Source organism: Lampetra planeri, chromosome 10 (assembly GCF_965212315.1).
Source record: "Lampetra planeri chromosome 10, kcLamPlan1.2.h2, whole genome shotgun sequence".
Classification (NCBI taxonomy): domain Eukaryota; kingdom Metazoa; phylum Chordata; class Hyperoartia; order Petromyzontiformes; family Petromyzontidae; genus Lampetra; species Lampetra planeri.
The window spans coordinates 3,534,651-3,595,598 of NC_136116.1; the positions used below are offsets into that span (position 1 = coordinate 3,534,651).

Below are 60,948 nucleotides of genomic sequence, written 5' to 3' on the forward strand. Positions count from 1 at the left end.
GAGACGCGCGTTTAGGCGATTTAGATTATTTTGCTGCTATAAATGTCCAAATGATGGTGCCACTTTGTTGAGCTATCATTTGTGGCCACGTTGCTTTTGAACAAGAAGTTAATACCTCAGTGGGCTTTGTCTGGTAGGATGGGGATGGTTTAGTTTTATTTGTATCTGTTTGGGTGATTTGTTTACCTATTCTAGATTTGAAGCTTTCGTGACTGCAAGGATTCATACTCTTAGGTTTTTTTCGGTAAAGTCACGTAGGTAAAATAATAATAATTAATAGAAATAAAATAATAAATCACGACGTTTCGGATTGTTTACCTTTCTTCTACTTTGCACTACTATCATGTTTTTTGTATTGTTCATTGTAACGTTCTTACCCGCCGCCCCCACTGAACATCTGCGAATAAAGAGCTTTTTAGCTCATTGGATTCCTCCAGTATAAATATTCTGATTTTGAAACGTGCGTGCTGCTCTCAAGCAGCAGGAAGGGCTGCCTCCGCGTGCGTGTGCCTCGCATGCAGCCACGGACAAGGCTGGGAGCATCGTGGATGCAACGTGGTGGTCACGTAACCTCGAGGCAGGGTAAGCAATGAATGTGGCACCACGTGCGCGCGTGTTTTTCTTTTGGTAACGTGTGGCCTGTAATAATCACGTAAGGCAATCACATCTCGAAATGTATTCCAAAGTTATGAAATCAAGGAGGCGAACAAGTGATTCGTGAAAAGCGGCGTAGCAATGCGCTTCAAGAAGAAAGTTTCCAATCGTTCGGTGTTGCCTGCCACGGATAGAACAAGGTGGACTTTGAGCAGGGGAAAAATCGCGAAATGGGGGTGACGATTACAATGTATGGGCGAGGAGACAGGAAAAGTATACGTCTCTACAACCGTGCCTTCAGCACATAGTTGATTTCTGGGTTAGGCCCCACAATGGCACAATTATATTGCTTATAAAGTTGAGTCCCATTCAAATGTTCTCGGGTCTGATTAACAACAGTGCAACCTTTCTCACCCATCGCACCAGCTGAAGATGAAACCAAAAAGGAATGAAAATAAACTCCTTTTGGTTATATCTCCTCGCCCGGCCTCGATAGTAAATGACACGTACACCCAGGGTCTTAACGGGATAACGAGGGGGGAAGTGGCAGGATGCATTGCCACGGCCGTGTCAATGTGCGGAGGAATTGTGGAGGTCTAATCAGTCCCTCTGTGGCCCTCGGCTGTCAAATCTATCTCAATTTATCTGCCCTCTGGTTTCACAGCCTGAACAGATGCCGGCCTGCATAAAAAAAGAAATTGCACTCTGCAGTGTCTCCTCTGCTTTGCCTTAGTCATACCAATTCGTCAGCCGCTGTATTCCGCACGTGATTCTCCGTACGGGTGACACGCCGAGGAATATATCGGCTGCTCGCGCGGCAAGATTGACGGGGTCGGCAAGTGGCTGCTAATGGGGTAACGGAGACGATAGCAAATCGAAACGTAAATGAAGTTGTAGGGATACCCTTAAAGATGAAACACTCGTCGTGGTCATCGTCGTCAGCCACGTTCAATCCACTGCTGGATGAAGGCCTCCCCAAGCTGTGGTCGTCTCATGCAGCCAGCTACGGCTGCAGGTAGTACATGTTGTTGGTCGTTTATTGTGAAAATTCTGTCAGTTCCTATGATCACCGTTCCATTGCTTTATTTTGGTGATTTCGAAAAGCTTACTGGTTTGGCCATGTTTGTTTGTTGTAGTACGGAGTAAGAATGATGGCCTTCATCTAAGTTGTCTTGTGGTTGTTGTTGTTTGACTTGAATCCCACTGGGATTTTTGCACACAGCGTTGGTGTACGGTGCTTTTTCTGCAATATTTTGCTGTCTTTTCTTGGATTTTCTGTTTGCACTTAGTCATATTCACTTTAAGATGTTTTCTTGTTCATGTTTTTGTTTTTTGTTTGTTGCGGTTGCACCCGATTCAAGAGCCGAATGGCTCACTGGGCTATACCTAATACATGAACTTGAACTTGTCTCTCGGGGTTCTGCGTTGTAACACATCCATCGGACGATTGCGAGGTGGATGAAACGTTAAAAGAATCAAACGTAAAAAAAAATGCACTCAAAGATGGATACTTATATGCCAGTACAAAGGATTAGACGTATCCAATCATTATACCATTGTCAAACTGGTAGAAAGGTGCTTTTAAATTAAATTCATGATCGAATCATTACATATTCTTGTTGCTATAAGTTCGTAATGTATTTTGTCATCGAGTAAATCGCTTTTCTCACTCGCTGCCTTTTGTGATTACACTTTTTTTCACGTTATTTTTTTCTGAAGACCCTTGGCTGTGAATCCTACCGGCATGGGAAATCCACAGCGAGCACGGAACGCTCGTCTGCTCTGCCCGTTAACAATATCTGATGCCCTTTCTAATTTACGCAGATGAACTGTGTGCGGTTTTGGTACAAGGGGAGATGATACCTTAATTTGTCCCTGGCACCGCATTGAATAGATTTCTTGTCAATCCTTCATCTCCTCCTCTGCCAGCAGCACCAGTTTGAAGTGATAGGTCACACAATCAGGGTGAACTGGGCACCGTAGCCTATGATTGCTCACGTTTAAACCTTCCATTGAGTTTTTAGTTTGTCGGCAAAATGGATGTGCCATTTACATATCTAGAGTCGAAATGAGTGGCCGTGCGCTTGCACAATCCCACCTCAATGTCCTGGCAGTACAAGCCCCGCAATTAGGTCAAGGCCCACCCAGCCGTGAGCAAATGTGCCATGCTGGAAATGTTCCATTTTCTTTCTCCACTAAAATTAATTTCCTTCAGGAGGGTCCAACGTTGCGATATCTGGCCAATTGCGTTAATGACTGTTTGGCTTCCTGTAGGAGAAGAAAACAATACGAATACTAATAACAATATTGCCGTGGAGAATGCTCGGCGATCCCCCATTAACATGCTAATCTCGAACATTAACATCGCCGCCATGGCGCACTCGCCGTGTAGAAGTCTCGGCGATCTTGCATTGACGTGCAAATGTTTGCCTGGCAGCCCTCTGATTGGTGGAAAGCCCACCACCGCCGCGGTCGCTGCCCACCCTCTTGCATTGTCATTGGCTGTTGACATTTGGGCTACGTCCATTTCAAATCTTTATAAACAGTTGTCTTTAGAAGCTAACCCCCCTTCTCTTGATGAAAACCGCTCGTGTTGCGCTCGAAATGTCGTGATATTGTTATTATTTAATTATTATTATTCTATCTACGTGGCTTTAGCGAAAGACCAAAAGAATATAATAATATCATTAATTCAGTACATTTTGTGTTCCCACCATTCCTATCGTGCAAGGACATCACGAAGTCGCTCCATTGTTATTAGCAAGCAATTGTTCAGGTTGGCATTGAACCCGCAGGGGTAGTGGATCCCGCACGGCTTTCGTCTCCCTTGTGCAGATGTAGACGCATTACACCACTTGCTCGCGTTAAGCTGAGTTTACCTCGCATAATGCCACGGCCAACATCGGCATCCAATTAATCACGGTGTGCATGGCCAGCAATTGAGCACAGGTCGCCAGGTTTGTAGCGCGGTGCGCTAACCAGCGAGTCACCGTACCCTGCACGGAAGACACGCACACACTCGGATGAACTCACAGACGTACACCTGAATTTACGCGGCATAATACGGCCTGTGCCTGCTTGCGCAAAGTAGCAATTTGGGCCCATTTTTCACCAGTCTAGATTGTAACGACTGTCTCAGAGGCTTAGGACATCCTACGGACAATTTTTTTTACGCGAATTGTAATTACGGGCGCCGTTCTTTGCACGAGCCACACAATGCGTTGGCTGCAAATACAGCCTGGCAAAACAGCGATGGAAAGAGAAAAAAAACATGGGGCCCAAATTATAGTTTGGATGCCTCCTCTGCTTTGGAACAACAGATCCTTAGGTCATTTGTCTCCTCCGAATGTTGGCGGCATGAGTAGATCTGCGTCGCAAACAGGGTACGCGCCGTTTCCACGAAGTCCGGTTGCGAAATGGGGAGCACATCGAATGTCGGATGTTCGTCATCAGCCACGATCGATCCACTGCTGGAAGGAGGCCACCACCACAACAAGCCAGCCTGGCATCCGCACACGAGCTGATTGCATTGCTCCATCTCCACGCGGGCGTGTCCTCGGAAGTGTTCATTTACAGTAACAAGCGGAGATTAGGAGCACTCCCTTTAAGAGTGTGCTCCGAATCTCAGCTCCTTACCTGTATAAAAGACACCTGGGTGCCAGACATCTTTCTGATTGAGAAGGGGTCAAATACTTATTTCCCTCATTAAAATACAAATCAACTTATAACATTTTTGACATGCGTTTTTCTGGATTTTGTTGTTGTTATTCTGTCTCTCACTGTTCAAATAAACCTACCATTAAAATTATAGACTGATCATTTCTTTGTCAGTTGGCAAACGTACAAAATCAGCAGGGGATAAAATACTTTTTTCCCTCACTACATATGCAGGAGGTCCGAATGAAGCACGTGGTCATTGCGTGTTTCATAATCGCATTATTATCATCCGGTGGGTGTAGGGCATTGCCATAGAAATGAGTAAGTTGGAAACAAGTGATGTTGAACTTATGCTAAATTGAACATGTAGTTTGCGTGATAAAGATGGGTCGATGTGTTTGTGTTGCATGGAATATGCATGTGTATTTGTGTGTGTGTGTACAATAACGATAATAACTATATCGTTAGTATTCATTGTCACGCCTGTAGTTGAGTATAAATGTCATACACGTAAGATTTATACGTTTTAAATCAATAGAAGCAGTAACATTAATAGCTGTAAACAATTCGCAATGAAAGTCTTTCAAATTATATGCAGACACTGATGCGCCAGACAATGTTCCTATTTGAACAGTGTTTAAAATGCGTTCGTGATGACTTCATTAATATTAAATGCGCTGAATTATTTATTCGCCTTGTGCTGTTTATTCTCTCTCTCTCACACACACACGCGCGGGGTTGCAAGATGCAATGAAATATACGCGGAGAGAATTTTGTGATCTTCCTGGAAGTTGCCATTTGCTCAAATATTTTGTCTGCGCCCATCAGTAACAGCCACCCTGCCGGGTAATTTTTCTGCTGTTGGGGTATAATGTGGCCTTTTGCTTTCATGATAACAATTTTTTTTTTAATATCAACCGAGTGGTAGGTGATGTGTAGATTCCACCCGGAATGGAAATTCTATTCGGTTGTTTTTCCTCTGATTTATCTTCGCTTTATTTGATGTCATTGTTTTTTAAAAAGTTATCACTTTTATAATTGTGGTCACTCATGGATCTCTTGGAAATAAAACTCATCCTGATTTCTTGAGTTCTCCCCTGGTTAAAAATGTTTTTACTTAAAATAAGAAAACCATCCACGGAAGCCACCACTATTATGAAATGCCCATTATTTGCTCAGAAAATCCGCAGAGTGTCAGGAATCTTACAGGAGGGTCCTGAATTGTGATTTTTGCCCTATCCCATTGATGAGATGGAATGAAACCGGAAACCAGAGAAAATCCACCCGTATGAGTGTGGCCACATCTCTCACAGCCATACACATCCAACACCTGTGGAGCCCTGATGGTCATGCTTCCAAGTACTAACCATGATCATCTCTGCTTACGTTCCAACATCCGATATCCAACGAGAACGGGCATCGATTTGTTCGCCATGGATTTATCATTTGCCTGAAGCTACCCGATGCCAACCTTGATCTGCAATACATTTCGTGCTTATCGTTGTAGGTGGAACAAAAAAAAACCCAGAATGTTCCTTATTGCTGAAATTTGTGAATCATTAGCGATGTACGTCGTTGCTGGGGTCACGGTCTTTTGCTGCCAGCATGGAAAGCGAGGACCTCACAGCCCCAAATTGGAGTCAAAATCACAGCCCCCGGTGCGTCTCCCCACTCACCCATGCCACCCCTCCGCCACGCTCCAGCATCAGCCCAACAAGCAAGCGGGTGTCGTCTTGCAGAGTGTTGTCGAAGGGGGGAAAAAAATCCCCCGTTGCTTTCCATTATCAATGCGCATCATTAATTTCCTCGTCTCATTAAGGGTGTTCTGTCCTTTTCCCGGAACTATTGGAATAAGAGTTGCAGATGGCGTACTCCCACTGTCATAGATATTCAAGACACTTAGCAGAATTGATCCACTAGGATTTGAGAGGCACTCTTTCTCATTTAATGGCCTCACGGAAAAAAAGTATAGTCAGACCCCTGGCAATACCTTGTTGTTGTGACAGAGACCGAAAATATCACCGTGCAGGTGTCCCACGGTTTGTACTGATGTCCGACGTTCGATCCACATGGTGAGAGCTCCTTCAGTACGTGGAGCGAAACGACGTATACCACGTGGTGAATCTCTAAAACAATTGCAGGACTGCAAGTTGCCGGCTCCTGTGCTAATGAAAACATTCTGGCAAAAAGGTATTCCTCCGCCAAAGGTTGTCTACCGTCTATAACATTTTGAAAACAGCTTTACAAGTTGTATGCTGCCTGCGTTAATGTATGATGTGGGGGCCTACATATATTTCTCTCTAATCAACTGTAAATGCTTAACATTTTAAAGACATGTTTATCAAAGCTCGCTGCGTGCCACACTGCCACGTGATCCATTCGTCTGTATGGCGACGTCCCCCGCTATTTATCAAAAGGGTCCTGCATTGAGATGCTTGGCCAACTTTTGTTCCCTGTAATTGTCGACACTGCTGAGACCACTTTGTTCAAGTTCAGACTCAAGACTTCTCATCTGTATCTGACTGCGTCTTCATCAATGTGTCTCCCGTGGCGCTCTCTCTACCACCTCACTGGCTCGAAGCATCGTGCCCATTATTCCCTGCTCTAAATATAATCTTCAAACCTCGCTCTCTTCGTTAAGCTCTCTAGATATATGCATCTTGAGATGCTGCGATATTTCGACGCTTTGTAAATCTCAATTGTGCTGTATTGCATAACGAGTCTTTTTCTTCTTTGGTTCTTTTCGGTTAAGTCACGTCTAAAAATAAAATAATAAATTAAAATAACATATTACGACGTTTCGATTGCAACACAAGCAATCATCATCAGGTATAAAAGAAATAGCAACAAAAATCTAACTAGAAAACTATAGACTGACATACAAGCAGACAGACATCACAACGGCACACAGCAAGAGGACACACATCGGCACAAAGAGAGGGGTCGTTTCTGTGACGGTCCCTTAAATATATAGTTTTCTAGTTAGATTTTTGTTGCTATTTCTTTTATACCTGATGATGATTGCTTGTGTTGCAATCGAAACGTCGTAATATGTTATTTTAATTTATTATTTTATTTTTAGACGTGACTTAACCGAAAAGAACCAAAGAATAATTCCTGCAGTCACGAAAGCTCCTAAATTAAGATTATAACGAGTCTTGTTGTGTTTTGGGAGGCAACCAGAGATCCCCTTGTAAACCCGTGCACACTCGGGGATAACTCACTCGAAGGTGGATTCACAGGTGGATTCACAGGTGGATTCACAGGTGGATTCACAGGTGGATTCACAGGTGGATTCACAGGTGGATTCACAGGTGGATTCACAGGTGGATTCACAGGTGGATTCACAGGTGGATTCACAGGTGGATTCACAGGTGGATTCTAGAGCAGCGGGCCCCAACCTTTTTGGCACCAGGGACCGGTTTCGTGAAAGACAATTTTTTCACGGACCGGGGGTGGGGGGGGTTCATCATTGGGTCTTTCCCCTTTGCAAAGAAGCTCTCCAGCGACGTTTGTTTTTTACTCATTGTGGCTACTAGGGTTTACCTTGTGGGCTTACCAACACTGTGACTGAGACAAGTGCGCAGTGCGGGAAAGAGGCGCGGATGGAAGTGGTGAATAATAAAACAATGGGGGGGGGGGGGGGGGGCACGCGCAGACTCACCGCTCTCCTCCTGCTGCTGTGCGGCCCGGTTCCTAACAGGCCACGGACCGGTACCGGTCCGCGGCCCGGAGGTTGGGGATCCCTGTTCTAGAAGATATTTCCATCTCTTAACCACTCAGCAGCCCACAGCAGGTATAACAGTCTCAAATTTACACAATTCCACCACCCGACTTCTGACGACACCGTCAGTCGTCATTGATGAGGTCCGTCGTGTCGACGGCTCAGCCGACACCAGGCATTGCTAGATCCCAGCTCGGCTCGGTGGGTCACGGGCATGAGCCACATGTGATCCAGCTCGGCTCGGTGGGTCACGGGCGTGAGCCACATGTGATCCAGCTCGGCTCGGTGGGTCACGGGCATGAGCCACATGTGATCCAGCTCGGCTCGGTGGGTCACGGGCGTGAGCCACATGTGATCCAGCTCGGCTCGGTGGGTCACGGGCGTGAGCCACATGTGATCCAGCTCGGCTCGGTGGGTCACGGGCGTGAGCCACATGTGATCCAGCTCGGCTCGGTGGGTCACGGGCATGAGCCACATGTGATCCAGCTCGGCTCGGTGGGTCACGGGCATGAGCCACATGTGATCCAGCTCGGCTCGGTGGGTCACGGGCGTGAGCCACATGTGATCCAGCTCGGCTCGGTGGGTCACGGGCATGAGCCACATGTGATCCAGCTCGGCTCGGTGGGTCACGGGCGTGAGCCACATGTGATCCAGCTCGGCTCGGTGGGTCACGGGCGTGAGCCACATGTGATCCAGCTCGGCTCGGTGGGTCACGGGCGTGAGCCACATGTGATCCAGCTCGGCTCGGTGGGTCACGGGCATGAGCCACATGTGATCCAGCTCGGCTCGGTGGGTCACGGGCATGAGCCACCTGTGATCCAGCTCGGCTCGGTGGGTCAGGGGCGTACGTGGCCACGCTCAGCTCAGACACTCGTTTGGAATTCTCTTCAATCGGTTGATGTGTGGACAAACAGAGCACGCACGTCCGCATCTGCAACAGAAACTTTTTTTTGTCACGATCCTTCATCAAATAAGAAGTTTGCATAATAAAGGTTTTTGGATTAGATCGCGTTATTTATAAATGTGTCACGACCCTCCACCACCCGACACGGCCAATCAGTAAAAAATGTGTCACCTTCACAAAAGACAAATAGTTCACTACTATAGCCCACTGGTGTGTTGAAGAGTGGATCCACAACATTTACAATTTGAGTAGTATGACGTTTCGCTGGAAATTACATGCAGCATCTTCGAGCGATTTGCCAGAATAGTGAAGCCATCCACCTGCTTCCGATCTTAAATAGTGCAGGATGACGTCATCATTGTTGAACCCCATCAGGATTCGACATCAGGGACAGAGGTGTGGGTGTATGCAATTATGTAATAGATCAGTAATCAGCCACTTAGCATGTGTCTCACCTGTAAGGAATTGCGATATGTGTTGTGTATTACTTAATAATACGCTTCCAGGCTGCGCTGAGTTTGTAGCCATCACAGCGGTTGAAATTATTTGAATTCGTCTCAGTTTCGATTAATTCTCTAACTAGTCTTGGCCAGTAATAATTAGTTCTGCATAACACTTCAACGTCATCAAAATAAATTTAAGGTCCTTGTTGGCACGCATACTCTGCTACTGCTGACAGCTGTGTTTGGGAAAATGTTATGTTGTTTTGGTGTTCTTTCAGTCTTGTCCAATATAACATATACTGCATAAGCAATTGATCCGATATACACCTTCTGTTGATAATTTCGATAATCCATCTTTAGTACAATACACTAGGTTTTGAATTTTGTGTACCGTACCAAATATCACTTTAATGTTTTGCTTTTGCAAAACACGGGCGAATTTGTCAGTAACTCCTGAGATATATGGTATTTTAATTGTTTTTATAATCTGATCACTTTCAGCAGTATTGTTGTTCGGTCTTGGTTTGGCATTCATTGCTCTGTTAATTTGAGCATTATTGTAGCCATTCAGTCTTTAACATGTATAATCTCTTTCCTTCGACTTTCACCATCTGACACTGTCTTTGTGGGAGCCGACGTCCACCCCGTTTGGCAGGTGGAGCGCAACGTTTGCCCCCTCCACTCCCTCCTCCACTCATTCCTCCACCGCGTCGTTCGGCCCCTCTCGCCGGGCCCCCGCCGATCGGGTGATCGGCCCCCCCGTGCCAGCGCCCTCTATGAGGGGCATAGCTGATTGGCTGGCTCACCACCGCTCGGGGTTATCCCGCACGCGCCCACGTACACCACCACAGACGCGTGCACGCGCACGCCCCTGCAGGCGCGTATTTCGCGCAAAGGCTAGCGCTAAAGAAAACCGTGGTATGAATATGCATGCGCACCTCCGGGTGGCTAAGCCCCAGAGGTGTGGACTCGAGTCATGTGACTTGGACTCGAGTCAGACTCGAGTCATAAATTTGATGACTTGCAACTCGACTTGGACTTGCATAACAATGACTTTGTCCCACCTATGAGATGTGGACTCGAGTCATGTGACTTGGACTCGAGTCAGACTCGAGTCATGAATTTGATGACTTGCGACTCGACTTGGACTTGCATAACAATGACTTTGTCCCACCTCTGCTAAGCCCTAATCCGCTTGCACATAAAGGCTAATGCTAAAGGGCTGTATGAATTTACGCTTATGCCTCGCCGTTAATGCTATTGCTGCTGTGTAAACACGCTGTGTAAACGCCTGCGAGCAGGTTTATCGCACCCCGCCCTAATAACTCACGCGGCACACTTGCAGGCGCTAGTGTTTCACACACGCGCGCGTAAACACGCGCCAGCATCGGCGGCCGTGTATGCTTTAATACACGCGCACACTCACACACACGCTCATATTAATAGCACCGCGCCGAGGTTCTAACCACACACACAGAAATCACACTGCACCGATACTCTGAACTAAAGTTTATTCATGGCGCAAATACACACTACCTGGAGGGGAAGCTTTCGCAAGAAGGGCTTAGCCTGACTCTGCCTACGAACCCAGTCACTCGAAGCTGGACTCACGGCGTCGGACAGACGCTGTGAGAGTCGGAGGGAGAAGGACGCGAGAAGACGTTACCTATCACTGCCTCGTAGCGGCGCTCGCTGGCATCACACGGATGCTGCGAGCGGCTCGAGGGCATGCAGTATTCTGGCGTCTACAAACTAAGCTGTATCTGCGGCAGCAATTACATTGGGGAAACTAAGCGACATGTCTCAGACCATGTTCGTGAGCTTAAGGCAGATTACAAAACACGGTAGGACCAATACTTCTGCCGTGGCTGATCATTATTTTAATGCAGCTGGCTCACACGAAATGTATTTATGTAAGATGATAGTACTTTGCAAGCACCCCTGGATATCAACAAAGTTCCGTTCATGAAGCCATCCATATATACAGACACAGACACAATTTCAACCGAGAAGATGGTTATAAACTCAGCAATCATTGGAAAGATGTCATCAACCACTTTGGTTCATGACTTGATTTGTGTTTTCTTGTCAACCTCCACCGTCAGCAGTGTGGGTGTGTGGAGCGAGGTGCAATGATTGCCTGGAGGCCCATTTGGTGGAGACCCACTGCCGGCCAACATTAACATCAGCTGCCCCGCCCATGCTGCTGACACACGTGGGCTACCTTTACATCAGCTGCCCCGCCCATGCTGCTGACACACTTGGGCTACATCAACATCAGCTGCCCCGCCCATGCTGCTGACACACTTGGGCTACGCCCATCTTTAAACCTTGAAAACAGTTGCCTTTAGAGGCTAATCCCCCCTTCTCCTGATGACGACTGCTTGTGTTGCGATCGAATCGTCGTGGTTTTTTTTCAATTTTATTTTTTATTTTCATTCACTTAATTTTTTATAATAATTTAATTTTTTCTATCTACGTGACTTTACCAAAAGACCCAAATAATATGAATAAATACCGGTCGCAAAAGCCTAGGTGTTAAAGAAGTTTCCAACAAACATCATCCTCCCGTATGTACTCGGAGTGCGATTTCACGCTGCGTAGCTGCTGCGTGTGAGAAAAGTTTTTCCTCGTGTAAAAGCAAAATGGTGCTGACAGCTTTTGGAACCGTAAGTGAAAAAAAAACGATACAGCAGGAAAGGTGAGTGATGCGAACGCGTTATTGTCACGGGGAAACGCCGCCACGCGTTGTAATAGGTGTGGTGGCTTCCGAGTGAGGTCTTCTTTGTAATGCTCCTTGCATTTCTGCCTATTAGCTCCGCTTCCTTGATGGTTCATGATGCCTGCGGGGTGACCGTGGCAGGGCGCCCACCCAACCTCCCTTTCTGCCGGCGGCTCAGCTCATATGCACCTTAATTCAAGAACAAAAATGTTAAAAAGCAGCGCTTTTAACAGGCGGTCACTGGGGTTATCCCCCCACATTATCTTGCCGTACCCACCGCCTGTGTAGGACTCTTCATTGATGACGTGTACCTCTCCTACGCCGCACTTGATTTGTATTCAGATTATACCGCATATCCCTTTGTAAACTGTTCCCCCCCCACCTCCACTACATACGCCCCCCCCCCACCCGCCTCCCGTTGTAAACTATTAAAATTGTACATATACAGTGTGTGTGTATATGTGTGTGTGTGTGAGTATTCCATGGTTATTCTAAGAGCGCACAACATTATTCTTACGGGAAAATGTAATATGCTGTACTCCCCATTTGCGGGTGTGAATCCTAATTTTCGGCAGAGTAATACACTTCTACGAATGTGCTGCTCTTTGCCGAGATGAATGATTCATGAGCCTCTCCGCGTTTGGGGTTTTCATCGCAAGCGGCCGCAGATTTGGGAAAGAGCGGGGAGCTCCACGTTTCACGGACTGGGCAATTGTGCCTTGTGGTCTTTAAATGCATTTCCGTTAGCCGTGCCCCTAAACCGTGCAATTTTCTGGTGGCCGTAACAGAAAAAAAACCTGAATTAATTTTGTAACGGGGAAATAAATAATAATAATAATAAAATAGAATGTGGTAAGAAACAAAAAGTTATTTTATGTGTTGAGACTACAAAGTTTGATTTACTTGAAATATCACGGTATGTTCGGGCAAGAGAGCACATGTATAATTTACGACCTGGACAATGAATTATATTTTATGGTGATGTGATAAGAGCTACTACACTCATTCCCGCGCGCGTTTAGTCGACTCACCCAATGCATCATTTTGTCCAGCGCGGGCGTTCACTTTTCAAATAAATGCAAAACGGTTCAATTACACTCAGCACCGCCATATCACTTGGTGGCAATGTTAAATTGAATAAATTACTCCTTTTGCACATCGCCGGCATTTTTCAAACTGCACCAGGACAAAAATATAACATTCAGGCATCCAAGCGGTGTACTCAGTGCCTGTTACCATGTAAAAAAAAAAAGTTTTCCCTCGATTTGTCGAGACGTGCTAAAGAGAATGTGTCGGCTGGCACGTAAGGTTATGATCCGGCGTGTCGGCACAGAACACCGTGCCCACTTTCTTATGGCATCTTGGCAATGGCAGCCTTTCTCAAATCAGTGCATTAATATTTTTTAAATTCCAAAATTGCATTCACAATTGATTTTTACTACTGGACAGCACGACTGATTTGTTCACGTGATTAGGCGAATTACTCAATTAATTGCATCCATGCCGAGGCTGCTCTGAACCTGGGCAGCATCCCTCTTAAGTCTATTAAATGCAAGCGGCCAAATTACCGGCAGCCGCCCGATGTGGAGTTTTAATTTTGAAGCAGGAAACTTCGAGGCGATGCCGTGCAGAACAACCAAATGTCAACGAATGATGTTGCCGGCTGACATTTCATGCCCGTCATGTCAGACCGATCTCTTCTCGTCGAGGAGTCATGGCCACGTGACTCCATCTCTCCCCCTCCTCTCTCTCTCTCTCGCTGTCCTGCATGCACGTCCCTTCTCATTCATTAGCCGTCCGTCATCTTGCTGCACGCGGGAGGGCTTCTTGGCGGCCCACGGGGCGCGCTGATTGACGGGAGTCGAGCGGCGCGGCCAACATTTATGGCCTCCCGTCGTCTTCCCATTTCCTCTTTAATCACCCAATCGAGTGCGTCCGACGCCAACTGCAGGCAAGAGTGGCGGTAGCTTTAGCATCGCCGTCGAATCACAATTGAGCATTTCCTCGTGCGGATTGTGCGGCTGCCTGTGCTTTGGTGCGCACAATACATAAACATTTATCACGAGCCATTACAGGGTCATTTGGCGCAGACAAGTGCCGTGTTTTGCTCCGCTATATTTACGATGGAAATGACATCTTAAAATGTGTTTCCATATTTATGTTTCCAAATGTTTGTGTGTGTGTGGGTGTGTGGTTAGGAGCGGTGGTGCAGCGGTTAGGGCGCTGCGCTACGAACCCGGCGACCCGAGTTCGATTCCCGCCCACGGCCAACACCAGTGAGGCTTATCTGAACCGGTCATGGGGCTCCCCTAGATCGACTCAGCCTCAAATGACTACCCGGTGTGGTGTGTAAACATCGCCACGGGGGAGACAAAGGCGACCAGGCGTGGTGCTGGCCACCCACCCCCCTCGTGTGCCGCGGCGGCCTTCATAGTGCTCGTTAACAGCACTTGCCCCAACAGTCTGTTAAGGCTACACGAGGATCTTTGTCTTGTGTACCAAGGTATATGCATTTTTTATGCGGAAAAATACGCCAATACAGACTTGTAACCATGCCGACCAGTGAGCGTGTGATAACATTGAACAAGGAACGCAATAAAATCAGTGTGTTTTTTTTAAATAATTGCCTTAAAATCAGAATGTCTCAGATGGTAATTTTGCAATGTGTTTTAAGTGTTGCTGTTTTTACTAAAATACACTCCGCGCACTCCGCTTGCATTTCATCGAACCAGGTCACGTGCCCGTGAACTCCTGTGTTACGTACACGCGTTATCATATAGAAACGTAATCATCAGCGATGATCAATCCACTGCTGGATGATGGCCTTCCCAAGCCGTCGCCAATCCTCGTCTCCCCATTGGACGCCCTCCCTGGTGACGCGTTCCATTCCTTGGCTGCTACTCCGCTGTTACTTTTGACCACAAGGCCATCGCCCCTTCTCGCGACGCGTCCTTCCCAAACCCCCTACTTAACATTTCTCAACACTTAGAATGTTGTCCCGAGCCCGCGTTCTGTTCTCTAGATCCACGTGCTCCTCTCTCTGTCTCTCAATGTAATTCCACCAGGGAGCCACCAATCGCCACTGGTCCTGATGTAATGTTGAGGGACGCGCCCGGCCCACTCTGCCGTGCGATGCACAGCGTGGAACAAACGCCGTTGCATACAAATGCACCCCAACCTTCAACTCTTCCGTTCACATTGTTTTTAGGCCAAGGGTGCCACTTGAAACAATCGGGTTGCCAACTCTCTCCCTTCTCCTGTTAACCTTGATGTGTATACGTTCCCAAGAGCTGAGGTTCTGTGTGTGCTTTTAAACCAACAGTTACTCACATACATTGTCGCTTGCCAAAAAATATATAATTCAAACAATCAAGTGCCGAACATTGCATAAAAAAATAAATTCCAATCGTAATTTACACAAAATGCCGTTGCTACTCTAGTATATTGAGCAACGTGCTTCTCTCTTCAGGATGTATAATCTGTGAGGCCTCGTGGTGCCTTGCGCTCTCGTCGCGATGCACGCTCGTCAAAGTGGGATGTTTAAGTCGGTGATTGAAGGTCAGCGAGGAGGGGGGGGGGAGTTTGCGATGTGATTTTTGTGATAATAAGGGGACAAATAACGTACGGCCTTTTGTCGGTCCACTACTGTAACTTCACTCCACTGCTGTAAAGTTGAACACACTCGTTTGTGTGGGTGGGAATGTCGCGGTCTGGAATCAAACTCGGGTCCTCGGGTCCGCGGTGCAGTACACTGGGGGGGCCTTGATGCAGTGCACAGCACCATGGCTCCCCAGTTAATTCGCGTGACATTATGCATTTCTAAAGAAGTAGGATTTTTTTTTTCAATTTCATTCATCTTCGCCGAAGTTTCTCATATAATGGTAAATTTAATTATTCAAACGCTTCCTTGCGCGAGCCTACTCTTTTGCTGACCTTTTGGTACTTTTAAATGTGAGAAGACTTTTCCGTCGCAAGTTAGCACCTTTTGTATGAAAAATGTAACAGTACATTCCCTTTGGCAAGGCTTTTGAAGATGGAATGACAAATACCTTCGAGCTGTGTGACTCAAATCCACGCTGCAAGGGCAGTGCTTTGGAAAGTACAAGCCGGTGTCGGGTACTGGAACAGCTTTAATGGGGCACCGTTACAAACGCTCTTTGCCACGGGCGCAACTGATGCGGGCAATTTGCACCGCCAAAAAAACCCAAAATTCCCCCTTCGCAAACATTGCGCGGGACCATCCAGGTGAGTGAACGCGTGACAAAGAGCCGCCCGTGAGAACACGGCGGCGGTCGTCGCTGCGATGCCGAGACCGAGGCATCTGTCGCCCTCGTCCCCCTGCAAACAATTAGGGGGCGGCCGTGCCGCGGAGCAGAGATCTCGAGCTGACGACGGCAATGGCACCGGCAGAATTCATCGCACGGGCACGAGACACGCGGCCTCGCTTTCATTATAAGTGGTGCATCTTTGTCAAAACGATGGCCTTTTGCGATTCACGTGCTGTTGTTGTTGGGTGCGCGGTGCGTTTGACGCGCCGAGGGCTTTTGTACGGAAAATGCTCGCGACGGTGGGTGCCTGGCGAGCGAGCGAGCGATCGCTTCGTGTACATCGGGGGGACAATGACGGCGCTTGACACCGATAGGCGACAACCGCGGCCGAGATTAACGATGGGCGCGCCGGCGGCGGCGTCGTCGCCACGCTGCCACGAAGGCGGTGCGCTCAGCCGCGTGATTGAGGTCGAGGACACGAAGAGACCCGAGCGTGCGCGCGTGAGGAGCGCACAGACGAGACGCGCGCTCGTTCGTCTGCCGCCTCGCGCCTGCCCGAGCCCGCCGCTGCGTCGGCGTGCAAACGACATCGGTCCGCGCAGCGACGATTCAAACAAGTCGCTCGTTTCTTACGAAGTTTGTTTCCTCTTGTTTTCAATATCACGCCTTTGGCGTGAGGAATGGTGCACGCCCCTCTGTTACTTGATATTCGAATCCGTACGGATTTGCCCCGGTTCCCCCCCCCCCCAATTTTTTTTCTATATTTAACGTCGCCCATGAAATATTTTTTAGACAATTTGACGTCTGAGAGAGACCCATTAAAGGTCCATATAAGAGTATATTATTACAAGACGTTGTCAAAGGTCCCCCCCCCATTTCATGTTGTTTAACGCCGTCATGGACAATCTTTTGCCACTTGTTGCGATAACCGATAGGTATAATTGACTCTCGTCTATATAAAAACGGCATTCATTTTTTGACGCATCTCGATTGAGGAGTGAAAATGTGGAGAAAATGAAATATTGATTTTTATGTTTTTACTCATGGCCAGAACTTCAATGTGCAGGTGATCACTGACTCTGAAGGGTATATGGAGGCACAGAAGGCGATGGAGGAGGATGCACAGATTGGATAAAGTTACAGCACAAAAGCCGAGAAATCGAAAAATATAGTTTTAAATTTCAATAACAATAGCGCAGCGAGATCACTGCAAAAGGGCAGGGATTAGGTGTTGCTATGAGAGAAGAATCCGCCAAAGAAAATTAATTACTACCTAAGCCCGAAGGAATGGTTGGGCTTGCCAGGGTGCGAGTAACAAAATAGACCAGAGGTCTATGAAGAGATCTCAGATGTAGCTTTGTGATATCCGCTTCCGTGGGACATTCTCTAACACGAGGGGGGTGGGCACTGCTCTGCGGGAGAGATCGGAACAGATTCTTTGTCGCGACACGATTTCGACGGCAGAGTAGGCGGACACGCATCCCTCTCCCCGCACCTCCGATTGGCACGGTTGGCTACGTACGGTGCGAAAGAAGTTCAACATGCACACATGCGTTTAGAACGAAAGTCGAGCGGGGAGGTAATTTCCACTCATACCGTGCTCAACACGTGGCATGGCTCGCACACTGGACTCGCAGAGGTTGCACATTTGATCTGACGGTGTGGCTGATGACACATCGGTCCACGTTTCTTAAATCCACTGCTAGTTGATGGGTAGGGCGCGTGTGTTTGGGGTTCAGTTCCGTGTCTTCTACGACGTCTGCCCGGCGTGAACGAGCAGTCCAAAACCCCTCCTAAGACGGCTTCTCCGAAGCTCCCTTTAGTCGAGGGCCTTTCTGCCGGCAGTGGCCGTGAGCAAGAAATTGCAGTCCTGCACCTTTGCCTTCCCAAGAAAAGACGGAAGAAGGCCGGCTCTGCTTGGAGTTGCTCGCGGCCGTCTCGCGGGTGAATAATGCATAACGGATGGTGGCACATTCTTATGAACAGTGCTGATGGGGGGGGGGGATGGGGGTTGTGTTAGGCAGGTGGTTTGTGTGTGTGGGGGGGGCAGCGGGTGCCAGAGACTCGTGATTGATTACTGCCACACATCTCTCGCTTGCACATTAGGGTGCGCAGAGGAGCCGTGGCTGGACCAGGCGTGGCAGCTGCCTGCAATTAAACTCCCGAGAAACCCGGCATCCCTTCCCCCCGCCCGCGCAAGCGCGCGTTCCCCGACACGTCACCGCCTCTGCCAATCCTCTCCTGCAATCACGCCCGTGCACGGCAATTGGCAATGCAATCTGACTGTTGATCCGTAATGCCACCGCACATTCTCATAACCAGACACGTCAGGCTCGCAGCGGGGGCCTTTTAACGCCGGCAAGCTTGCGCTAATTACTGTCAATTTACATTTTCACGGTAACACCTCGATACACGTTTTGCTTATTTTTTTTCCATTACCTTCTGCAGCAGATAGGGGCCTCCGAATGTGAATTAATGCATTATAAAGAGGGCGTTCCATTTTCCATCGGCATCTGTTTTTTTTTTCCCGAGCATAACAACCCCTCGTTCTCTGGTGTGGGATTAGCGTGAAGTGAAATAGCAGTGAAATTCATTATAGCCATTACGGAAATGCACACCAAATTGACTTTGGGAGTTCCTAATGCATCAATGCATTACCGAGAACTTAGTTCGCACGTCACCAAAATGTGTTCTGTTATATCGGCGATAAGGGAGAATAGAAAACAATTAAAAAAATACATCGTAACGACTGCAACATGTTGGTTATTTGTCGGTGCACGCCCACTCTTGTGGTATTTGTTCAGCGATGAGGGGCGAGGCCATTCACAGCGACAGAAAATAAGTTCCGAAAATGTAATCGGAGACGTGAACGCACGAACATATGTGGATAGAACATTAACCATCTCAGATTTTCTGTCGACACAACCCCGAATCCATAATGAATGTGTTTTTTTTTGGGTGACATCGCGTAAATATAATTGTGTCGTTAAACCCGCCACCACCCGACAAAGCCGATTAGTAAGGTTTGTCGCGTAAAACCAAACGTGCCAATTAGTTACTAGTTCAGCTCACCGGTGTGATTGGAGAATAAACTCACAAGATTTACAATTCGAGTCGTGTGACGTATCGCTGGTGATTACAGCAATCGGGCGATTCGCCAGAATTGTTTGGGCTCAAGATAAATTCGAGCAAAGCGAAAGTCACGTGCGACGAGATTTCTAACAAACGTAAACAAAACTTTGTTGAAGGGACCTCGGGATTAAAATAAATGGGGGCTCTATGGGGCAAGGGGGGGGGGGCTCTAGGCAGAGGGGTGCCAAGCGCACTCTAAAGACACCTTCAAGCGTTCACGTTCGGGGTTGAGTCATGTTCATGGCTCATGCACTCGAGTTGCGTTCCGTCTCGCGCGTGCCACGAAGGGGCGTGGGGACACAGGCTTCCTCGCTCGCTCCCCACCCCCACCTCGACTTGCAACCCAACCCCACCTCCAACTCCCCCACCGCTTTAATTTCCGATTACGACAGCGGCGCAGCATGGTTGACAAGGAATCAAATAGAGGGGGGAGAGGAGGGGGGGGAGAGGAGGGGGGGGAGAGGAGGGGGGGGGAGAGGAGGGGGGGGGGTGCCCCCACGTCCGATTTCCCTTCTTCTTTCGTTTCCCGCGGCCGCCAACGCCGGCACCGACGGTTCCCCGTCGAATGGCCCGTGGGCCCTGGCCCGTGGGCCTTGGCCCGTGGGCCCTGGCCCGTGGGCCTTGGCCCGTGGGCCTTGGCCCGTGGGCCCTGGCCCGTGGGCCCTGGCCCGTGCCACCGCCTGCACTCACGCCCCCCCCCTACCTCGTGCCGCCTCTCGTGCCCCAGACCCACTCTCGCTGTACAGATCGGGCGGCCGCCCTCCCGAGCGGGAGATTGGAGGCGCTGTGCGCTCGAGATTTAAATGAGGTTCGTTTGATTCGACGGCTGCTGGAGGGTTCTCCCCTCTCGTGGTCCGCTCCACCCGTCCACCTCTCACCGGGCACGAACCCCTGAATCCTAACCAACGTCGGTCCCAAACAGACGAAATCCATCGACCGCGGAACGTTAGCCAGCCAAGAAAGCCGCGGGGATGTTATGTGGAAATGCTATAATGGTAACAGCAGGACACGATGAGTTTGAGGTTGCCGTGTTTAATTACCCTATAGATTATTTCCGACAGAGCTGGCATGAACGCGGGCGCATTGCGAGCGTATCGTTGATTTGAGCAACAGATTGCATTGCTTCACATTCTGGACAATGGGGTAAATTGCAGCAAATTTACTGAAATTAAATTAATTTTATGAAGGCGACTTTTTGCCCGAACACGTCGCAGACGATCGCCCGCGAATGTCGGCACGTTTGCAGGTTATCAATGGAACACGTGGATGTGACCGAGCGACCTTCATTGGGAATCAAAAGCCGTCGATCCGATGGCAAGAAGAGATCTCGGGCTCTGTGGGAGGTGGAAGAGCCTCAGTAGCGTGTTGGTGTTAAACCGCCAGCACGCGCACCACGCCGGGACGTGTGCGCGCGCGCGCGTGTTGACCTTGTGGGGAGTGGTGGTGTAGCGGTTAGCGCTACGCTGCGCTAAGAACCTGGCCACCCGGGTTCGATTCCCGCTCACGGCCAACGCCGGTGACGATTATCTGAACCGGTCCTGGGCCTCCCTTACGTCGACTCAGCCTCAAATTAGTACCTAGTACGACGTGTAAACATCGCCACTGGGGAGACAAAGGCGGCCTGGCGTGGTGTTGGCCAACCACCCCGGCCTTTAGGTGCTCGCTAACAGCACTTGCCCCTACAGTCTATTGAGGCTATACGGAGGATTTTTGACTTTGTTGACCTTGTAGGGAGCGGTAGCACAGTGTTTAGCGCACTGCCCTCCGAACCTGGTGACCCGAGATCAATTCCCGCTCACGGCCAACACAAGTGATTCTTGTGGACCTTCATGGCACATGGAGTGCAGGGGACACAGATCTGGGCCCTGTGCTGATCTTAGGTCAGAACTGGGCTGTTCCTGGGCTAAGTCCAAGCTCTTCAGTAGTTGCACAAAGGAGGCATACGCATTCTTGTCCACGCTCTGTGTGTGGCACACATTCCAACTAAACCCCTCTGGTGGTTAAAGTGCCCCATTCCCTTTGTTTAAATAGCGTAAGAAGAAAAACATCATTCAGCACTTAGATTCATGCCTTTGCTCGAGCCTGCGCAAGATCTGTGTGATCTATGCTGTACCATTAAGATTCGGCACGGGTATATATTGTTTTGCAGGGAAGTTATGAATTCAATGCTGATGGAAAGGCGGCGATGAGATATTAGTCAAACTAGATTCGAAGCTTTCGTGAATGCAGGAATTACTGTTTGGTTATTTCGGTAAAGTCACGTAGAAAATAAAATCAAATAATAATATAATACGACGTTTCAATTGCGTATTCTATTACAAGCAACCATCATCAGGTAAGAATGAATGATAAAACACAGACACGGAAACAACATAGACAAACAGTTGGTCTTGGTGTGTGTCTCTCTCTGCATGTGTGTCTGCCTATGTTATTTCCGTGTCTGTGTTTTATCATTCATTCTTAGCTGATGATGGTTGCTTGTGTTGCAACCGAAACGTCGTATTCTATTATTTTATTTTCTACGTGACTTTACCGAAAGAACCAAGAGAGATATTTGTCCTCAAGACTGCGTTGATTTTCTTGCAAGGAATCCCGCAGATACTTGGCCAGACGATTTGGGCTTCACGGTGTGTTTCTGTGTAGACTCACTCACTGCTCTGCATTTTTCTTCCAAAAAAGTTTCATTAAAAAATGTTGCCATCATCCACGGCGTGAATTGCATGCGTACGATTGATCAAGCTTCCTGCAGGCAGGCAACATTTTTTACAAATTAAATATTTTTGTGCTGTTGTTAAGTTTAAAATTATAATTATGGCTCCTTGCAGCACGTTTTACGAGACTAGAATACTGAATAATACGAACTCATTTGGTGGGTGCACCGAGTGAATGCATTACTGTGATGCATTTAAATACCATTGCTCTGCGAGTGGCAAATCTTTTCCCACAAGACTCTCTATTACGTTCGCTTGTGAAGCAAACCTTGCGATCACACTCGTGGGCAAGGGAGTCTGCGTTTTGTTGCTGCGATTCACGGAAAAGTTTGAGTGGTCATTAAAACGACGCAGATCAGCCGCGCTTGAAATGAATGTCTGGCTCTGGGCAAACGGAGTCACGTGTTGGCTGCGTCTCCCCGCGTGGCGTTGCGTTTTAAATAGGAGCTTTTCCGAGGCTTTAACAGGGATCCCGAGAGCTTAGTGCGAATGCACATTTTTGTTGTTGTTGCTGTTATGGATATAAAATGTTTGGGGACGTTACGTTGCACTGTTGCGATATTTCGCGCGAATCAATTTTGGCTAACAGCTTAGTTTCCCCCCCCCCCCCCCCCCAACTGTATTGTCAGCATCATTTCCCACGCAAATATGAACATCGCTGATATAAAAAAAAAATACAGCCCCCCGTAGGGTACTCGATTTGCTGAGACGACCGATGGGCAATAAACGAACGAGTGAATCAAATCCCCTTTGTCGAGCACATGTTCTGACCCGGCGTATCGCACTGCACGTATTGGTTAGGGCACGGTGTGCTTCCTCTGCTTCGGAACAAGCCGCTCTAATTGGGGCGGTTCATTTTGTCCGTGCGTTTAATGGGTGGTGAACTTCGCTTGTCTGGGGCCTGTTGTGACTGATTGACGGGAAGTGTCGGGGGGTGGGGGGGGGTCGACGGCGGCGGCGGCAGTGTCGGAGCGAACGTAATGGGACCAATGAAAATAGATTCCTTCCAGGCAGCCGCTTGCTGGCGTGTCCCAGGTCACCTCGCTGTGCCAAGGAAAGGACAACGAGCTCTAGATGGCACCGTGACATTCGTCCTCCCACGGGCTCGTCGAGCCGATGGGCGCGCGCCAATCATCACGGGCGGCGGCGCTGTGCCACTCGCGTCCAGCGCCGTTGTAGGCCGAGCTAATGGATGTAACATCAGAGAGAAAGAGAGAAAGAGAGATTGGGAGGGTGGCGGCGGTGCAGTCGCGTGCTGCCGCCGTGAGCCCAGCAAAACGTGGGTGAGATTCCCGGCCCAAAGCTGACATCAGTGGCGAGTGATTTCTGAACTGGTCTGGGGGGGGCAGCCCCACCCTCTCCCCCCACCCCCCCACCCTCCCCCCCCACCCTCCCCCCCACCTTCCCCCCACCCTCCCCCCGCAGCTCCTCGCCCCCATCTCCCATTCACCACTGACCGGTGTGGTGAAGTATAATTCTAGATTTGAAGCTTTCGTGACTGCAATGATTCATATTTATAGTTTTTTTTCGGTAAAGTCACGTAGGTAAAAAATTAAAAATAATAAAAGTAAAATAAAAAATAAAATAAAAATCACGACGTTTCGGAGGCAACACAAGCTTCCGTCTTTTATTAATTTTAATTTTTTACCTACGTGACTTTACCGAAAAAACCTAAGAATATGGTGAAGTATAGTCAAACATCCCCCGTGGCTGACGGCGACGTGTGGAAGCTGTGCATCCAACAGTGGATTGATAAAGGGCTGTGAATTATTATGAATTCGTTCTGATTTTTGTAAATGTACTCAATTGACTATTGAAACAATAGAGGTATTCTAATTATGCAGACAGCCGCATTGAGCAGTTTGCAAATTGCAGTTCGGCTTCCAAGCACTGTACTCCCACTACTGTGTATACAACAGGCCTTATTTGACAGTAATTTGAGCGTTATTCTTCTTCATGATTCCAGTGCATAGGAGTATTGTTATTTCGCATCGTAAAACGCAGGAATGCACACTCGATTCACCGTTATTGCCCTTGTTTATGTTCATCAATTCATTATCTTTCTTCACGAAATTAATTAGCAGATCACGTGTCCTGCAGGGATTGTGTGAAGGCAGGCAACCCATCAAAATAAAGGTCCCATTTTTATGGGACCTTGTCAAAATAAGCGTCCCCTAAAGGTGTTTTACCCTGTCATAATTAAGCTCCGCTGAGAACTTGACATCTATTCCCCCGGGGGTGAAAAGTTAGATATTGCATTTCTCTTTAACATTTTAAAGCGGCATACAGACGTGACGGCAGTTGGTTAGTTTGTATACATATGCGTGTGAATATTCGCAATTGAGCAACAAGCAAGACATTGGTTTGCCCCATGGCTGACAATCCATTTCTCAACCCCACAGACGCTCGCAATGTTAAAGACGCCGTAAATCCTGCCAACAGCACATCGACTGTTCTTATTATTACTACTATATTGTTTTAATATTTTGCAACGGTCACAAAACGACAATATTCTGCATTCCGTCGCGTACGTGATGCTTAAGGCGGGAAGCATAACCAGACAATGGGCCTCAAATGACGCGGTTTTTTTTATTTGAGTGTAATTTTGCTTCATCCGATTCTCGCCAAATATCAGATGAAGACGACACGAGAACTGACACGCCACATAATTACCGACGCCACCTTTCCATGACCAACAGGTGCAGGGACGGCCCCGGATCGCGCTGGGATCCGTGTCCCACCCACCATCACTTGGTGAGACACGAAGCTGGCACGGACCGAGCACTCGGTACAGTAACCGCCCTCCCGCACTAACCACCCCTTGCTGACCCCGACCTTTCCACACGATGATGAGCCACTTTGTTGAGCTATCATTTGTGGCCAGGTCGCTTCTGACAAAAGAGCTCCGTGACTCAGCGGGCCTTACCAGGTAAAATAAAAAAAATAGTTTAATTTAGTTCCTGCAGCCGATAGAAAACCTCCTGCTTGCTTGGCTCGAATGTGCCAGTGGAAAAAAGTGGTATTGGTTGGATTGCCCTGGAAAACGCAAGCCTGGTTTTCAAACCGAGCCGCCCCATTTCCCAGTAGTCATGGAAATGCGCCGTCAGGATCTGACGCGGAAAGGGGTATACCAACAGTCAAGAGACACGTACATTTTAAATGCGCGCGTCGTCCGCAAGACCGCGTGAAAAGCATCATTAACTCGCGAGATGACACGCTCGCGGTTTCCTTGTTGAAGTGTAATTTACCGAGAGAAAAGATGGTGACAACGGTGCTGTCTTGCCGAGGCTGACCGATTTACGAGGCTGACCGATTTATATGTCGCATCACTGCACGGTCACAATAACGCTATCCTCATATAAATATCACTCGCATGACCACACACACGCACGAACAGCAATGCTAACTAGAAGTTATGTTTCAGCAGCAGCATCAGCAGCAGCAGCAAGAAGCTGTTAAATAAAACACATTCAAAATTTGCAGCACATTTAACACGATGGATAGGTTTGAGGTGAATTAATCGTCTCGGCAAACTATACCTTTGGAACGGCCGGTCGATCTAAGTTTTTGTTACTGGAGCGGTGATTGTAGGGTGACGTGTAAGCCACAGCACACCAAGCGTCTGTATTGCACGTAACTCTTCTTTGTGTTGAACACCAACGCTGCCGACTTAAAACACCGCCTCTCTCGCCGCGAGAAGTGGGACGAGATCGCCGCGCGACGGCAGCTCCATCTTCACAACTCGAGCTCCGAGTTTGCTCGCAATGACCGCCGCTGCAAACACTTCGCCCACTAAACGTCGCGTGGGTGGGTCAGCGGGGGGGGGGGGGCAACCTCCTTCACCAGGAGCTCCCGTGCGATGGAACTCGCGCCCTCTCGTCAGATCGCGGGTCCGCACACACGCAGACAGAGACACGGATACCTCGGCAATAAAAAATATTTTCGTTCACATTACCACAACGCGTTTAGCTATCCGTGAACCCCCATCGGCAACATCTGGCTCTTAACGCCCCCCCCCCCCCACGGCACTTACAGTGAAGTGATTGAACCTCACGGTGCGGGCTGGGGGAGGGCAGGCAGGTAGGGTTCCGAGAACCCTCAATCTATCAAACCGCGGCCCACGCGAGGAGGGAAGGTCCTTCACGACGTCTTGCGGTGCATCCCGCGAGTCTCCGGTGCGCGGATCCGTCAATCCCGCGGGGGCCTTGCGGCGCTCCTTCACATGAGCACGCAGCTCTTGGCGCGCTCCTTGCGCGCCACGAGCTGCTGTGGCACGGGAGTCTCGCGCGGCGTCTGGGACACGGCGGCGGCGGCGGCGGTGGACGCCTCGAGCCGGGAGCGGCCGCGTTTGAGCAGGTGCCGGGGCAGGCGGCCGAGCGCGGCCAGCGTGGCCATGTGGAACACGTCGCGCACGCTGTTCTCCGAGAGCTTCGCCGAGCACTCCACGTAGGCCGCCGCGCCGAGCTGGTGCGCCACCACCGCCCCCTGCGGACGGCACGTGTCGGGGGCGTCAGACATCGGCAGGCCCCCCCGGGCGCTTTGGCAGGGCGGCCGATCTCCCAGGGGAAAGACGCTCGGAAAGAATTGGACTTTTGTAATTAACGCGGATACTTTTCAGCGGAGAGCGGAGGGGGGGAAATGCACGAGGAATACTGATGGGGGGAGGCGAATGCAGGGCTTAGTTTCTCAATTGAACATTCTCGAGCCGACTGGAAGTGGCTAAGTGACGATGAGGAGTCGCGGCCATTGTGAGAGGTATACTCAATGTGGTGTGCCTGGTGGGAATTTGTTTTTCTGGGTCGCTGGTAGATTGGCATAGGTGGCTCATAATTATAAGCCAAAAGCGCTGGTGGGGGATCAGTGGTAGGTTACTGAGAGAGGTAAATTGGATGTGGTGTGCTGGGTGTGGAAATACTTTTTTGGTAGCCAACCCGGATGGACCCTGCTGAAATGCACGCCTGGAAGTGGCGAGTTTTCGTGGGATTTTTATTCGCCTTGGGCGCCGTGTGTAAAGAGCCAAGAGGGACAGTTCCTGACATCCTGACAGAGTCCATAATTGCGTTGCTGCGGAGAAGCGCGACCGTGTTATTTCAACGTGTATGGAGGACAAATTGCAAATGTGTTGAATTCTGTTTTAATGAGTTTGCTTTTTTTTCTTTGTTTTGGCAAAAATGCTTATCCAAGCAACGGTGCAGAATTCTTGGTTAACTTTGCGAACCCCCTCCCTCGCCATCTCTGATGCAAGCAACTCGACGCTTTGAAACGCGTTCAAAAAGCCTTCCTAGGCTCTGGCAGCTCTCTCTGGGGCATAGGGTCCCACACTCCAGCTCAATAGGCCCATTCATTTGAATGATTCTCATGGTCCCAAAGGCTCCGACAAGGTAAGCCAAGCTGCCAGGGCTGAGAGAAGCAATGACTTGGGGGGGGGGGGGGGGGCGGTGGTGGGGTAGAAACACTGGATGCAGTTCTCAGGGGTGCCTTACAAACAGTAATAAAAATAACAACATAAATAAATCAAATAATAGCAATAATAATTTCAGGCCCTTGTCAATCCATTGTTGGATGAAGGCCATAACTTCAACATACCCGGTCAATGTGGAATGGTGAAGAGGGGTGGGGGGAGAGGGTGGGCTTGCACAGAACCAGTTCAGATATCGCTCACATCTTGTGTTAGCCGTGGTTGGCAATCAAACTCGTGTTAGCCGTGGCTGGCAATCAAACTCGTGATAGCCGTGGCTGGCAATCAAACTCGTGTTAGCCGTGGTTGGCAATCAAACTCGTGATAGCCGTGGCTGGCAATCAAACTTGTGATAGCCGTGGTTGGCAATCAAACTCGTGATAGCCGTGGCTGGCAATCAAACTTGTGATAGCCGTGGTTGGCAATCAAACTCGTGTTAGCCGTGGTTGGCAATCAAACTTGTGATAGCCGTGGTTGGCAATCAAACTCGTGTTAGCCGTGGTTCGCAATCAAACTTGTGATAGCCGTGGCTGGCAATCAAACTTGTGTTAGCCGTGGTTGGCAATCCAACTTGTGATAGCCGTGGCTGGCAATCCAACTTGTGTTAGCCATGGCTGGCAATCCAACTTGTGATAGCCGTGGCTGGGAATCCAACTTGTGATAGCCATGGCTGGTAATCCAACTCGTGTTAGCCGTGGCTGGGAATCCAACTTGTGATAGCCGTGGTTGGCAATCAAACTTGTGATAGCCGTGGTTGGCAATCAAACTTGTGATAGCCGTGGCTGGCAATCAAACTTGTGATAGCCGTGGTTGGCAATCAAACTTGTGATAGCCGTGGTTGGCAATCAAACTTGTGATAGCCGTGGTTGGCAATCAAACTTGTGATAGCCGTGGTTGGCAATCAAACTTGTGATAGCCGTGGTTGGCAATCAAACTTGTGATAGCCGTGGCTGGCAATCAAACTTGTGATAGCCGTGGCTGGCAATCAAACTTGTGATAGCCGTGGTTGGCAATCAAACTCGTGTTAGCCGTGGTTGGCAATCAAACTTGTGATAGCCGTGGTTCGCAATCAAACTTGTGATAGCCGTGGCTGGCAATCAAACTCGTGTTAGCCGTGGTTGGCAATCAAACTTGTGATAGCCGTGGTTGGCAATCCAACTTGTGATAGCCGTGGCTGGCAATCCAACTTGTGTTAGCCGTGGCTGGGAATCCAACTTGTGATAGCCGTGGCTGGGAATCCAACTTGTGATAGCCATGGCTGGCAATCCAACTCGTGTTAGCCGTGGCTGGGAATCCAACTTGTGATAGCCATGGCTGGCAATCTAACTCATGTTAGCCGTGGCTGGGAATCCAACTTGTGATAGCCGTGGCTGGCAATCCAACTTGTGATAGCCGTGGCTGGCAATCCAACTTGTGATAGCCGTGGCTGGCAATCCAACTTGTGATAGCCGTGGCTGGCAATCCAACTTGTGATAGCCGTGGCTGGCAATCCAACTTGTGATAGCCGTGGCTGGCAATCCAACTTGTGATAGCCGTGGCTGGCAATCCAACTTGTGATAGCCGTGGCTGGCAATCCAACTTGTGATAGCCGTGGCTAGGAACCCAACTCGTGTTAACCGTGGCTGGCAATCCAACTCGTGTTAGCCGTGGCTGAGAATCCAACTTGTGATAGCCGTGGCTGGCAATCCAACTTGTGATAGCGGTGGCTGGCAATCCAACTTGTGATAGCCGTGGCTAGGAACCCAACTCGTGTTAGCCGTGGTTGGCAATCAAACTTGTGATAGCCGTGGTTCGCAATCAAACTTGTGATAGCCGTGGCTGGCAATCAAACTCGTGTTAGCCGTGGTTGGCAATCAAACTTGTGATAGCCGTGGTTGGCAATCCAACTTGTCATAGCCGTGGCTGGCAATCCAACTTGTGTTAGCCATGGCTGGCAATCCAACTTGTGTTAACCGTGGCTGGCAATCCAACTCGTGTTAGCCGTGGCTGGGAATCCAACTTGTGATAGCCATGGCTGGCAATCCAACTCGTGTTAGCCGTGGCTGGGAATCCAACTTGTGATAGCCGTGGCTGGCAATCAAACTTGTGATAGCCGTGGCTGGCAATCCAACTTGTGATAGCCGTGGCTGGCAATCCAACTCGTGATAGCCGTGGCTAGGAACCCAACTCGTGTTCGCCGTGGCTGGCAATCTAACTCAGGTTTGCCGAGTTTGTAGTGCAGCGCGCTAACCACTGCACTACCCTTCTACCCGGATAAAATAACTCGTGCGCCAATTTTTGCAACACTATAATTTTATGAAAATTAATTAATTATCATTCACAACAGTGCATTTTTACCGAAAGCTATCTTTGCTTTACGTTTCACAGCAGGAATGCTCAAGTACGTTCAACAGGACCAAGGGCAGGTGGGGGATGAGTGGGTTGTGACCGGGAGAGAGAATGACCCAATAGCGGAACCACCACCCCCACCCCACCCTTCACTAGAAATGGTACAAGCCACAGCTAATTAGAAAGTGCCCAGCTCAATGAGGGCCTTTGTACAGACTGGCAGGTGAAGGTATTGACGACAGAGAAAACGGAGATACCATCTTAACCTTGGTGTCTTTGTTAAAATCCGATAGGTCATTCTAAATCCCTGTGACCTGGTTAAATTCCCCGTCGCGAGGCTGGTTTATTAACTGAAGTTCATTCTCCCCGTGTTGTGCGGTAGATATCCACCTAAACCAAGGCATTCCGCTGCTATGTAAACAAAGCCAACAGAACATGTTTCAAAGTTGGCATTGACTGCTGTGCAAACAAAGCAAACCAAACATGTGTAGTATGGCATGCGTTTGTTTCCCTTGCAAGCAGGGCCAGCCAGAGGTTTCTGGAGGCCCGTGGTGGAATAGCTGGTGTGGGCCACGTTATTCCAGAATGAATCATAATCCCCAATGAATCCTCGGGCAATCCGATGAGCTATGAAGGTCTTTTTCACAGATGTCCCCCGTTAGGGCGGGTCAGAAAGTTACAACAACAAACAATGCCAAAAAGAATTAGAGTGCAAAGTATAGGAAAGGTCAACAAACCGCAAATAAATAAATACTACACTATTCTTATTTTACGAGGTAAGTCCCATTGAGCTTTTAGTTATTTTTCATCAGAAACCTAGCCGCCAATGCTAGCTCAACGAAGTGGCTTATTGCGTGGACATCTATAGCAGCTAAATACTCGAGAAACGCGTGTTTTTGTTCAAATTCCACCACCGACAGGCCTGGAGTGGGGCTCACTTTTGTGCCTCCCCTCCGCCACCTCCCCTCCCCTCTCTCTGCGTGGCCCTGCTTGTAAGCTGCATTGGAGATCGTTTAAAAACACACACTTAGGGGTCTTATTTTTTTCAGAAAGTAAAATGATTTAGATGGTGATAAGCGATCCATTTGGCAGAAGGACGTGATAAACTGCCCGATGTTGTTCCAACAATAATAACAACAACTCCACGAAAATTACATCATAATCCTCTCATCGCTCTTGCTCTCCCGACGTACATTTAATTTAATTTCTCAATCGCTCAGGAGACACTTGAGGAATATCGCGCACCTCCCTCGTGCTAAACGGTTTCCAGAGCTCTGAATCCAAATGGGAAGATCAAATGGGGGGGGGGGGGGGTGTGTGGGTGGCTAAGTGTCTCTCTTTTAACGGTGAAATGAGAGAGGGCGATGATGGTGCTGATGCTTAATGATATCTGACAGTCTCGAACTTTTGCTCCGCCATCTGCTAGGACTTCTATTTTGATAGGGCACGACGCACTTGTCGCCTTTGTTTGGCCGAATATCCTTTACATTCCTCTGATGCAGCAGCAGCAGCATGTGCAGCAGCAGCATGTGCAGCAGCAGCAGCATGTGCAGCAACAGCAGCATGTGCAGTTGTTGGCCGTCGTCCCCCCACTGCCACAGAACCACCTCAAACCCCTTTCAGTTTTGTGATTCCCCCCCTACCCTGCCCCCCCCCCCAATTCCCTACCGCCAACTCCACCTTCCCTCCACGCCCGAGCGACACCGCACCCCCCCCTACACCCCCAGGAAATATATTAGCATAACGCAACTTAGGTGATTGAATAATGAATGACGAAGAAAGAAAACCAACAAACAAATTGCGTCTGGCCCGATGTGAATATTCTTGGCAAGATAAAAAAAAACCGGCACCTGCGACTCTAAATATTTAATGCACGCCAGAATTTGTACATTATGTATACAAGCCGCAGGTGAAATCCCTACCTTGGAAATAGTAATTACGCGTGTTTATCGTTTCGTGCACATGCTGGGTATGAAAAGAATATATTTTTTAAGAGTATTTATTACACCCTAGAAAAAAAAATCATTACAAGCCACACACGTGCGATTAATCGCGTTCACTGATCGAAAAGCTCATCAGGGCCGCTTTAATGTCCGTGGCTGAGCGCGGGGGCTAGGGGTGCCGGGGGGTCCCCCCTGTCTGTGGGGCAGCTCGTGGCGATAAGCCAGCACCGGCCACACCCCACGGTGTCTTCTGCAGGGTGACGCTCGCCGTCGTTCCAGGGACTGGGGGGGGGGCGAGGTGTAGCGATGTGGGTTGCTGGGTAGATAGGGGGCTCAGGGTTGGACTTCTTTCGCACCGTACGTAGCCAACTATGCTCATCGGAGGTGCGGGTTGACAAGGGGGTGGTGGTGGTGGAGGGGGGGGGGGCGGGGTGTAGCGATGTGGGGGAGAGTGGGGGCTCAGGCTGATGGGGGGGGGGGTGGGAGGCGAGGTGTAGGGATGTGGGGTGAGGGATGTGGCGCCGTGGGGCTGGATGGGACGAGGCAGCATGCTGCCCTCCTCCGCCCCACGCGGCGTGCGCGCCGTTACCTGCTCTTGCGTGACGGGGATGCGGCGCTGCTTGGAGAGCTCGAGCAGGGTGGGCAGGTCGACGCGCAGGTCGGCCTTGCAGCCGATGAGCAGCACCTTGCTGGAGGAGAACTCCTGCGACTCCGCCTGCCACTGCACACCGAGCACAACCGCCACCCACCCCACGCTAAGTCAGCAGATGCGGTTTCTCGCCGGGACCGCGGCAGCATTGCGTGCGAGGAACTCGCGTGCTGTCGGCACGAGAGCCGACTCCGCGTGACGGAGAGCGCTGTTGTTTTGCGGAGATAACGGAGACTGCGTTCTGATGCTACGCTCAATCTCACGAGATCTCGGAAGCCGGGGAGGGTTGAGATTTGCTCGTACTGCCTACCACAAGTTGTAGCCTTAGGCTGTGATGGGGCCAAGAGATGGCAGTTGCGGCAATGGGTTGTCGAATCTTATCTGTGCGGAGCTGTAAGTGTCCCCCCTCCTTATAGGTTGTGGGGTTTTGCCCCAATCTACGGTGTCCTGCCACGTGATGCCACACAAACATGAATAGAATTGGCCAAACATCCCAGTGTAGCAGGATCCTCTTGATAAAGAGTCCGTGAGGTTGACAATATAAAGGGAATAATTGACTGCTTATTTATGACGCCCATTGTCTTCAATACAAATGCAAACTCTACTCTGCATTATTTGACTGCATCCTCCATAGCCATGCGTTCAACTGCTACATATTTCATACCTCTAATATCTTCCTGTATTTATTTGAAAGAGCTCCATTTTGGCGAACGGCTTAATAATTGAAAGCATGAAATCCGAATGTAGCGTAGGGAACCGATTACTGAAACAGTGGCACAGTGCGGTCAACATGGGCCCTGGTCCAAGCAATTAAATAAACGATCAAAAACTATTAAACAATTTTTATCGTACCAGATAAGGCCCACTGAGTTATAGAGCTATTCTTTCAGAAACGACCTGGCCACAAGCGATAGCCCAACGAAGTGGCTTGTCACGTGGAAATGTATAGCCGCCAAATACTCTAAACGCGTGACGGTGATTATTAACGTTGAGGGGGAAAAAAGAAACGGAGGACCCGGAGGCAAATCGACTTGGCCACGGGGTCGAGAACATGCAAACTCCAAATATACATGTGTCAGGGTCAGGATTGAACCCACGACCTCCTGTATACCACTGTGGCGCCCAAATAAATAAATAGATACGTCTCGTTATCGTCCCTCCTCTCCCGTCCAATCCCCCCCCTCCTTTGTAGCCCGGTGCCCAAGCCCCTCAGGCTAATGGGCCCCGGTGCAAATGCCCCGCCCGCACACTCGGACGCTGCTTCACCGACCGCACGGGGGATTGACAGGGGAATGCGTTCCACTCTTCGCACGGATGGCTCACGCTGCCAGCCGCATTGCCACCTCTTCAGGGACAAAAAGGCCAGGACCTGACTATGGCGAGAAGAATATCTCACAAGACCACGAGAGAGGAAGACTACCTGCACATGTATTGTCTCGAGTGGTGCATTGTTATTGTTATTACGAGCTACCAAGGAAAAGCAATGTTTTGTTGCAATAACCGCATTGGCAGCGCTGCACTAGCACACAACAACAAAAACTCAACACATGGCGACAATAACACTGCCCTAAAAATAGCACGAGAGGCGGAGTTTTGGATAATGCTCTTCTCCTTGATACGTGTGCTGCAGAAGCAGGGCTTATTTTATTTTCCAGCCCACAGTGTTATTGTTGGAAGTGCTGAGCATCCGTTAAATCCAGGACATGTGGCATCCCTAGCTGGTGGCAACCCTAGCTGCCAGCAGCCGGAGCAGCCACGCGGGAACGGGAAGGGACCGACGGCGTCGTGGCAGCGCTTGCGTTTTTCGCTTCAATTATTTACCAACTTATTTTATTTATCACACGCGCACCAGAAGGCGCGCCGAGGCGCGGGCGTGTTCTGGGGCTGTGCGGTGCCAGGTAAAGGGGACAAATGGGGGAGGCGGATGTGGAAATTTGGGGCTGCGAGTGACGTCGGGGGGTGGGGGGGGGGCTCAGGGAACGAAAGGGGGGCGACCGGCATGCCGTCAGGGAATGCCGCAACTTCAGTTTGCGAGGCGATGGGCGAAGCGCCGGCGTGACAAGGCGCTGAAGGGACGAGACGTATCGGCCTTCGGGAGACGGAGAAGGGGCACACGAGAGGATGGATGTAGAGGGGGCTCCATAAGGATTTTTTTCGGTTTAGATTGCGTAAATATATAACAGTGTGTTGTAAAACCCACGACCACCCGACACAGCCAATTGGTAAGGTTTGTCACGTAAACGGAACATGACAATTCGTTACGAGTACAGCACACCGGTGTGCTGGAGAGCAAAGCCACCATATTTACAATCCGAGCACGACGTTTCACCAGTAATTACAACCAGCTTCATCAGGCGGCAGCCAGGCTTGTGTATAGAGGGGGCTTGCCACCTTCAGGAGCCCGAGAAGGGGCACACAAGAGGACGGAATTAGAGGGGAATTCGAGGGGGCTGCCACCAGTGTGGGGCAGGAGGAGGGAGATGACGCATACGGTGGATCGAGATGTGAGAACAGCGGGGTTGTGACGAGGGAAGAGGTACAGAATAGGAGTGCGTGGAGAGAGAAGAAAAAGATCCGAGCGGTCAAACTACCTCCGTGCAGCAAGGGAACTTCCAGCTGAGAAGCAGGAGGACGAGGAGGGCATTGTGATCATGAGTTGTACTGCGGTAAATTACTCTGGTTTCAACTCGTGGCAGTGTGAACGTGTTTAGTTTTACACTTCAAATGGCGGCATTCGCAATGTGGCACGATCAAGCTACTGCAACACATGTACACGATCGCCATCATTCTCTGTCTTACCTCTACTCAGGGACAATAATTATTCCTTTCTACAGGCTTTTTTAGAATATGAACTTAGGACATTTTTTCAATAAACAAATTTCGGTAATAGAACAAAGAGTTTGAGGAAGTCTGTCAAGTGTCAGATATAGCTGTAAAAAAAAAACATCTACGCCATACGCCAGATGTTTCATGTCTGGATAGCGCCTTCAAATAAAATGCCACTGTGTAGGCGTTGGCGGTCCTGCCACTGTACAGCTCTCCGATGCGCTCTTAGGTTATGCCGCTGAGTTTCGCTCGGCGCAGTGTCCGACGTTTCGCTGCACAACCCGGGAGCTTTGGACAGCAGCAACAGGCACACACACACGGGAGAGCTGTTGCAACGAGATGCCTTCTAAATGGCGTCCCCCGCGGTAGTCGGAGCGGCGAAAGAGCTCGCAGCGCGTTGAGTGCGGTCGGTTTGCACCTCATTAGAGTTCGAGAAAGCCTCGCGTCGGCAGCGGTCAGCGTGAACGCTTCGCCGCTTACGTCTAACGTGGTGGAAGACGAACATTTAGCGCCTGCCTTGGACGCGAGCTCGCACCAACAGGGAGTACACGACTGTGGGCAAGAACAACCGAGATACAAAACAAAACTCTCGAGATGAGACGTCGACCGCACGGGCTCCTTGCAAGAGGCGTGACGCGCGCGCGAGTCAACGAACGATGCGGACGTTTGCGTCGCCGTACGCCGACGACGGCCGCCGACAAAACCGCCTGCGATGCGCCACGGGTCTCGGAAGCTCGGCGAGTTTGAGCCCCGGACAGGGCATGGATGCGTGACCACCGTGGCGCAAGAAAAAAAACACACACACACAAAGCTGCGTGGCTACGTCGGCAAACGACAAAACCCATTGTTGCACTCTCCCCGCTTTGACAAACGCGAACGACCGAGCGTGCGGACGTATGGTCAAATGACCGGCATGTACCAGGGCTGCCATCATCCAGCAGTTGATTGACAATGGGGTTGTACAGGTGCGCGGATGTCACAAATACTGTACGCAGGAATTCCGATTGCTCTCAATGCACGCGTCCAGTGTTACGGTCGGGCAAGCATTATGCAAAGCGTCGTCAGGACGCCTGAATGAAGGCGGAGGTGGTGAACAGGATATTCAGAGTCGCTCACCGACAGATGTGCCCTCAAGAGGCCCTTGTCCCCCCAAGGGTGCGGGGCGCAGCATCACGGGAATGGAGAGCGATTGTCTGCAGACCGTGGGTGACCCAATCAATCGAACCTCCACAACGACCGGCGACATCTCTCGAGATTACTTTTTGAATGCCGCCGTTACAGCAGGAGCAGCAGCTGTTCGTCGCAACCCGCTGTGCCCTTTTTTTTATGATAGAAGTATTGCAGGCGGACAGGCGAACGGGGTCCGGATAAGCGGCTCTGCTGTTGCAGCTCTTCTCATGCGTTGTTCGGGTCGCGCCATGTGATGTTCCGCACGGCATTCGACGTTTCGCTTCACGCGCTGGGAGCTCCTTCGTGAACTAAAAAACTAAAAGACAACTGTTTTTATTTTTCCAGGTAAGGCCCACTAAAGTATGTAGCTCTTTTTCAGAAGCGACCTGGCCACAAATAATATCTCAACGAAGTGGCTTATCACGTGGAAATTTATTGCAGCCCAAATACTCTCAACGCATGTGTCTAGATGTAGAGGGGAAACACTGGAAGACCCAGAGAAAAGTCCACGAGACCACGGGGAGAGAGACGCGCAAACTCCAAGTATACAGCAGGCGTCAGGGTTGGGATCGAACCCATGCACTCCTGCATACCAGGCGAGGTGGTTAACGTCTCGCCACCATGGCACCCTAAAATCAGAACGACCTGTAAACGCGTCGTGGAGGCTATAACAGCTCAACCGCAATCACAGCCGTGGCTCGGACAAAAAAAATACAAAACAACATTTCATGCCAAACGACGTGGCAAGCGAGGTTAGCCCTCTTTCAAAAACGAATGCACGATGGTCGCATTTTTCGGTGGACACTTCACTGATAAGGGGCGCAACAAGTCAGAAGATGTCTATCGACCTGTGCGAGTAAGCGAGCGCGAGAGCAGCTGTTAAGGGAGATCGCTGTTTAGGAGCCGGGCAGATTCAGAGCCCTGACAGGGGGCAAATGAACTGCAGTTTATTTGTAGAGCAGCGGTAACAACGATAAACACCGTGGAAGTCACTTCGCCGCAGCCGCGTTGTAAACGAGCCACTTAGCAGCACTGCGGTGGCCACATTCTCAAATGTCGGGCCCGCGAAGATCATAACCGACGGTTATTTTTTTTTCAATGGTCCGGGTTTGATGATGCGTGACTTAGGTGCCCGTGACGTGAAGGCAGTGGCGTGTTCAGCTAAGAAATTTCCGGATGGGTCAAACAATTGTTCGTAGACATCGACTGGGGATGGATACCGCAAGGAGGTTACCGCGAAAGCTGAGACAATGGAAACTGACACACGCTGGACAGAAAAGAGGAAGACCTCAGAGCACATGGCAAGGCACAGCAAACAGAGATTTGGCATAATGCGGTCAATAACAACAGCAGCGAAGGAGGTGAAAGGCTGGAAGCGGCAGAGAGGAACTCACGTGAAAAGCATGTGCGGAATGCAGAAATGCTACCTGATGATGTTAAATAACTCTTTATTTTAAAAATACATTTTGCATCAATGAAAAATGAAAAATACAAAAAATGGTCCACGATGCAGAATGCCTGTCTAAAATGTCTAGGGGGAACTCTCCCGTTTGCTCCCCCGCATCACCCCCCACCCCCCTCCTAGGTGTGCTTCTGCTTGGATGAGGGGTTGGTGGGTCACGGTGAGATAATGAGCTTGACACACCGATTAGACGGCGCAGCGAGGTGACCGCTATACGCTGAAATTACACCGTTATTTCTAAGGCCTCCTCAGCGTGCTCTCCAGTTGCCTGGGTGCAAAGTGGGCCAAGTTTTTGCCCAATCCTGGCCGGCTCATTAAAAATACTTAATAAAACTAACTCGCCTAACTCTGCTAACTCAGGGCAACACGAGGAGATTATTCAACCGAGACAAATAAAAAAAAGTATTTTGGCACATTCGACGAGATCGTACCGCGAAGCGCAAACCACCGGCTATCACTCCGGTAAAGTGGGATGTGAGTGCCGTAATTGGAAGGAAATGCAAAAATATATCACCAAAAACTTTTGCAAACAAAAAACGTCACAAGATAAACAGGCAAATTTGTCACTTGGGGTTGGTGCATTGTAATAATTGATACATTTTCGCAGATTTATTTTCAGTTTCATACAAACTTTAACTTTAAAGCGAATTTATAGTTTTCCAGTGATGGACGCAGCACCTCCGGCTACCGGTTTCTTAATAACCAAACCGCGTCGCTGAATTTCGGGCAAAATAACAGCCAACGGATAATGACTGCCCGCGGAAGGGAACATTGGGCACTTTAAAGCCAGACTCTCAAATGTTCTCCCCTGGAAAATTGTAAAACAAATCATGACTAAACTATTTAAACTAAACACATTTTTTTTTCTATTTTACCCACTGAGCTATACAGCTCTATTTTCAGAAGTGACCATCCCACAAATGATATCTCAATGAAGTGGCTTATCATCTGGAACTTTACAGCAGCCAAATACTCCAAACGCACGTTTTTAAATGTGGAGGGAAAAGACGGAGGACCCGGACAAAAATCCACACTACCAGGGGGAGACCACGCAAATTTAAAATATACAGCAGGCGTCATGGTCGGGATTGAACCCACGCCCTCCTGTATACCTGGCAAGAGAGTTAACATCTTGGCACCTCGGTGCCCCTGTGACCTCTACAAATGCGCAAGTACGGCCTTGTTTGCCAATCCACTGCTGGATGATGGGTCTCCCATCATGCAGTGCGGGTCATGTGGGTTATTTGAACGTACGTCACCACGCTGGTTGGTGCGGTTTGGAGGAGCAATAATCAAACAAATATTTGTCAATTGATATCTTCTTGATTTTTACTTGGATTGAACATGTTTCAAGGCTGGTAAGCATGCTTGAGCCTGGATAGTACTTGGATAGGTGTTTGCCATAGGGCCTGGTGGGCTCTATGTTGTGGGCAGCAGAGGGCAGTGAAGCAGAATCCATTGTTGTACTGTACTTCTACATTTCCACGACTATGCTCCCTACCTTCATCAATCAATGCGCACTGACCAGAGTGATGAAGTATGGTCAAATGACCCATATGACCCACAAAGGCATGGGGAGGCAATGGATTGACAAACAGGGGCTGTCATAGTACATGACTGGTCATACGATTTGTTTTATGAGCTAATAATCGCTCACTTGAAATTAAACCCTCAACTTTTCGGTTCCGTTTTTCACGAAAATAAAAATCGACCCAAGTTACCGGGGATATCGCCACGATAACACGAGGCTTACCAGCAGGCTATCGAGTTTACGTGGGAAATCCACGTGAATCCACCCACAAAGGGCCGCCCTTAATGGATGCCGTTAGAGCTCGTTAATGATTTACCGGTGACTCTCCCCGCCCTGTCATGCAGTCAACCTCAGCAGCAGCTGCCAGCCGTTGGCTGTGGGACAGTCGGACACACGACGGCTGTGCAGCCGTTCCCTGTGACCCTCTTTGTTAAACGTTACATCGAGCGACAGAATTTTACTCGCCATCCGTCGGCAAGGTAATCCACTCCTTTAGGGCTCTGTAAATAATCGTACCGCGTTTGGTAAGCGCTGGTATCTTAGCTAAACTAAACCAAACTTTTAATATTTACCATGAAAGCCCCCACTGAGCTATGTAGATCTTTTTCAGTAGCGACCTGGCCGCAAATGACAGCGAGACGAAGCGGCTCGTCGCGTGGAAATTTCTCGCAGCCAAACACTCTAAACGCGCGACGTTGATTCTGAAGGTGGAGGGAAAAAACCGGAGGACCCGGAGAAAAACCCACGCCACCACGGGGAGAGAGAGACACCGCAAACTCCAAATATGCGGCTGCGGCAAAACTGTGCTGCTGCAGGGAATGTTTATCGGTCGACGGCTTTTTTGATCTTTTTTGTAAACAAAAAATAAAAACGCATCTCTACGGTACGGCCGCCATGGAGCAGCGAAAGCAGCTGGTGTGCAGATGGTTAAGTGGATCGTCACATCACGGGACCGGCAGCGACGCGGCGAGGGCTTGGGGAGGCCTTCATCCAGCAGTGGATTGATTTTGCTGACGATGCTCACGACGATGCACATCATTAATAACCGCATTTCAGAGCTGAAACTCGTTACAGTGACCTTATTAACGGAAAAATCACTCAAAAGTGCTTTGCACTCGAGCATGATGGTGGTGTACATTTATTTTGGCCAACGTGTCTACTCGGCATGCAGCTGAGCTCTTTCACAGACGCGAGTTTAAACTTTCCGGTAGGGCCGGCCCCGGGCAGATTTGACGCACAATCCCTCGCACGATGCGGCTCTCGCTGCGCCGAAGCTTCTTGACGAATCTGTACACGCCGCGCTGTCCATTGTGCTCCTAATTGCTCTATTCCATCAGCGCGTGCGTTCAATGGGTGCGTGCGCACGCTTCAGAGATGTTTAATTAATTGCACTGCAATGCCATTTGCTGTCGATAATCCTTTAAATGCCACGGCCCGACTCAGGCTCCCCCAAGTTGTTATTTAAGGAAACTAAATTAATTAAACAAATTGTTTGGTGATGCAGCTGCATCGGTGGAGGTGCACAAGCATCGCCAACTACAAACAAAAACTCAACACATCCGTCAATGAACCCCCTGGCACTCAATGAAAAGTATACAATGAGTGACGTTTCGGGCAACGATCCTTCTTTGTAGCACGTGAATAGATGAAATGCTGTTCTTACAAAGGATCAAAACTCAATTTCGGTAAACCTAACCCCGGCGGAATAAACACAGGGGGTGAAAGGTCATCTATTTATGTCCCAACGTCCAAACGCTGTCGGCGCACAGGTGTGCGGATGTTGATCGCGGCACACCTGGCCCGGTCCACTTTCACAAGCGCTGACGCACACGCGTGCACACAATAGTTTCCCGTCTTTTCTTCTCGCACAACAAAAAAAAGACGCCGACCCCCGCTCCGCGAGCGTGCAGCCGACACCTTGCAGCCCAACAGCCCCGGTGAGCGCTCTCCCTCTCCTCCCAGCCAACGATGACGACGGCCCCCGGTGGCGTGGGCAACACAGAGCGGCGGCGAGCGGTTCTACGCCTCCTCCTACTCCGCCGCCGCCGCCGCCGTGGCGTTTCCGTGCCGCCACGTGGCAGTGGCCCCGATCGCCGCTGTGACCACCTCGGCCGAACCACGAGCAAGCAGGCACAGGCCGTGCCCACGGCAAACGCCGGATTACGGCGGAGATTTACGGTCCGGCCGCGGTTTGCATTAACGGATTTATTAAAACTGATGGCTCCATTCCTCATGGCAATGCTTTAATCCGGGGCCAAGGCATTCACTGCTCGCTTACGTGCGTGCGTGCGTGTGGCGGGTGCATGCATCATCGCGCGTCTTGTGACGCAACGGGCACGGCGTGGGGTTGCTGTCTCAGCGGTGAGCAACGCGGCGTTTAAATTCGGCACGCGTGCACGAGTGATTGTGTTGTACGTGTATCTACCTGGGATGCTGCCATAGTTGTGTAATGAGTAGCAGTTACATTTTGACTGGAAATTTTCGTGACTGCAGGAATTCATATTCTTGGTTCTTTCGGTAAAGTCGCATAGATAAAAAAATACAATAAAAAATAATAAAAATAATAAAATAAAAATAAACGCAAAAACCCACGCCGTTTCAATCGCAAGACCGCTTGTTGTTTTTATTTCATTTTCTATCTACGTGACTTTACCGAAAGAACCAAGAATATAATGAGTAGCACACTGGACATGCGATCCAGACGTCGCTGGGTCAGTTCAATCTCCCGGCGCGGCGGTTTTCAGGTTGCTGGAATCCTGCCGCCACCGCCCACTCCCACCGTCACTCGCGTGTGGTGGGGTCAAGTGTGGGTACACCCGCATCTTCCAAGACATGTGCGCCAGTGTGGAGGAGTAGGCTAAAACATTCTCGAGCGCAGCAGCGCGAGCAAAGCAATTGCGGGGCCTGCACTTTTGCCGCCTTGTCACCGATGCAGGAACGTGCCTATGCCCGCGTGTGTGTGTGTGTGTGCGTGTGTGTGCGTGTGTGCGTGCGTGTGTGTGCGTGTGTGTGCGTGTGTGTGTGCGTGTGTGTGCGTGCGTGCGTGCGCGTGCGCGTGTGTGTGCGTGTGCGCGTGCGCAAGGGGACACGCGGGCCACACTCACTTTCTTGAGGGTGCTGTCCAGTGTCTCGGGGCGACCGACGTCGAAGCAGATGAGGACCACGTCAGAGTCCGAGTAGGCGAGCGGCCGGACGTTGTCGTAGTACGGCGACCCTTGGGGCACAGGGAAGGAACAGCAGCAGCAGCGGCAGCAGCAGATTTTAATGACGTGCTTTTGCCGCGTTGGGACACCATTAATCATGCGCAGATGTAACGTTGGCCGTACATTGCGTGTAAGTGGTGACGTTCAATGCTGCGGTTGACTCATTCTCTCCAGCCTTCGTCAGCCGTGGCTAAAATATCGCTACGCATTTTAGATACAATTCCCAAGCAGTGGCATGATGGTTCGCGTGCTGCGCTGTGAACCTGGCCACCCTCGCTTGACTCCAGGCCCGGGCGAAATGACTGGTGCTGCCCGCCCCCTCTCCCCTCCCCCCCACCTGTCTCCAACCTCCTTTGACCAGCACGGTGAAGTATGGCCAAAACAATCCCCTTGGCTTGCACGGCATGTTGGAGGCCTTGGTTCCACAGTGAATTGGCAGGGGCTGACGTGCGTTATTTGCGAACGTCTAAGCAAAGAGTCGTTTAAGTTTGGCCTTCTTATTGACATGGTCATATTAACACACAAAGAAAATGGATTTGGAAGGCGTAATTATTTCATTATTTTACTCCTACGTTTCATGTGGAAAATCAATTTTAATGTCATGACTCATCCCGCCACGAAGACTTAAACAGTGGCTGTTTTCCAAACAGCGAAGGACATGTCTGCTTTGCGTCCGTAGCATCCATTAGATTGCCTTCTATCCGGGTTAAGTGACGGCCCCGCTAATGTTCCGCGTGTGCGTTGTGTCTAGAACGCCGCGTCCCCCTGTCGGGGCGAAGCGCACGCAAAGTTGATTCATTTCCCTTGAACGCCGAATCCCCGCTCATGTCGCACTCGAGCTCAGCGGGTGCCCTTGGACCTCAACGGGGGGCAGCAGGAGGGGGGGGCAGCAGGAGGGGTGGGGGCGCGGAGCGCCGAGTGATTTTTTTTTCCCGTGTAAGTTTTTGCGGTTGTGCCGCTCCGTAGTTCTCCGGCGCGTTGTTCTGGTCGTCACCGCGTGTGGTTCGGGTCGTTACCGCGTGTGGTTGGGGTCGTTACCACACGTTGTTCTGTTCGTTACCGCTCGTTGTTGGGGTCGTTACCGCTCGTTGTTCTGGTTGTTACCGCGTGACAACACGCGATAACGACCCAAACTGCGCTTGGGAAAGCTGCACCATGGGATTGTTTGTAAGAAATATCACCCCCCCCCCGTCACTTTCCTCCCTTTTCTGTGTCATGTGACAGTTGCCCACGGCCACGCAGGTCCCGTGAGTGCTGCCCCTTCACCCCGACAGCGCGCGGTTGATCAATGCCTCGAGCTGCAGTGGTGGGGTTTTTTTTTTCGTTCTTTCGGTTAAGTGTCCATCACGGGACGAGAAGTATTTTAACACGAATAGCGTGAGACATGGGGGGGAATTGAGGAGGCGGGGAAGGGGGGACGGAGATGGGGACGGGCAGCAGTTGGCAGGGCTGTGGGAATGGGATATTTACTCGGCAAATGGTGTCACCCTGACCAAGGCCCAAGGGTCACAGTGAAATGCGATTACGCCGCCACAACACTGCGGGCGGGCGGGAAATCAAATTTGCCGACTTTTTAAAGTCCACGGAAACGACGATTCGCGATAACCTTTGCCCCTTGCTGCGGCGTCCTCCGTCCCTGCCAACGAGCACGGCGCATGATCGGTGCCGATGTGACGGAGTATTACCACCTCGGTGGATTGCTTCCCTCGCCCTGGTGAGCAGCGCCCACCCTCCTCTCATCTGCTATTTCTAAAGCCAAGAACGCAGCTGCACGGTGACCTTCACCGCAGCAACTGTTTCATCGGCTTAAAATAAACAATCAAGTCAGACAAGGGGGAAAAAATTGGTTCTCCAAAATAAATTAGGTAAGGCGGGGGCAAGCGAGCAGGTGGATGGGATCGCGAACGCTTACGGGGGGCGTCTGCCCCTCCGCAGGAAGTTTCAGCGAAAGGTCGCGACTAACAGCAGGTTCTGCCGCATAGGTTCTCGCCGTTGTAATGTATAGCCGCTCTCTGATGCGCTGTCGTGTTAAACCGCGTATCGTTCCGCACGGTGTCCGACGTTTTGCAACCACACGCTGGGAGCAGTTCCCGAGGAAGCTCCTATCGCGTGGGAGCGAATCGTCGGGGCACCGTGGCCGAACAAGGCGCGGCGCAAACAACCAAGGACGCGTCGCAGAGCTAGCGGGCAGGTTTTCTCCACCGAGGGTCAGGGTGCAGGCTGAGCTCTGTGAAGAACAAACACCGCTCAAGCTGGGCAGACTCCCCCGAGGGGTGGGAGGGCGAGATGATGGAGAACGAGCGGCCTCCTGGGCTCCGCCGGATTTTCCCATGCCTCTCAAATGCATTCCAGCAGCCCCGGCTATTTTTGACAAGTCACCAGAATGGTAAAAAAAAAAATCCAAGTAAATAAAAAAATTAAAACAACCGCTGTTGAAATTGGGTGAATAAGTTTCACGTGCTCAGAATGTCAATTCACATGTTTTCGTTATAAATAAACTATTGCTGCTTTGCTGAAAACTGCACGCGGAGTTTCGTGTTATTCCGCAGCGCGATGGATTTAATTTTGCACAATCCATGTGCCAGCTTCAACGCTGCTGCCACTGCTATGGCAATTAAAATAAAAAATATTACCGTTCAGAAATTAACAAGAATATTTACCTACGCACTTCAAACAAATAAAATCCACTGATACTACGTGTCACTTTTTATGCACGATGAACGAAATTATGTATCCCAATGACACCTCCCAGATTGCTAGGATGTGTGCAGCCACGGCACAGTGATCGTCCGCAGTGGGCTCTGAACCCGGTGACCGCAGTTCGATCCCCAGCCAAGGCGAAACATCGGTCGCGGGCAATATCTGCGCAGGTTCAACCGGCACTGACCAGCGGTGCTGACGTACGATTCCAACGACCACCACGACCGACACAGCATGGGAAGGCCTTTCGTCCAGCAGTGGAATGACAAAGGGATGTGTAAAGTAAAGAAAAAAACACAACGGCTGGGAAATCTAACAAAAAAATTATCGTCGTGTTACGTCACCGAGGCTGACCGACAGGACATGAAGCATGCAGCCAGGAGCTTGCGCAAGCATCAGCTGTCCTTCTCAATCCCTAGTCACTCCCGCCACACAGATGACAGTTATCAATCGCCGCATCAACTTAGCTAATGTCCAGTAATGAATCACGGCGCCGACATGTAATCGCGAAACAACGAATTGTTATTTCTTTAATGGCAACGCAACAATGTACCGGCCTTGGAACGCTACCAAAACACGCCGTCAGAGAGCTCATCATCCTCCCGCTCACTGCTCCGCCGCGTACATTGTTCGTGATCGCCTTGTCATTTCATGTCAAGATCAATATGCAATGTCATGGAATAGGGAAATGTTTCAAGCGTTATTTTTTCTTGGCTTGCATTAGCCACGTGCATTTGGAGAAGCATAAATCAGAAATGTCACTCCGTATAATGTGCAGCGGATGAGACTACAAGCGCAGACAAAGATCCCCCGTATAGCCTTAACAGACTTTTGGGGCAAGTCCTATTAGTGAGCAGCTATGAAGGGAGTGCGTGGCCAACACCAAGCTCGGCCGCCTTTGTCTTCCCTACGGCGATGTTTATACACTGTACCAGGTACTTATTTGAGGCTGAGTCGACCTCGGGGAGATAATCGTCACTGGTGTTGGTGATCGGGAGCGATGATCGACCTCGGGTCGCCGGGTTCGTAGGGCAGTGACACACACACGGTCCAAGAATTAACATAATTCCGAGATCAAGAAGGAACCAGACGTTCCACGGGGACTCACTGCAGCATCCACCAAAATAAATAACGACACCGCCATCAGGATGGAGCGCGGAGGCCGCGTCGCGAGCCGACAGCGACTGCGGTGGCGCCGGTGATGTCCCCCGCCCTCGGAGTCACCCCACGACCCTCTCCACTCTCACCCTCACACCTCTTCGGAATGCCACCTGCACCGCTGCATTAGTTCGAGCCGAGACCCCAAGGGTGTGCCGCCCATCATTCGGCACGATGTCCAACATTCTACTGCACATGCTGGGAACCAGTTTCTTCCCAGCTTCTATCAGGGTACTGAACATTCGATAGCTGAAAAAGCCGAGAAGAGACTCAACTCTTCATGTTTCGCCTCGACAATGAGAGGGCTCTTTCAGGAACTGAATACTCTCTCGCCAAATAAGATCCCAGTACGCGGAGCAAGACATCGGACGCCGTCTGAACGACTCGCACGGTCCGACCTGGGAAACGCAACGGAGCCGTATACGCGCATCTGCGAAAACCGACGCAGCGGCACCGAGGTTCTCTCATGCGTTGGCAGCGGCAGTTTGAAGCCAGGCTGTAGCATAGCCGCGTCGGCAACATCGGAGGGCTGTCCGTCGTTGCCCGTCAGGGCCTGAGTCACACGTTGATAGATCTTTTTTATGGTTAGATGAGTAGGAGACAAGCTTGCCGCAGGAAACGCCTCGCGCAGCGTGAACGGACGCCCGTCTCCCGGGTTGGCAATCCGAGCAGCTTGCCAGCTTGGCCGGTAGCTGTTCACCGCCTTCAACTCGTGGATTTAAACAAGACGCCCGCATTTCGATTTAAAGCTTTCGTGACTGCAGGGATTCATCTTCTTGGTTCTTTCGGTAAAGTCACGTAGAAGGGAAATAATAAAATAATAAAAATAAAACATAATAAAATACAAGACGCTGTCTTTCCGAAAGACCTGTTCTTCACACGAGGACGGCTGCTTGCGTTGTGGCCGAAACGTCGTGAGAATTGTATTTTATCATGTTTTATTTTTATTATTTTATTATTTCCCATCTACGTGACTTTACCGAAAGAACCAAGAAGACGCCCGCAGGCTACGTTCAGACGCTGCCGTAAAGTCGCGTGCTGGCCGCATCACGCTTCCGCGGGCCGTGTGTCATTTTCCGCAGCCAGCCTGCGTGCGGATCACGTTCGAGTGTCTAACCTCGCGCACCTCCCCCCCTGCCCCCACTCTGCCGAAGCCAAGGAGTGAAACCGTACATCGTCTGCAGCCGGGACGGTGGAGACATAGTTTTTTTACGGAAGGCGAGGTGGGACTTGGGCTTTCCATCGCGGCCGCGGCTGAGCGCCGTGTGCGGCTACGCCAGCGAGGGGCTGTCTCCGGAGGTGTGTGAAGGCCCCCCCCACCCCCCACAGCGCGCTTAGTCGCGAACTTGAACGAGCCCGCCATTAATTCCCACGCAGCTTTGCGCTTAGTGTCCCCTCGTTCTTTACTCACCTTGGAAAATCTTGCAATAAGTCTTGAGGCTATATATTATATTCGAAAGGTGTGGTTGCTCAAATATATGTTTTATGATGACATACAATAACATTGAGTGCTTAGAAAATATCCCACGCATTTCTGGGGGAAAGGGCACTCAAACTCTGTATAGCTTTGACAGCGAACCAACTCGCTGTACTGCCTTTCACGAGCCAAATCGCTTGCCTGAAATGCGCGTCTAAAGAACAAGGTCTTCGCGTGACACGCGAGCTCAACCTCTGACAAGCTGGGTTACAGATTCTTGGTACCGTAGCTAAGGAACGGTGCTCAAATCGTGTCCACCTCACCGTGGCCCAAAGCCTCTTCCTGAACAAGCTGCGTGCATTTCAAACGAGTTGATTGGTATGAAATATTTATATTGTAATGCATATACCTGGTAACTTCAAAGGCTGGAAGGCATTCCAGGATGTCAGTCTCGTGTCTATTTGGGGCAAAACTTATGAGGACAAACTCAGCTTGTCCTCATAAAAACCACCCTGACGCTTCAACAGTGGAAGCGGCAGAAAGCAGCAGCGGGGAGGACTACATAAGTTTCATTGAGTAAAATTGCGACTGATATTTTCCAAAGTGTCCATAATTACATCGCTTGGGTCAGGCTTCAGAGCGGTGCGTGTGGGAGAGAGACAAGGTTTGAAAGCGTTGCATAAACTATATATATTTTTCGTGGGTGTGGATGTGTGACTGCTGGAACTATTAATTACGAGCTGCAGAAACAAAAACCACCTCCGGACAGCTTGGGGAGAAAGAGGGGTGCAACCAGCCAGCTTTGTAATTAAACATGATTAAAATTAATAGCTGAATTTGAGAGAGGACAACACGTTAAGTTGCGTGAAAAACGTTATTTTCTTCTCAAATTCTCCCAAGATGTCATTAATCACTTTCATTACTCATAAATTGCGCATTGCAACGTCCATCACGTGGCCGCGGGAACCTAGTCGTCAGAAGGCTGCGTGGCAGAACGCCCGCGCCTCAACGCGCGGGTTTGACTCGACGAAAACCTCCGGGTGGTCACAAATAAAAGTCGGGGTCCAGGGCGCGTGAGTGCGGTGCGCAAAATCGGAGCCACCCCTGGGCTCGGGGTGTGGGGGTGCTGGGGGTCGTTCTCACCCCTCCTCCTGCACAAAAGCGACAAGCTCGCGAAGGATTAAAAAAAAAACCCGTGGTAGCCACAAAGAAAAAAAAGTGCCCTCTCAATGCGAGACGATTTGCACAACAAAGACCCCGATTGTCGTGGCCTCTCTGACCCCCCCTCCCCGACTCTGCCGCGCTGCCACGTGAGGACATTCCGAGGCTCCCGCCGCCGTGCCGGCCATCGCAGCCACACCCCCCCTCGACGCTCACCACCGCCAGCTGGGGAGATTATTCGTTTACGGGGTGAGGGGGAAATATATATACACAGCCACAACGGGTGTAGAATTGAAAGGCTTTATCTGATCTGTTCTCCACCCACCCCCGGTGTGTTTAAATTGCAGCATGCGCGTGCGTGCGTGCTTTAGCCAAGCGCGAATTGATGTGAACGAGTGCCGTGTCATCCGGCTTCCTGCGATCCTGCAATTAAAGATGGGTAAAGAGCTGAAACGAGCGAGGGGAACCAACTGGAACAACAACAACAAAAACGCACAATTTAAAATAACTCATCAGCGGACCATGAACCCTCGGAACGGGATGCTTGAGCGCGCGTGAAGGCGGTCGCGTTGACCTCCGTGAAGAACTCTTCACCGATTGTCCGGGAAATCGTCTCAGTTGCAAAAATGAAATCCCAAATGAATGATGTGTCGCGTATTGCTGGGTGATGCGATTGCTTGTAAGGCTGCCACATCGTTTCAATCCTGCCCCCCGCTGTTACCCTCTTTGTCTTTGAAGAGCAAAAACATTTTTTTGGGGGGCTGAGATTCTCAGGAGATCTGTTTTGGGCATTATCCTAACAGCATGTCTGGCGTTGCATCATTAGCTGCCATTATGCGCTCTCCCGCGAGTGAATATTTTTTGTTAGAGCTCTTCAGTTAGCATGGACCGTTACCACTACTGCTTGGCCATGAACGTGTGCGAGTCATGGATGCAAGATGAATGCAATATTTTATTCAACGGCAGTAGCCGCTGCTGCAGGTCCCCCCCGCCCACCGCCCCCTTTATGTAGGTGTGCACTTGGCATTCACTTGAGTTAATCGCCAATTAGCCACCGAGCCTGTCTTCCTGTGCTCACTGCAGCCAAGCATGCCTATGATGTAGAGTGGACCGTGGATGGAGAAAGGTCAGAGCCCATTGAGAAGAGGGGACACAGATCGAGCTCGGTGACATCCCGTCCGCGTCCGCACGCGAGAGCCACTCATCACAGGCCCATCAAAAGGTCACGCCGGTTTATCTCCAAACCTGCGCTTGTCGTGTCTTTTCCGTGAAGATAAATAAATCTGTCCACCCCTCCCCCCCCACCCACTCACCCCATCCCAGGATAATAATTGCACTCGCAGATCGCAGATGAAGGGCTGGGAGGACATGTATGTACGTTGAACTTATCTCGCACCGTACGTAGCCAACCGTGCTAATCGGAGGTGCGGGGAAGGACAACAAACTCAACACAAAAAAAACAGTTCGAAAGAAATGAGTCTTCAACGAGACATTTGATAGCTTTGGCGGCGTACAGGGCATGTGCTGCATTCACCCCGAGCTGCCTCTTGCTTAATCCCGAAATCCGGCACGAACCTCTCCATGTGCCACCGATCAGTCCTCATCCGGCAAAGATGAGCAGATGGGCCCCTAGATACAGTTACGGTGGCACCAGGGGGGTGTGAGTGAGACGCCGGAGCCGAGGAGCGAGAGAGCATCTGCTCATCTCTGTGGACCGGCAGAAGAAGCGCCACGGAACGATAATGGGAGGCCGGAGGGCAATTTCACGGCGGCTTTTAAAACCGGGGCTGTGGTGATGATTATATTTTTTTTACGTCAAAGGCGAAAGACCGTTTTTGGCCACAGCGCATTTACTGAATGATCAATGCGGCACGAATAGACGGAGATCGATCATCGGCACGAACCGTTAATATCCCGAGAACGTTTCCCTCCCCATTCAGAGCGAGACGGGGCCGACTGCTCGCCCCTTCCCACGAGGTGAGCGCCGGGGCCGACCTTCAATAACGCGCTCGCTTCTTAAACACGGCCGCCACCCTCGCAGCGGAGTGTGGCTGCGGAGCCCTTTCAAAACGAGAGCCCTCCCGTTCCGCGAACGTGCCTACGTTTGTACGTGCACCCTATGTTTGTTGAACTTCTTTCGCATCGTACGCAGGCCGACCGTGCACACTGTGAGCGAGGGGCAGCAGACGTGGTCTGGCGTGGCGGGTAAATTAAACCGGTTCGTCGGCCTCACCAGACGTGTCCCACATGTTGAGCTCGATCCGCTGCTTCTCGATTTCGAAGCTGGCCGTGTAGTTCTCAAACACCGTCGGGATGTAGCCCTGCAGACGGGGGGAGGGGGGGGGGTGGAGATGAGACATGTGCACGGTACGCGCGCAAAGTTGCCCCGCGTGAAAACCTTGCGAGTAAAACCAGGGCGAGAGCGAAAAGTAGTTTCCGTTCGCAAGACAGAGATAGACCTCGGGTGCAAACAGTGGCTGTCGTCAGCTACGGTGCGTGCAGGCGGTGCAACTGCGCCTTTAACACTCCCCCACAGAGGCCCAAAACGCCAGGTAAGGAAGATAAGAAGGGGAGGGGAGTTGGACAGGGCCCCCCCCCCTCATCTCACGGATTGCACCAGGGCTCACGTCAACCACGCGACACCACTAAACCACTTCTTTTTGTTTTCATTGAACCAACATCAGCAATCACATCAGAGGGCAGCATACACGCGCGATTAACATCAGCATGACGGGAGAGTCGGTGGGGGGGGGGCTTCTAAGTAGACTTATCTCTTTAAACAGGAAGCGGTTAAGGTACTCCAGGTTCATTTTCTAACTCAGGCAAATGTTCTACCTCTAAGAGGGGGGTGCCGGGGGGGTAAAAAGACACGGGGAGAGAGGGGGGTGCACTAAACCACGTTAGACAATGACCGTGATGTACGAAGCTTTGTCAATCCACTGCTGGATGAAGGCATCCACACGCCCCGTGGCGGTTGTGAGGGCTGCTTGACCACACGTCACCACGCTGATCCGTGTGGGTTTTGTGCATGGGTTGTGGGGTCGGCGTGGGGATTTTGAGGGGTTCCAGGACCAGTTCAAGATGTCACGTGGTATGGGAATTGAGCTCGGGTCGCCCGGACGTGTTCGTGGCTGCAGCGTGCTAACCACCGCGCCACCGCTCCGCCCTCATTAAGCATAGTAATTGCTTAATGATGCGTCTTTTGTCATCCGGGATATTCTGAGTGCCAAGACTATATCGTCGTGCGGTCCCATTTAGAATGTTCTGGTAATCCCCTATCGAGTAGTTTCGAAGGCCGTATTTTTGTATTTCAATAAATTATAAGTGACTTTAAAAAGGGACAAAAGCTACCGCGACCCCTAATCATGGTAGTTATTACATTTCCGATTCAATATTATTATACGGTCCATTAGGCTGGCCAATTTAAACCCGCCAGCTTAAATAAGAATAACGCTCTTAATGGCCTTAATTGCGGGGATTTTTTTTTAGTTGTTGCACAATTTGTTTAAGAGCAGATTATTAAGTCATTAAGAGCTAACAGCTGCCGTCTAAACATGGCGCACACGAAATTTCCTCTTCCGTTCCATTTCAAAGAGAGCAAGCGGTGAGCGAGTGCCACAGGGCATCTGCACGGCAAAAGTTCGAGTCCACGACTAGAATTCTATATCGCAGCAATCGTTGCGCAGAGCGTTGAAATGTCGTGGCCATGCAACCCAAACGATTGACCGTAGAGTAAACCCGCTTTCGTCTGCGCTCCTCCGACGAGGGAGAAGAAATGGCAAAACCACACGAACTGAATTTAAAGCCCTCTCGTCGTTGGCGAGCTAGCCTCGACATTAGCATCTGTATCTCCTTAACCCATTGTTAAAACTAAACAATTGAAATATTTTTTTTCTTTTAGCAGATAAGGCCCAGCTATATAGCACTTTTCCAGAAGCGAACTGGTCACAATTGATAGCCCAATGAAGTGGCTTACGGCAGCCAAATACTTGAACGCATGTTGCTTATAAATGCGGAGGGAAAAAAATATCCACGCGACCACAGGGAGAGAGGCATGCAAACTCCAAATATACAGCAGGCGTCAGGGTCGAACCCACGACCTCCTGTATACCAGGCGAGGTAGTTAACAGCTAGCCACCGCGGCGCCACACGCAACAATAAAAATCGAGTATGCCCGCAAGTCCGCTTTGCATACACGGCGTCGTATTAAGGAGCCCAATAAATGTGGCACAGCTAAGGGAATGATGGCACGAAGATAACGAGCCTGAGAGAGGGAGGGCGGTCCGCCGTGAAGATGCGGCTATGAATATCAGCTGAGCTCAAGGTGGGCAGCTGTTAACGTCGCGAGGGGTGAGGACGAACACTCGAATCGGCACTTTGTCCGGCGATGAATGACTCATCAAAAGTCAGGTGAAAGTGATTTCCTGCTCAAAATGAGCACTGGGCATTCGACATTTCTCCGGCGGGTGGGACAGTCTATCCGTAGAAAACAACCACCGTCGACTTCCGCCACAAAGTGGCACCTATTTTATCGACCGCGGACGGGTGATGGTCCGAGTTCATTCAACCCCTTCAGCAGGATTTGAACTCGCAAAAAAAAAACCCTTCGTCCGTTCAGCGAAGCCGCTCCGCTCCGCCGCTGAGCCACTGCCGACGACGCCGACTACGAAGCCGACGGTGGTGCCGGTGGCGATGAAACACACAGTACCTCTGGGAAGCAGTCCTTGGCGAAGACGTGCAAGAGGGCCGTCTTGCCGCACTGGCTGTCTCCTATCACCACGATCTTGCAGCGCATCGCCGGGCCGTCCATCGTGACTCGGGCTGCCAGAGCGCATGGGATACCCCGTGTCGCGCCGCGCTCGCTCGGGCGCGTTCCATGAACCACGCTCGCTGCGCCGCACGGGTTTTAGTGTTGAGTGTGCGGGGGCGGGGATGGGGGGGGGCAAGGGAAGGGGGGGGCGAGACGAAGGTGCGAGTTGAAGCTCCACCCAGCGACCAATGTGTCTTCCCCCTCTGCCGATGATGTAATGCAACTGTGTGTATTTTGGTGATAGTAGTACTGCGTTGGGCGGCGGTGCTTAATTACACATTGCAAACCACTAACCGCATTCGTCAATAACAATGGGAGACGTTTCGGGCAAGGGCCCGTCTGCACTGCAGAGATATTTCAATGTTGCTGGGGCTTGTGTGCTAATTACTCCCTCGCTGGAAGCCAGAGCAAGAGTGGAGAACGCTCCGCAAAATGAGTACAGGATGGATATATACGTACAATAGAAGACGTTTCGAGCAATGGCCCTTCTGCATAGCAGAGAGATTTTTGCTGGGGCTTGTTGTGTCAATGACTCCCTTTTTTGCCGACAGCCGGAGCAACAGTGGAGACCCTTCCAGCGATGAATGCAGGATCAATGATTCATGCCTCCTTTGCTCGAGCACCGGGCGAGCGTGCTGGTTGCGATGAATGTTTTAGAGGGAGGTGCATCTCGAAAACAGCGGCGCAACAACGCAATCCGCGACGACAACGGGAGTTGTATCAACAACAGCAGCAGCAGCAAGCAAGCGGAAGTCACTTGGTGTAACACACTTGAGATGATACCGCATTCTCTGGAAAGTAAAACAAAAACGCACCCCACACCTCTTCCTCCTGTCAATGAAGTTATCATTTATATGCTCTTACACGCCGGATCACCACCACCCAAAACCACCCAACGTTTTATTTCAAATACAGGGGAAAGAGTGCGGCCTATACAGAAATCCGGTAAATACGGTAGCTGGCATCACTGTGCAGAGTGCCGTCCACCAGGCAGCCCTGCAGTACGTACCGTATGTTGAACTTCTTTCGCACCGTACGTAGCCCACCGTGGCTGAGCGGAGAATGCAGGGGATCCATAGCTGTCGCGCAACTCGGCTCAGTGCGCCTCAGCGTTTGAGAAATCTGGCGAGATGAGTCGCATTCTGAGTGATTTGCCCGTGAGCATTGTCACAACAACGGCGTGATTGTGCATAATAGTGGCTGTTATTTACGTAGTAAAGCTTCGCTGAGTCTCAAGACGCCTTCTCGGGAGGATTATACATTGGGGACGTTTGATGCGATTCCATTCATGAGTTTGGAATCGCGCTGAGAAACACATCACAGCCCCAAGCCTGCAACACCTGGCAAGCGCCGGTCGTCACACATCCGCTATTAGGAAGCCACTGGAGCTTTGCACTTTAAATGTGATAGATTGAAAACTCATCTCTTTACAAATGCCTTTGGTGTTTAGATTGTTGTCCTTCTCCCGCACTTCCGATGAGCACGAGTGGCTCCCTACGGTACGGAAGTAGTTCAACATACCAACAGTGTACATACAAACACCCACGAAGTTCAACACTGCCGGGCTTCCGAGTTGGAACGAGATCGCTCGCATGCATTTAGGTTGACCTTTGCATAGCCATGTAGCGTAATGAGTAGTTTCCATGATACAGCGTCGGGGTCTAGCCAACCGTAGATTGTGAGTTGCGGTTACTGGAGACAGGTACACGTGATTGTCAGTGGAAATGGTTTTGGGTGGAACTCCTCTTATCGGTGACCCTATTACCCGTGACTCCTATTATCCGCGGGACCTATTGGAGTCCACGACAACTCCTGTTATCCTCTACCCAATTCTTCCTATCATTGGCGATAAGCCGCATATAATTTTCACGGATAAATGGAGTAACATCACGGAGAGTTCTCCTGGGGTAAAATAGCATCTGCGACCTATGGCTGTGCATCACGGGCAGATAAAGAGGAGTCCTATTGTACTGTCTTAACCTAACACAATGGGAACCCAATCCTTGGTGTGCTATTGCACCTACATTTTAAATCGGACTGTTAGGGTAGATGACAAGGATGGGGGTTAGATGAAACACGGAACTGTCAGACTTGCAAACCCGTTGGGACTCGAGGTGGCCAGGAGGTTGGCAGGAGTGGAAATAGGTTCATCAACCCATCTGTATGGACCTTTGAGTGTCATCTCCTCCTGGGTGTTTTTTTCCCCGTGTGCAGAATTCCAGCTTCCTCCCAACGGTGCTTCATTTCAGCCAGGTACAGTCCCGCCACACTGCTCCAGGAATTATTTTGGCACACTTTGCTCGGAATATTTTGTCTTCTAATGATTACAAACCTATTCCTGGGATCATATGAATATAGGGTATAACATAGTGTGTGTGACCCAGTGGTGGCGGTCTTAAGCAGAATTATGGAAAATATCGAGTGAGAAATTAAGCCCTGCCTCCCATATCTTAAACACTCCTTAATAGAGCAATGTGTCAACATATTCCAAAGCAGGACCCTCCTGAAAAGGAGTCTTGAGACTTAGTAAGGCCTGTCTGGATGAACAAATTACTCTATTATGATTAAGATGAGAGTGTTATTTGTGGCATTGCCATCCATTCTCTAAGAGAAGCATTGACCGTGAAATACGGAGCTTTTCACACATTTGGAATTGATATTTCAATTATTTGTTCACAAAGAGCGCACACAGCCCTAATTGCAATACATGCTGCAACAGCAACAAACAACATCTTTAACACAAAGCTATTGACATCATCCGTCCTTCGCTGGCTCTGCAGAACCGACGTGCTTTTAGCATTTTAATTGAAAAGTGGCTGATCCAGAAATTGTTTCCTTTCCAATGATGAAATAAAGCCTTTTTTTTACAAAACTTTTGTTCAGGTTTTGTAACTCTTCTCTATTCAGCAACAGAAAAAAACCGTGCGTTTACATGACAGCAGTCTGGCCGTGTGTCTGGCTCAAAATCACCCAGCCACGTGTCTGTGTGCGGTGTGCGTCTGTGCTGTTACATAAACAAGCGACGGTAAAGGTGCTACCCTGCAATTACTTCAGGATCCGAATGTTTTTTTTATACTGGAGGAATCCGATTAGCTATGAAGATCTTTTTTCATTTGCTAAACTAAGAAGCTATTTTGTTATTTACCAGGTAAGGCCCACTGAGCTATATAGCTCTTTTCCAGAAGCGACCTGGCCACAAATGATAGCTCAAGGAAGTGGCTTATCACGTGACAATGTACAGCAGCCAAACACTCTAAATGCGTGTTTCTAAATGGAAGGAAAAAACCGGAGGACCCAGCAAAAAAATCCACGCGACCACCGCGAGAGAGACACGCAAACTCCAAATATACAGCAGCAGGCGTCAGGATGGGGATTGAATCCACGACCTCCTGTATACCAGGCGAGGGAGTTAACATCTCGCCACAGCGGCACTGCTGGCTCCACCAGAGGGACCGCACGAAAGCCCCTCAAGAGGACGTCTTGGCCTCTACTCGGAAGAGGTACCCACACTTTACCGCACCGCATGCGATCGACTCAATGTGGTCCATTCGACTGCTGGGTGGCCAGAGATGGGGGGGGGGGGGTTAAGGAACACGCCACGTGTAGGAGTTCAGATCGAACTGGCGACCTCTGGGTTGCAAGGTCGTTGTGCCAACCAAGTACACCATGGTAGCAGCTATCTGTGTTAACGTGACTTTACAAATGCCACGTTTGATAGAGAACTCCATTTACCCATCAACTTCATTTAGCAAGCCTATTTCAGGCAGTCTCTCTCTAAACCTTAATATTTCCTGTACATCTTGCCCCTTGGTGGCAATATATATATAAAGTTAAACATTTCTAAATTATCCTGTTATTTCATAGCACACGAAATTATTTTATTTTAGTTTGTCATTTCAATAAATATATGCAGGAGTGGTGGTTCTGTGGTTAGCACACTGCATTACGAACCCGGCTACCCGAAACATCAGAGGCGAGTGTTGGTGTCTGAACCAGTCTCAGCCACCGCCTTCACCAACCCACACTGACCAGAGTGGTGAAGTATGGTCAATCAACCCTCCATGACATGACGGAAGGAAGCCTCAATGTAGCACTTGATTGACAATGGACTCTGGGTTTGTTTTGTATAATTACTGTCATTGGAAACGAACATGAAGGTATTGTAAGAGCAAATTTTTTTGTATGCACGTAATTATTAACCCTTACCTCGATTGTCAATCGAATGTTCTTGTCAATTGAGGGTTCTTCATGCTCCTGCATGGAAAACCGTGCAGGACCATGTGACCTAGTGGTTATCTGCGTTCCGTTCAACACAAAAAGGGGGGGGGGGGGGTTATATAGCAAAGGATAAATGCGACCTCATTTCCGAGATGTCGAGCGTACACAGTGGGCATATTTTATTTTGTCAAAAGAAAGCGGCAGCCAGTCATGAGCAGAGGCACAAAGGTCTTGAGTCTGAAACTCAAACGGCATGGGGCAGAGTCGACAGCACAGACAGCATGGGGCAAGGGAGTTCCAGACAGTGGGGACAGCAGGGGAGAATAAGCGACCTCCCACTGAGCTAAGATTGACTGAAGACTTCAACAGAAAGCCTTCGTTGGTGGGGTGGAGAGTGCGTGGAGGGGAGTCGAGGGAGATGAGAGGGGGAGTGATAAGAATTCGTGGAGGGCAGTAGAGTGAGTTGAGATGGGAGAGATAGGAGAGTGTGTGGTGAGAAGTAGAGGGAGATGAGAGGGGAGAGGTAAGGGAGTGCATGGAGAGGGGAATGGAGTGAGATGAGACGGAAGATGTAGGAGAGTGTGGATGGTAGTTGAGAGAGGGCAGAGTTTGTAGAGTGCATGGAGGGGAGTAGAGTGAGACGAGAGGGAGGTAGGGGTGAGGGAAAGGAGAATATTGAACATGATGAGTTCCATTAGAGTCAGTGTCTTGATTTTGGCCTCAGTGTGCCACCGCTCGAGTAGGTTTGCACGTGCTCAAGTGTGCTAAGCATGGCTGGGATGTGCACAAACAATTCAATAGCTGCCTGTGGTCAACAATGCGTCGATAATACAACATATACATACAACTGCATCTCAAGAAAGAACTGTGCAATCCATCATTATCATCATCAGTCATGATCTATCCGCTGCTGGGTGAACGCCTCCAAGCCGTCACCATTTCCCACGCTCAGCCAACAAGCAATTTTCGCCCCTACGCGCGAGCTCATCTCATCACAGTGGAAGTCCTCTCGGGGGCGTTTCAATTATGGACTGCGCATATTGCATTGTTAAAACAGTGTGATGGTAATTATCGTACGGACTGACTGCCAGCATCAATGCTTGGCACGGTACAAGTCTTGCCGTTGTCTTGGCAGCGTGTGCCGCTTGCGTCTGACAATCAGTGGCATGGCTATCGAGTGTGCAGGTGGTGCAACTGCGCAGAAGCACGCGGGCCCAGGCGCCAGGATATGAAGCGCGTCGCGAAATTGGATAGGGGCCCCAATTTATTTCCTTTCGGCAGGGCCCATTCCAACCACGCTGTGCCACAGTTGGCACTGGTGACCGAGTTCGAATGGCGCCAACAGAAATTGTCCACTTTCGTGACTGCGAGTAAGGGTCATTCGTTCATCGGCTCAGGTATTTAAGAAGATACATTTTAGATCAAAGCATTTTTATCCACCACGAGCAAAAGCATACTTTCAGATGGACATGAGAGTCTTGGAGATACCAGGTTTCGGTGGGCAAGCAGGCAAACATAAAATATATCTTTTAAGTTATGTTTATCACCAAGTATGAGCGGGGCCGCCAAGACAGATGGCTATCATGGCTCATGTCCCAGGGCCACGCGTTTAGCACAGTCATTGCATCCAAATACATTCGTAAGTGGACACCAATTTCCGTATCCAATTCGTTCAAAAATTTTATTCACTGCTCTGTAGATGATGCTCGCAAGCAATCGACGCTGTTCTGTTACTCAGCGTGAATGTCTGCGTTGCTTCTTAATATGGGAATCAGCCAATGATCGCTGGCAAAACAAATCCGTAACAACATCACCCGGCACGTGCCTCGTGTCGTCAAATGTCACAAACTAAGCAGCTTTGAGGCTGACTAGTACGAGGATTGCTTAACTACTGGGGCTCAGTGGCATCGCAGGCTAGACACAATTTAGCTTGGCTCGCACATGGATGGGTATCGATCACCAGGTGTTGTAGGTGGTGGCGTTGTGAGGTGGCCACGAGATGACACCACGCAAATAAAATGTGTTGAATCTATCGATGTAGATGTGTATTAGTCTCTTCAGGTGTTGTTTTTTTTAATCTCCATGTTTCATCCCCAAATGAAGCCAACTCACTCATGAAGGATACTGCTTGGGTGGTGAAGTTGTTAACAGGTATCTCTCAGAGCAAGAAGGATTTGGGTTCTATTCCCGACTGGGGTTTCTTTCTGCGTGGGGTTTGTGTTATCTTGCCTTCTGCATGGAATGTTTCCTGGTGCTCCGGTTTCCTCCCACGTGTATATAAAACTCGTAATTAATCGGCTGAACACATAAAATAAAATGCCGCAGCAGGACCTTATGAAAAAGTCATACCACTCAGCGCGGCTCTCCTGGATAAATACGTACATTTACACATTGGTAAAAGTTTACAACAAGGCTTTCCTGGGTAAATAATTGGAAATATCATCAGTATCGGAATAAGCTAGTGTGGAGCCTGTAACATGTTATAAAGGTGCCCTAAATAAAATAAAAACCCATAAATATTTAAACACAAATTTATAACTTGCATAGTAAAGTATTTGTATTTTTGCATGTGCTATACAGCCATATAATACGACAAATCGCTAACATTAAACCCCCAGTCGTTTATAAAAGTTAAAAGCAGTATAGTACTATAGCAATAGAGCAAGTGCAGAATCACTGAACCGGAATTGATAGCTTGCAAGCATTTAGCGCGGGGCCCTTGAAAGTGCGGGGCCCGTAGCACGTGCAGCTACTTGTGC

General features: G+C 49.9%; 1 protein-coding gene across 1 annotated transcript; it reads right to left on the reverse strand.

Annotated features, from left to right (window-relative positions):
* Positions 1 to 24,724: 24,724 nt before the first annotated feature.
* LOC144720859 (rho-related GTP-binding protein RhoN-like) lies at positions 24,725 to 54,086 on the reverse strand. The gene is made up of 5 exons (XM_078597954.1): positions 53,870 to 54,086; positions 51,395 to 51,482; positions 42,627 to 42,736; positions 32,474 to 32,605; positions 24,725 to 26,640 (listed from the first exon to the last, which is right to left on the reverse strand). Exons 1-5 carry the CDS (start codon positions 53,969 to 53,971, stop codon positions 26,374 to 26,376), a joined length of 699 nt encoding a protein of 232 aa, XP_078454080.1. The 5' UTR covers positions 53,972 to 54,086; the 3' UTR covers positions 24,725 to 26,373.
* Positions 54,087 to 60,948: the final 6,862 nt, after the last annotated feature.

Bases quoted from the DNA above. Each gene is read 5' to 3' on its own strand.
- LOC144720859 (XM_078597954.1), bottom strand. From the start codon at position 53,971: ATGGACGGCCCGGCGATGCGCTGCAAGATCGTGGTGATAGGAGACAGC. The intron at 42,737-51,394 runs GTGAGGCCGACG...CTGTGCCCCAAG, and splicing joins CAACATGTGGGACACGTCTG to GGTCGCCGTACTACGACAAC. The intron at 26,641-32,473 runs GTAACGGCGCGC...TGCCGTCCGCAG, and splicing joins TCCCCGTCACGCAAGAGCAG to GGGGCGGTGGTGGCGCACCA.